At 44.8% G+C, this 63,522-nt stretch overlaps 2 protein-coding genes across 2 annotated transcripts; one reads left to right on the forward strand and one right to left on the reverse strand.

Moving 5' to 3' along the window:
- The first annotated feature begins 2,112 nt into the window (after positions 1 to 2,112).
- Positions 2,113 to 46,320, forward strand: FARP2 (FERM, ARH/RhoGEF and pleckstrin domain protein 2). Its single transcript, XM_019618864.2, has 26 exons — positions 2,113 to 2,163; positions 4,481 to 4,585; positions 5,314 to 5,356; positions 7,789 to 7,867; positions 8,980 to 9,077; positions 10,911 to 11,025; positions 16,362 to 16,509; positions 17,163 to 17,258; positions 18,622 to 18,785; positions 18,932 to 19,000; positions 20,511 to 20,568; positions 20,936 to 21,182; positions 30,309 to 30,487; positions 32,364 to 32,453; positions 33,264 to 33,397; positions 34,389 to 34,470; positions 35,227 to 35,464; positions 36,126 to 36,256; positions 37,055 to 37,123; positions 37,547 to 37,636; positions 38,342 to 38,424; positions 39,783 to 39,901; positions 40,593 to 40,756; positions 42,800 to 42,907; positions 43,668 to 43,819; positions 44,659 to 46,320. The coding sequence occupies exons 1-26, from the start codon at positions 2,113 to 2,115 to the stop codon at positions 44,747 to 44,749; spliced, it is 3,003 nt and encodes a 1,000-aa protein (XP_019474409.1). The 3' UTR covers positions 44,750 to 46,320.
- Positions 46,321 to 46,512: 192 nt separating this feature from the next.
- Positions 46,513 to 58,306, reverse strand: STK25 (serine/threonine kinase 25). Its single transcript, XM_010716508.3, has 10 exons — positions 58,080 to 58,306; positions 56,457 to 56,513; positions 55,266 to 55,374; positions 53,987 to 54,144; positions 53,556 to 53,741; positions 53,223 to 53,368; positions 52,619 to 52,733; positions 52,258 to 52,329; positions 49,577 to 49,713; positions 46,513 to 48,686 (listed from the first exon to the last, which is right to left on the reverse strand). Exons 2-10 carry the CDS (start codon positions 56,490 to 56,492, stop codon positions 48,647 to 48,649), a joined length of 999 nt encoding a protein of 332 aa, XP_010714810.1. The 5' UTR covers positions 56,493 to 56,513; positions 58,080 to 58,306; the 3' UTR covers positions 46,513 to 48,646.
- Positions 58,307 to 63,522: the final 5,216 nt, after the last annotated feature.

Below are 63,522 nucleotides of genomic sequence, written 5' to 3' on the forward strand. Positions count from 1 at the left end.
TATGAAGACTGCAAAGCTTTAGCTGAAGCGCCTGCAGCCTGAATGCATTATTCACCCTCAGTACAGGCATGGGTTCTGCGTGGAGCTGGGTTAGTGCCATCACCAGCTGCAGTATCGCTGTCAGGGTTCCACACTTGCATGGTTTTAAGGAGTTTTGAGCTGAACGTACAAGTTGATTTGAAAAAATCTGATACACTGAACTGCCTTCTCATGAGGACTTCTTAAGAGTCTGTAGTTCAGTTAGGGCTGGGCTGCTGGAGGAAGCTTTTGTTAGCTGCCTGTTAAATTTTGTCCAGCGTTTGGGGGATTTTTTTAATATTTTTTGTGTGTGTGGAATAATTTAGTAGCTCAGTAATACCATTAGTTGTCATCCTGGCAGCATATAAAGAGTAATTGAAAACTGTGGAATGGAAAGTATGCCGTGTTGTGAGCTTATATTGAAAATGGGCCCTTTCTGAGAGCATTCATGCAGCTTCTTGCCCTGACGTCAAAGTGACAGTAATTAAGTAATTCCTTGGAAGATCTTGCTTTCTGCTGCTTTCATGCAGATTGAACAGTGATATGGAGCTGTCTGCTGCACAGCTAAGCTTTCATTTTTGTAAGCTTTGAAATTGCAAAAAGCATCTCAGAAGGGATGGTTGGTTACATCACAGCATCAGAACTTGAGATAGGTAATCATAACAGGCAATTTGAGGACCTAAATAGCTATAAGGAGAGTTTTTCCACTAGATTTGGAATGGAATAAAAGGCTATGTTCCATCTCAAGCTTTGTAACTGATTTCTATTTAAAAAAAATCTTTTAAAATGGGATATGAAGGTTGTTTTTTTACTTCAAAGGAAATATACTATGGAGTTAAAGAATTAAATTCAGTTTAGACCAAGTTTTTTAATCTGTTGCTGGAAGTGACACCTACATTTATAGTTAGTAAACAGAGTTGGGCAATAACTATAAAAATACAGTATAATAATTTTAAACTTAATATTTTGATGGCACCTTTATAACTTAATCAGTTGTAACAATTTCCTCTTACTCTATTACTCTATTACCCAATCTCATTAATTTTTCATTCCCCCCCATCTTTCTCTTCCTTCTGTGATATTCAGAGTGATTCTGAACAGTAGAATTCAGAGAATGAAAGGATAAAGCAGTCTCTCTATCACCTGGATTTGTGAGCATTGTGCATGAGCAGTAGAAGGCTGTCAGAAATGTGCTTCTGTGTTTTCTGAAATGGTGGAATACTTATGCTAATATTTCATCTGTTTGTGTTTTAAATTTCAGGGTGAGATCTCAATTACAGGTGATGATGAGGCAGGACAAGTATGTGTTTAATTCATTCTATGCTTGGTTTACAGCTGCCCCAAGCCCTGGAGGCAGTATTTAGGCTATCTGCATGAACTGAAGCTGACCCAGCAGAGGTCCACGAGGCCAGAAGCTGTAAACAGCAATGCAGTCCTGCCACAAGACTCAAGTGCAGCACTAACAAGGCACAGTCTCCTAAAGGAAGGAAGCTTTTTTGGTGAAGTCGAGGCAGATTGCTTATAGAAACTGGGTAAAAATATTTCAGCCACAGTTCCCTTTCCAAATAGGCCGAGAGAATCCAAGAAGCTGTGATTGGCACAGACCTCCAGTGGTCCCTTCATCTCCTGAGGGCTGTTGCCATCACTGGGTCAGGGCAGCCATGGCTTTGTCTAGCCAAGTCCTGAAAACCTCCACTGATGGCAATGTTGTGGGTTCTCCGTGTACCCTGTTCAGTGTTGCCCTTCTGGGAGTTGCCTGGCATGCAACTTGAACCTATGAAAAGTAATTTGTGGCCGCTGACCCTCGCTATGGCACTATTCCAAGAAGAGTTTGGCTCAGTCATCTCTGTGACTACCCTTCAAATAGCTGTAGGCAGTTATTAGATCTGTCATCTCTACTTCCCAATTTCTTTACCTGGAGCTGATGTTCTTCCTGGCCTGACCAGCTTAGTCAGCCTTCATCACTCGAGCTGTACCTGTTGTAGGCTATCTGAAATGGAGTGCACCTTAGCAGTCAAAAGAGCTGCCACTGTGATACATCTATGATACGAGTGCCCTTTCTGAGAGCTGGAATATGAAGACAAGTGGACCATCATGAGGCACAAAGCTTTTAGAGTCATGGAGGCACGGATCAGTTTAAAGATGGTGCGTGGAGGGATTGGAAGAAAGTACATTATGGTTTGATTGGGTTAGTTTTAACAGCTGTATGTAAATAGCCACGGATAGGACAGAATTTCCTTTCTCACAACAGCACAATTTGGCTGCAGAGCTGTGTAATATCACCAAGCGTTGTTCACAAGTTAATGCAAGCTTATGAGTCTTAACAGGCAGTGGTTGGAAGTGGGATTACATCTCATTTCACAAATGAGAAATCGGAGACATTGTTGCAGCATATCTTCTGCTCTGTGACTTCTGGAAATTAATGGGTCTACCTGCAGAGGGACAGTCTGACATGTCCCGTCTTCAATAGATGGAAGTGCACAAGGCTGGTTATGGTTCTGACACATCCTCAGCAAATATCGCTGGCTAGAAAGAATTCCTTTATGAGATCAATGATACCTGTGAATGATAGAGGCATACAACAATAATAAAAATGTGTGCTTCTGTGCATTTAAAAAAATCCTACTATATTTAAGGATATTTTTTTTCTTCTACTATTTTAAGTTATAGGTGCAAGGCAAGATATTTTTTTAATTAAGAATTTAGTTTTCATAATATGTTTCTCCAGCAGCACGTGGATGCTGTGGCAGGCAGTCTGAGAAACAGACCGAAGAGTAAAAATGTTCTGGAAGATGACGTGGTTTACCTGTATCACTGCTTTCTTCAGAACAAAACACAAACATACCCATTAAGTCTTCTGCAAGGAAAGATTTTACTTAATAAATTAAAAAAAAATAAAAATTAAATGGGCTGTGTTCTTAGAAAGTAAGTACTATTTTAGGTATCACAAGACTTGTGGCTGCCTTCCTGGTAGCCACAACTCATGAGAGCAGGGATGAGGAAACAAGCAGCTTTCCTGCTGTTTGCTGTCCTTTTGTTTCTTTCCTCTTTTGTTATGGCATTGGATCCAGTTGACTGTTCGCACTGGTCAGATTATCAGAGCTGTCATAATTTCTCACTGAAGCTTCTTTGAAATGATGTGGAGATATTTAGCCAACTTGCACTGTCCTAAAAACAGAGGCAGAGATTCTTTTTCTTGTAAGCAATTGCTCTTGAATTTTTGTGAGTCTCCATAAAGCAAACAACTTCCCTAACTTTCATGGTGTTTTTTTTTTTAAACCCTCTCTATTTTCAACCCAAAGGGCCCAATCTTTGTTAGATGCTTTCAGTCGCACATTTTATTGAATTATTACATTACCAATGTGTTACAGTGTCTATCCCTTTAGAAAGATGGACTGTTCTGAGCTGAGTCAGTTACAGAACTGTTTGTGTCTGTTGCAGTGGGAAAACCATGGTATCCTCTGGAGTTCTGACTTCTCCAAATACATGAGATCTGAGTGGTGTGAATGCCTAGGTGTGTTTTGCTGGCAAATGAGTGCTAATGAAAACAAGGCAGAGGGGGAAATGGTTTTTTCACAGTCTGTGGGGAGAGAGAAAGAGGGTGGTGAGTTTCCATTGGCAGTTTGTGAGGGGAATGCTACAGGATGATGGAATCCTGAGGGTTGGGAAGGACCTTTAAGAGTCCTTGTCCAGCTCCCTGCAGTGAGCAGGGATGTGCACAGCTCCATCAGGCTGATCCAGCCTCAGTATCCAGTGTGTGCCAGGCCAGCACTGTGCTACTGGCTGTTAGGTCTCATCCTGCCAGCACGTGTGTTTGGGATGAGTTCGTGCTTCCCTTCTTTCCTGGCAGCTTTTGTGTGTTGCTGGAACGAGTAACAAGGGATGTGAGAACTCTTTGAACTCTTGTCTGTATGATCTGGATGCTCTGATGTGTGGCTTCACAAGCAGCACTGTCCTTGCAGCAGCTGCTGCGGCCGTGTGGCAGTAGATGCCGAGGTGCTGCCATGTTCAGGGTGGAAGTTCCCCCTTTTCTCCCACATTACCACAGTGTTGCTTTTGTGGCATTGTAACCAACTGAATAAAGGCAGTGGGGAGGGCTGCATTACAGATCTGGTGGCACAGACAGCCTCACAGTGGTGGTTGTGGGACTGGGGCGGTCACTGTGCCATGTGGCAACGTGGGCCGCAACCCCCAGCTACACAAACACTGTGCTAGTTTGAGGGCACTGCAAACAGCTTACAAATAGCTGACCTCCAGGGGCCCTTCCAGCTTCAGGCACTGCGATCCTATGATGCTTGGCTGTTTTGAGCCATGTTTGCATACTGGTTATTTACAAAGTTAAAGTAACAAAGGTGGTCAATGCAGACGTGAAAAATCTTCTTTCTGAAGTTTTCTAAGATGCCGTATTTTGTTTATTAAATTAGTTCATCTTAATCTTTTTCTTTTTTGCTTTCCTGTTTAGTCAAAATATTATGGCCAGGCATTATTGACAGAAGTTTACAAGCACCTGAATTTAATTGAATCAGACTATTTTGGAATTGAGTTCCAGAACATCCAGTCATATTGGGTACGTATAATTTCCCAACAAATTCATTACAACAAAAAGGTTGCAGAAGGTTCCAGTCCTTCTGGAGTCTTTTGTCGGATTGTCTCTGATTACTGCTCCTACTTCACTCATCACAACAAGGACAACTCCTAAAGTAGGGGAGGGAGATCAGATTCTACTTGTTAAACCTCAAGAACGCGTAAAGCAATTATACAGTTGCTGGTGTTTCCACTTCCAGGCATGTGAATAAAATCCTCCATTCCTCCAAAAATTAGTAAGTGAAAGTGTAGTGTGTAGAGTGCTTATGAAGTCAGATTAAACGTGCAACTTCAGTAATTTTATCTTCAGTTAATTCAATCTTTGGTTAATTTCCCTGAAGAATCATTATGGACCTCCCATTCATTCTGATCTGCTGTAATTCTGTATTCTGGTTTCTCTCCACTCCATCTTGGCATTGTTTTGGCAGTGCTCTCCTCAGCACTGATGTTGTGCTCTTTCTGAAGGGACCCTTCCTTCTCTGTCCAGGTGAACTTTAGGCATGGATCAGGGATTTTTGTATTGATACATGGGAAATATCAATTTAGATAAGCACTTCATAAACAACAAGAAGAAACAAACAAAGAAATTAAGCAATTGCTACAGAGAGGGAAAAATGCATATGCATAAACTACTTAGTTTGAATTTACTATTGATATTTTCACGTATTCAAATATGAATGCCACTTTGTCATTTTTTTCCTTCAATTTCAGATTTGGCTGGAACCTATGAAACCTGTTATTAAACAAGTACGGAGTAAGTAGTTTTAAAAAAGGAAGTTTTCCTTAATTTGCATTTACTTTATGTGGGCTGCTTTCATAATTACTACTTGATTTACTGGTTATGCTTCCCTGAAAATTGTATTTGGTGGTGATGATAATGACTCCTGTTTGGGCATGCAAACCTGTTGTTTTTATTATGTAGTATGTGGTGGGTGGAATGGAAAATTACTGAGCGTATGATTTTTCTCTGTGATAAGTATCTAGATAGATTGGATCAGCTGGTGTAAAGTTTGTGAAACATGACATTTGCTGTTTGTGAGCTTTTCTGAATTGTGTTGTCTTAAAATGGGAAGAGAAAGGAATGTTGTGAGCAAGGAGGGGTAATAGCTGCAATTGTGATCCTTCTGAGAGCTGGTTGCTTTTTAAAAGGACTGCAGAAACTACACTTGCCTTCTCCATTGTTCTGATTTGCCAGGCAAAGTTCAGACCTGGCTGACAGTTGGAAAATGTCAACAGGATGGATGGTATCCCCTTTTCATTCTTAAAATTTCTCTGGGGAGCCGCTTCCTTGGCACAGCAGAGGTGGTGATGTCACTGTGTGACTGGCTGCAGCTTCAGGGTCCCTGTCAGTGCAGTTCTGAAGTTTGAGAGAGTCCCAGAAAGGCTGAGGTGCCTCTGGGTCCATCCAGTCCCACTGCTGCTCCATCAGGCCCCCCCACAGTAGGGTGTCCACTGCTTCTAAAGCCAAGGTCTGAATCTTAGACACGCCTGCTAAAAATAATACCTTAAAAAAAAATAGAGATGATCAAAATTTCCATTCAGATCCATCATAGGTAATGACCTATTTTGGGATATAGAAAACTTGGCTTTGTATGATGTGGATTTTGTTTTTGATGGGCTTCAGAAGGAATATAGTCAGCTTTACTTGTAGCCCAGTGAAGTGCTGTGGTTTGTGGTCTAACAGGAGCAGCTGTGTGTCTGTGCGGGTTGGTTTGTTGCAGAAACATCTCCGTGGAGCCCATTTTTAATGCTGCAGTTACGGTGCCCCAGTCAGACAACAAACAGGTTTGAAATTAGAAGAGTTTCCGTATGTTGCTCTAAATTTTAATTGTTGCGCATGTTTGTTTTTGCTGAGAAAAGCAATATACAGGGAATGAGTTTCACATCTGTGGCATTTGGTTGCAGCAGGGCTTTCCTTTGACCATGAGTGTATGTTCAGATATTTCACTTCCTAGTAGGCATGCAGTACATAGGTAAAATTTGGGTGCTATCTCTGCGAACTGCCAGTTTGTATGGGGCTGGTATTAACCATACCCCCAGGGTACTTTTTTGTGGGTTTTTTGTTTGTTTGTTTTCAGATTTGATTTCTTATAGTAAATTCTGCATCTTGATTTAGAATGGCCCAGTGTTTCCTTGCACTGTGCTAAAACTTTTCCTGTGTAGAATGAGGATTATTTTTAGAGGAAAGGCAAGAATAAAAATGAACAGTGGAGCTGTGATGCAGAAGTATTATAAAAGCAAAAATGTAGTCCTTCGTTTATTGTTCTTTAACATAGGTCAGGTGCAGAAGACAGTCAAAATTGCTCCTGCAGCAATACTTTCCTGGTGCTGGGTGTGATTGATGTGTCTGCCTGTTCTTAACTTTGTGGAGGTTTTCCAAAGCTTAGGAGCAATTTCAGAAAATCAAAGTAATTTTTTTTCTTCCAGCACGGTCCGCTAAAACTGTTTATTTTCCTTGTTTGATGTATCTCACCAATTATAAAATCCTGAAAATAAGGCATCTGTCTTTGCCAAATGTAAGCTTTGTGTATCATCGTAAGTTTTCTTTTCAGCCTCTGTTTGTTCTAGATATTGTACTCTAATGAGGGATTGGTGGCTTAGTGTTTCTGCTCAGCAGAGCAGAGGTAGTTCTGACGCTGAGAGCTGCTCCTCAACACGGCTCTGATGGTCTGAAAGTTCTCCCAGTAAGCAGGCAGCATTTGGCAGGAAGCAAAATTTCTTGTTCTTCTGCTAGCAGAGGAAAAGATGGATCTGTGGAGGAGTAAGTTGGACTTACTCCTTATCTGGGGATAAGAAATCAGGTACTGAGACAGTGTGCTTTGGGGTTAGAGGGTGAGGACAGGCCCACAGGAGGTGGTGGGTCCACACAGCGTCTCTCCCATCCTTGTGTTCTGGGATCACCTCGTGGGCTCACCTGCAGTGCTCTCCTATGAAGTCAGGTAGCTCCTTCACAGCTCCTCTGTTGCACAAAGTTACTTCACGACGTTCTGTGCCGTGGGAGTATTACAGGTAGAGTTTTAAAAGAGACCTTCCTGCTGCGTCTGTTTGACGTGGATCATCTACACCCCATAGGCCCACTGCAGTGAGCTGAAGGACTCTGGTGGGCTGTATTTCTGTGCATGCTGGGAAACACAGCGTGCATGTGCTTACAAAGAATTCTTGTGGCATGACTAACTTTTTTTATAGGACCAAAGACTACAATGCTTCGTCTAGCTGTAAAGTTCTTTCCTCCAGACCCAGGCCAGCTGCAAGAGGAATATACAAGGTAAAGTACCTCTGGAAGAACTTGGTTTGCATTACCCACTGAAACAAAGGTGAAAATGGGAGGGTGTTGTATCTATTTCCAAACAAGTCTTATACTGAAGATATTGAAACAGCACTTGTCGTGTCACATTTTGAGAAGACTCGTGTTGGTAGATTAATGCTATTGGAAAAAATATTTTTCAGACCAGAAAATAGTGCAGGTAAGGGCTTGCCATCCATCACAGGATTGAAAGAGGCAGCATATAGAGGAAACTCCTGTATTTATTAACAGAACCTACATAAAATAATCAGGACATATTTTAGTAAATGGTTTATCATTTAAATCCTCACTAAGTATTCTAGAACCTGCAAACATGTTTTACTGTTCATGGTTATCACCAGTTCAGATGTTTGTAATAATGAGATATCACACATTTACTGTTGCCTGTTTACTGTACCTTCTTCTAAGTAAAAAGGGAAGCACATTTTTTTCCAGCGTTGTATTCCTAAAAACATATTAATATTGGCTTAGGTTACAAAGTCAGTCCTTATCGCTGCGCTTTCAGTTTTGCCATGTTTCTCTTTTGTATTTTCTGCAAGCAGTAATAATACTCCTTTAGCTACTGCATTGGAAAATACTTTGGAGAATTAATATAGTGTATTAGAAAAGTAAATTTAATTTCTTGCTGTCTTTGCAGACTGCAAACATCACAGTCCTGGAAAATGCAACCACTGAGTAAATTAAATAAGTGTTAGCAGAAATCACGTTTCCTAATGAGATGCTAGCATCAGTAATGCTCCCTCATCTCTATTGCAGTAGATAAAATCACTTTAAGTCTTCCTCAAGTGTCTTTCCACCTAAAAATATAGCTGCTGTTACTTCACAGCTCAAGCTCGTTGAAGAGTGTGGTTTCCCATCAGCTGCTTCATTTCTCCATCTTCATTTACACCAATGAACTGTACTGTGCAAGTGGATTACTTGTGTGCTCAGTTTATTTGGCTGCAAGTCTTCTGTTTTGTGATGGTTTTGGAAAGAGGAAGAACTAGGGGGATGTTGATGCTATAAAATACTAGTTAGTTGTTTTTAAGTTCTCACAGCCTGTTAAGATTGTACTTCTTACTCTCACTTTTCAGGTATCTGTTTGCTTTGCAAATCAAAAGAGACCTGGCAGAGGAGCGACTAACCTGCAGTGACAACACGGCAGCTCTTCTCATCTCTCATCTCCTGCAATGTTAGTATTGCCTCTGTGGTGACCTGGTGGTGTTGCCATTGCATTAAACAGCATGCAGGAGTTTTTTGCATGTGTTCTGGTAGCCAGAAGCATTTTGCCTTGCAGTGTTTCTTTTCAGTACAAAGTAGTAAAAGTGTGTGACCAGTGGGATTATAATCAGGGCTAGCTAGGTTCCCAGTGTTGTGGAGAGCAGCTGGTATTTACATATAAAATAACTTTGGCTTTGTGAAGATCATGAAAAACCAAAACACTTGTGTGTTACCTTCTTGCTCTGGCTCTGCAAACTGTCACCAGCACTCCTCAGCTCTCAGCCAGCCTCAGTGCTTCTAGTTTCTAAGTTTGGCCGTGGCTGGAAGGTGATAGAGACTGGGCTGAAGTTTGGGAAATAAAACTAGAAATGTGTGAGAACAAGTTTAACAAGTGGGTTGTCAGCAGCTTCCCTTATTGGAGGCAGTGGAAATGGAAATTGGAAGCAATTGATTTGGAGCTCTCCATGCTTCTGCTTACTCAGCCAGTAAGCAGCTAAAGAGCTAAAAATGTGGCCTTTAAGTCAAGCGTCTGTGAGACTGGTTTCACAACCAGATGGGTTCAGCTTAGCCTGTCCTCTCAAGCAGCAGCCAAACCTAGAATGTGAGCTGCAGAAATAGGGGTTTGTGCCTCCTTACTTACGTGAAGCAAAAGCCTTGAAATGGTGCCTCTTCATACGTGCAATACTCCATAGTTGTTAGGTCGCTGCCTCTAATTAGATTACTGTAACTATAATATTGTTAGTTACAGTTACCTTACACAGAATGAGATCTATCTTGCGTGTGCAGCCAGGGAGTTGCACAATTAACATTTGCTAACAATTTGTCACAACTTTGCGTAAGTTTTGGGAACAATTCCAGGGTAGCTTGGAGCTGCTGAGCAAATCTCAGTGTCTGCCCTTACCCATCTTGCTTTTACTGTAATAGGAAAGTAGAAGAAGTAGAGAGAGAAGGATTCTTCTTAAGATAAAATTATTTTACAAAAGTGCCTTTCAGTTTTTCTCATGTTGTTTTGTATGCTGGCTTGATTTTAAACAGGATATTGCTATGCTCTGTTGAAGAACATCTGTCTTGGATGAGATTATTAGTTTGTTTAGTCCTCTCTCCTTTCTCTGACACTAGTTAGTAGCAGATGCTGTGGGGAAGACATGAGAAACAGAGCAAGCATATGGTGATACTTCCGTTAGTGCACCCATCCAATACTCTGCATGTGGCCGTTCTGAGTCGGACCGATTCCTTAACTCCTCATTCAGTCGCCCTTGAACTTTACTTCTTTGTGTTTGTCAAATTATTTTTTCAATTGGCTTCTATTTTTGGCATTCTTCCACGAAAATGAGCTTCACAGCTTAATTTTTTGGCTTGCATAGGAAAGGAAAAAGTGGGTTTCATAATATATATATATTTTTCATTCTACTTGTAACTTTATATACATCTGCTGTAGGTTCTGTGTGCATTATGCTTTTCTCTTCCAAACCAAGGACTTCTGGTCTCATGTTTTATCAAGTAGAAACTGTTTTGTACATTTGGTTCACACTTCATCTGTACATCTCTTCTTAAATCGACAGCATCATCTCTGAAAGGTGTGGATTTGTGCTGCTGTACCCCCAGGGGTAGCCTGGAGTAAATGTGAATGTTTTCTGAAGTGAATTTGGGTATGAAGCACAATGTACACATTTCAAACAATCAAAGGACAATACAGTCCAGATCCTTAGCCCCCCACCCACAGTTTCTTACCAAGCATTTTCTGTCATCGTTCCTGTTCCATTGCTTCTTTTTATTCTAACACTTTTTTTTTTTCCTGTAATAGCTGAAATAGGGGATTTTGATGAATCGGAGGATCGAGAGCACCTTAAAGGAAATCGATATTTGCCAAACCAGGAAAGAATCCAAGGGAAGATCCTGGAGTTCCACAGGAAGCATGTGTAAGTGAGGGTGATGGTGCCCCACTGATGGGACCTGGGGCTGGGGAGCAGGCAGGCTGGCTCCGTGAGGGTGAGTGCACCGTTTGATGGGATGGTGGCAGGCTGTATTTGATGCACACCTGCTATGACTGATGGAAAAGATTGAATTTATCAATCGTTACTATTGAGACTTTTTAATTAGGAGTTTTAACACAGTTTAATGTACATTTTACCTGTGAATATAGCAGTGCAGCTATTTAAACTCTGAGAAGAAGACAGTTTGTCTGGAGGCAATCTGCAGGTTTGTGTGTGCTGACTTTCTGTACATACGGGTGGCTTGAATTTAACACTGATGGCAAAAGGAAAGCACAGTGAGAACCTTGTTTAAATGTCTGCACTTCTCCAAATGCAATGGACTGTAGCAGAGCAGCAGGCAGGTGACAATAAATAATGGATTTTTTTGTAATACTAGTTAAAAGTATATTAATTCTAGTATGGTAATTGAGAGAGCAAGAGAAACAGAAGAGGACAAAGTTGTTGAGCAATAATTTTTCTCACATGATATTCCATGTACTTTTAATAACGCAGCAAAGAAGCCTATCGTGAGTTTGTAATGATGGCTTGAAGCAAAATCATTCTCCAGAATTTCAGGTTTGCAAAGTTTGTGTTCAACGTGTCATCAAATCCATAGGTCTTGCTTTTGCATAAATAGCAATAAATTACATTGTACTCGTTTTAGGGTAAAGAAGAGAGTTGAGAGTTAGAAGGAGAGAAGTAACTTTTGTCAAAACTGATGCAATAAATGCTTCTATGGTTCATGTATTTTTGAAATAATAAAAAACTGATTGGAGACCAAGGAGCTGTGCACCACAAATATGAAACTACTTTGAATACAGAGCCAAGCACTCGTTGTTCTATTAACCTTGAGCTTTTATTTTTTCAGAAAGCTCCTTTTAATAATTCCATGCACTAAGGAACTTCATATTTCTGCCTGGAAGAAAGAAATCAGAAGAAAGTTAATGGGAAAAGATTCCGTGCTTCATAGGTTTACTTTTCATTAGCTTAATGATAATTGCATCTAACGTAACTGTTTCAACAATATGGTTACAAATCTCATTTAAAGCAATTGTCAGTGCTACTCGTGTGGAGTGAAGATGTTTAACATCTCCTTGCTTCTTTGGAAAATTTCTGTTACACAGATGTAATTTTGGAAGCGCCGCAACCCTAAAAATAGCTGGGACTTCCTTACACGTCTCTTCTCTCTGTCCTTACCCCGTGAGTACTGGGCACCCTTTCCCATTTTTAGTAAGAGTGGTGAAGGTCCTGCATTTTCTCAGTGTTTGCACACTTTTTTCCACGTTTCTATTACAAGGAGCAAGTGGAAGCACGGACCCTGTCTGTCTCCTTCCTTCTGACGCAGAGTGCTGCTAAACGAGCAAACTATTTCTCTTCTCTCTTACCATCCTCTTGCTTCATAGCTTTATTTTTGGGTTTTCTTTTTCTATTTCCTTCCCTTCACCTCCTAACCCTCCTCCCTATCTTTAACAGACTGCTCTTTCCTTCAGCTGACAGCGCAGCCTCCAAAAAGAGAACCCTATTGCTGAGGGGATGGCTCCTCTCCAGCTCACTGCTGCATCATCCATTCTCTTTCTGACCCCGTGCTCTGCAGCCCTCTCTTTGCTTTAACCACGCTCCTGGTGTAGCAGTGTGCTGTCTCTTTTCTGTCCAGCACCAAGCAGGGCACGTCGGTCTGCCTTTCTGAGCTGGGGTGGCAGCAGGATTCCTTCTGGCGCCGCACGTGAGTTGCTGGGCAGGAGCACACGTGGCCCTCGGGTGTGTTTATCTCAGGTGTCTCTTTGTGTTAGAAGGCTGTGCTGGGGTGGTGTGTAGCTTCATCTGAGCTATTAGAGCTGGTAGAAGAGGGGGAAAGCAGAATCTGTGTATCTCTTCTGTATCAGAACAAGAGCAAAGCCATTGACGAAGTTGTATTCAGAAGGATGAGGAAAGCTTATTTTCTATTAAGCATGGCCTGTTTTCTTCCTTTTACAAATATTTATACTCACAAATATAGAAACACGGGTTTTATATTTAACTTTGCAAATGCAGGGACGGTAAATAAGAGGAGTTGTATTTTTAGAACAGCAGGTTGGTTATTTGCTTCAGAGAGAACCTAGGTTAACTGGAGCTGTTTGCTTCTGTGGTAGGTTTGTATTTTGAAGCTGCTGTTGTCCAGTTACATCTGAGTGCCCCAAACACCCTGAATGCAATGCTTTCTGCCTTCCTGCAAGTAATATAAGTGGAATACTTGCTGCGAGGGGCTGTAGATCAGAATTAAACATTACCGTGGATGCCCGAAGAAGAGCTTTGACTCTGTTTTGCTTGATGGATTTGTTGAACATAATTTGCGTGCCTTCAAATGACTGGTGGTTTTTTTGTGTGTGTGTGTTTATGTACTTGTGTAAGTCAGGAAAGGAACTGAAGACTTGTTGCATTTATATCTACCTCCATTTACTATTATCCTTCAGGTGCTTTTGCAACTTGTTGGGCTAGTTGCCCAGGATTAAAATTATTTTGAAAACAGGATGCTTCATATTATGTTTATAAACAAGAAAAAACTGTGTTTTTAGATTGCTGCATAGTCTACTAATTTGTAAAAACACAGCATCTTGACTGCATGTGCTTTAAAATGCTGCATTACTGCTTTTAAAAGCTGTGCTCATTGCAGAGCTTTTAGCAGCGTGTGATTTGAAGCCATTGCCCCAGTTGCCATGTGAATATTGTAACACTCCACAAATATCTGTCTAAATGAAGGCATGTAAGCAGCCTTTACCTTAAAACGAATTGCACTGACAGCAGTTTTTGCAGGAAAACACTTGTGAAAGAGAGCCTGTAGTCCATTGACCTGGGGAAGAGTAAGTAGATTTATCTGCTTAATGGATGAACAAAATTAGAGCAGATTGTTTTCGGGCTGGTCTGTGCAGCTTAGTCTCCTGCAAACATCTGAGGGTAATTACTCTGAAACTGCATCTCATTTGTAATTGTTTGTTGTGCAGTGTGAGCTGCTTGGCATCGCTCCTGGCTTTCCCTGCTGCAGCCTCTTCCTTCTTTGGTAGGTGTGAGCAGGTTTTGTCTATGAGGACACTCTTAAAAAATTTCTTTATTGTTCCTGAGCTGCACTGGGCTTCTGGTCGTATCTGGTGGGTCAGAACAGGGAATGCTGGTGGTTCTGCATCAGTTACACTGCACTGTTCATCGGGAATTTGTAATAAAATGCTTTCACATTTTCTGGTTGCTTGTTTTGTCCTTAATTTTTGTTTGCCGTTCCCCCAGCAGCAGTTCCCAACCTCAGCAACCTTAGCATCCTCTCTAAAGACAAAGCACTGCATTCATTCTTAATGCAGCTCTATTGAGAAGAATTATACCAGGAATTAGTGGGGGTGGTAGTTACACCCAGTGCTCTTAGAGTGCAACTCAAGGAGCTGTGGCCAAAATTAATATTTATGATCTGACTTTTTTGTCTTGTACATGTTTAATAAACAGAAACCATGGTACTTCAACTATTTTGACAGAGTTAAGGAATCTGTGGAAGAAATGCTAGTGATGCTTAAAGCTGCATAAAAATGCTTATTCCAGCATTGCTTGTTTTAGTCAGGGAAAGGGAAATCTGCTTTAGCAGTTTGAGCTCCCAGACATAAAGAACATCTGTGGTGGCAACACTGCTGGAGGTGCAGCTCCAGTACTCTTCATGCAGCTTGGCTGGCATTTTTTTTCCATTTGAGATGAGATTTTTGTTCTCTCTGTTCTTCACAGTTCTTTACAGTTGCTTTATACTTACACAGCCCCATTATACTGACGTTGCAATAAGGCTGGAATTTGCAAAGTCAGGAACTTCATGTAATTCTTGCTTTCTCCAGTTAGGGAAAAAAAGAAAATTCCTCATTCTCTTTTTGTTACGTTTGAATGTAGCAGCTGCTCGTGGAAGCATTCTCCATTTGTATTTAAGGGAAATGCACATAGAATCAAAAGTTGTTTAAGTTAAGACATGGCTGGAGATAGGCAGGGAGGGGGAGAATGCCCAGAAAGGCAAGCCAGGAGAACTGATGCAGTGCTGTCGGTGCTGGCACTGCATCGCACACCAAAATAGATCCTGTGATAAACAGCTTCTCCTCTGCTTGAGTCAACTGGGGCACGTTTATGGAAGGAAAGCGGGTCCTTGGAAACAGGGCTTCCAACATCTGTGTGTAACTGTGTGTGTGTGCGGAAATCTCAGCTGGTTTCAGTGCTCTTTGGCCCTAAACAGAGAGTGCTTTTCTCTCCCGTGTCCCCATCGCACCTGTCCTGGCTGAGTGGCAGGCAGTAGGGCTGCTTCCAGTGCTGCAGCGCTGCCCGTGGCTCACACAGCTCTTGCTTGGAAGCAAGGCAGCACTTCTTTCTTGTGGCTTTCAGCAGAGAGGTGCCCGTAGGCCAGCAGTGTCCTGGCAGCTGCCCACGTGTCTGTGCTGCTGGTGCTGGAGGAGGATTCAGCTTCCCACCGGCTCCTGCCTCAGCAAGCAGGAAAAGGCAGTGTTAATCCACAATCCACTGAACTCTCCCCCTCGTGGTGAAAAACAGGGAGGGAAGAAGGTACAGGCCTCTGCTTCAGGGAAATGAAGTGTTGGCTGTTCAACTTCAGGAGAAACAACCACCGCATACGTGAGTGGTGTCTCAGCACTGCTCACTTGGACCTTGTGCATACTCAAGCAGGAGATGCTCCATTTGGGTACATCCCTCTCATGGTTTCATCGTTATTTCGACAGCAGGTGATGCTTCAAGAACAATTTTTAAAATCCTTCTTCTGGTTCTTTGGCCAGGAGAAAACCGAACAGCCGAAGTCGGGGGAAAGCCTCGCTCCCAGTCGTGCTGTGAAATAGTTGTGCAGTCCTGAGACCCGACCTGGAGCTCTTGAGTGTTTGCTCTGTTTCCATCGTGCTGCTTACAGAAATCTTTCAGCTCTCGCTTTGTGTGGAGTTGATATTAACGTGTATACTGAGAAGCAGAGTAAAGGACCCTGCAGATTCAGTGCTGGTTTGTTGAACTGTATTGTTGCTAAGTTGGAAAAGCTGAAGCTGGACTAGCTAATGTTTGTTTCAGTGCCTCTGTCTCTGGGATGCATTTCAGGCTGGTCGTCTGCTTATTGAACGTTTCTCCTATTATACAGAAGTCTCAGTATAATACTTAACTTGAAGTGAGCCTGCCGAACTTAATTAAATTGAAAATTCCTTTTTAGTGCCCGAGTTACAAGTGGAGCATTTTAGCCACGCCAGCAGCACTGTGCAATCCAATTGATCTTGAAAGTTTCTTTTTCTTCCTTATTACAGGGGCCAAACTCCTGCCGAGTCAGACTTTCAAGTGCTTGAAATTGCTCGGAAACTGGAGATGTATGGCATCAGGTTTCACCTTGCATCTGATCGTGAGGGCACAAAAATCAACCTGGCTGTTTCACACATGGGTGTGCTAGTATTCCAGGTAAGGTGGGCAAAGCCTACCGTGTGCGTCTGTCTGTTTTTCCATTAGTTTGTCTTGGGAGTAAGTCTTATTTTAATTTCAAGCACGTCTGATGGTAAAAATCTAGCATGTATTTTGTGGTCAATACAGCATCATTTAGGCCCACAAATCACTGGGTAGTGCAGTTTGCCCTTGGAAGTGGGGATGGAGGAGCATAAAAATCACAAAACTAACAGTGACACCAAATTAAAGTGTTGATGTTATCTATTTGAAAGTTGCTTACACACATTTCAAGAATAATGATCAGTCTATTCCACACAGCCCTAGAACAGTTCTTGGTGTTTGGTTCATTTTCCTTTGCTTTAATGTTACAGCGTATTTTTGCTAGGATAGCATTGATCTTCACATACAGAAGTATACAGAAAATGATTTTTACATCCCAGTTCTCCAGGTTTCCCTTCAGTTTTCTGCTGTCTGTTCAGAGACACACAGACATCATACAATTCGTAGTTGGCCTTTGTGTTAATAGATATAATTGTCTAATAATACTGTTACCAGAAATAAGAATTGAGCAGAATGGTTCGGGTGCACATTCATGTATCTGCATGCCTGCAAAAGAATTTGCTTTATTGTTCTTCTGAAACTTTTGCAAACTTTTTATCATTTTAATTCAGGGTAATACGAAAATCAATACCTTTAACTGGTCCAAGGTCCGTAAGCTGAGCTTCAAGAGGAAAAGATTCCTTATTAAACTCCACCCAGAGGTCTGTGTAAGTTTTGCCACAGTAACTCCCTTGTCAGTGTTGAAAAAATTACGTATAACTTATGTATGTATACTTATATGCACACTTTTACCATGAAAAATTCTTGAGTTTGTAACTTCATAAGACACTGTCAGAGAAATAGGCTTATCTTCACTATTCAAGTAAAAATCTTTCTCACCCCATCCTGTCACCGTAGATTTCAGCTACATGTATCTGGCAAAGGCATGGGCATGTGTAAATATTACAGGAAAGGAAATGAAGAATCTGGTGTTTCAGACTTTTTTTACTGTAAAAAAAAAAGTTGCATTTCCTATTTCTCTTGGAAATAAATGGATATTGAGAGTTATCTCAGCTCTCTGATCCCTGTAGTCCAAGCTATGAGCTAAGATAACTTAAGCATTGAAATAGTAAATCTTTGTTGTTCAGATAAAGGCACAATAGGGAGTGCTTTTGGCTGTAGCTCCTTAAGAGAACGCTGCAGTACACTGCTAATACAGAAGGTGATTGCTTTATATGGCAGTTTCATCCAGGAACTTGTTGCATGTGTGCTGCTTAAATGAAAACTGTGGTACAGAGTCCCCTGATTCCATCATAAAGTAATCTGATGCATTTCAGGAAGCATTAAATGGCTGAGATTACATTGTTGGAGCTTAGTTTTAAGAACTGTATGATTAATCTTACTACAGCCTTATCTTTCTAATATGTCCTTATAGCAGAAGGTATTTTTCATGCTTGGCTGATTTACAACACGTATTTTTGACTGCAAATATCAAATTTATCGTCACTCTCTTTGTTGTTTCCACACTTAATGACTGGATTGTGTTCTGCATAAAGCTATACTGGAATGAAAAAGCAAAGTTGGACATAATGCAGTGATGTGTATCTCAGAAATCTGAAACAGTTCACACTGACAGCACGTGTGTCTCAAAATGAGACCCTCAGAAATGCAATGTGGTAACTGTACTCTGGCACACACACCATTTTCCAGCCTGTTCTAAATCACAGGAAGTGGAAAAAGCATCAGAACTTTTAAGAAAAAAATATTCTTAAAATTACTACTATTTCACTTAAATACTTTTTGTCTAAATTTTAATAATGCTCATTTTTTGTTAATGTGGGATATGTCCAGCATGTTTGTACAGTTTTAGTCAAGTACATTTTAAGCATTTTTACATTTTCTATGTAAGAAACAGTTTTAAAGTAATTGAATGATTTAAACTGCGTGCAAAATCGCATTCATAGCTTTCATGTATGTGAGAAATGACTCAGCATCTCACTGCCTTTGGAGCCTCTTTGCTGAGATCTGTCCTTTCCTTTTCTCTTCCATTGCCATCTGATGCTCTACTTAGCTCTTGTGTTTTGTTCCCAGGGCCCATACCAAGATACACTGGAGTTTCTTTTGGGAAGTAGGGATGAATGTAAAAACTTCTGGAAAATCTGTGTTGAATACCATACGTTTTTTAGGCTCTTTGATCAGCCAAAGCCAAAGGCTAAAGCAGTCTTCTTCAGCAGGGGGTCATCGTTCAGATACAGGTATGGAGGAGCATCATACACTTATTGAAGCTGAATTGCTTATATCTGAGGGAACAAGCTCAAAAAGGAAAAACATTCTCAAGCAACTCCAATTGTAATTCTTATCTGCTGCTTTTGGTAACTTTTATACTTTTGTGGATTCACAGTGGACGAACACAGAAGCAGCTAGTGGATTATATTAAAGACAGTGGGATGAAGAAAACTCCATATGAAAGGTAAATACAAAGGATTTTGTCAGAGATTTGCACAGCATTCTTACTTCCAAGATTAGAACTGTTTTTAAAAGACTCTTGAAGGCATTTTCATTGGCTATCTGTTTGGTTATTAAGATCTACTTCACATTTAAAGTAGCTGAACTAGTTATTTTTTTCCTAACGTGGTTTCATGATGATGTAAAGAAGCTCGCGAAAGTTTCAGTACTGCATTTGGATATCAGTGGACAGCATTGCAGCTTGGCCATCCGGAAGTTCAGTGTATTTTGGAGGTGCATCAAAGTGAGCGGGACATTTACGTATGTCACTGTGATCCTTGTTTTGTACAAGGGGTAGTGGTAACCAGGAGACCTGTTCTCATCGTTCTTCTTGAAGATGCTTTATTCTAATGCATTGCAAGATTTTACTTTCACAACCCAGTGACATATGCCTGTGGCATACCCATCTCTCTGTCCTAGCACTTCTGTAATCACAAAGTGAGATGGTTCAGCTTGCTAACTGGGCAGTGACAGAGGCTTGCATGTTGTTTTACAATATGGTAACTGCTAGAGTCTCAACAGTCCAAAAATAAGACTGGGAGCAGTGCCACAGGGATAGCAGTCTCCTTTTGTGGCAGTGTTGAGCTGCACATGGGTAGTCCTCATTGCTTTGTTGTCACTACTTTGCAGTATTAGAAGCTACAGTGACTTGATAAAAGGATATTGAAGAAAACTGAGGCCTCGAATTCAAGTTAAAATCCAAGAGTGTTGACTTAGTTTGCAGTTTGTGAACGTAATTTCAATTATGTTTTTAATTTCAGGACATCATACAGCTTGCATCTGTGGGCAGTAGTTAGGTCGTTCCTCTTGTGTAGAAGTCATGGCCTGAGCACAAACTAAATCCTGAATACCTCTGATGTTTGCTGACATCTGATGTAGGATGTGATGCATAGAGATGTAATTTTAAATAACGTTCATTTATTCATACACCTAGCATTTTGTCTTGCTGTATAGTATTGTACAGACAGGAACTGAAGCACGGAAAATACTCTGCCTAAAATTACACAATTAGCCTGTGATACAGCACGATTGAATTCGAGATCTGCAGGCCTGGAACTCTGACCTTAAATATTTGTTTCTAAACGTATAAAGAATGTGCATTTTAATTATTAAATGGTGTCACTTGAGCTTGTGTGAAACCTCAGTACATGTGAGAAACTCTTCATAGTCATGTGTCTGAAAGTTTACAAGATTTTAACAGGAATTTCAGAAAGCTTTCTGTAATCTGCTATCCATGAATATGTTTAGTGTCTTGGGGTACAGCTGAGCACCTTTTCTGTATGACAGCATAACTTGTGTTAGGTTAATGGATGAACCTGGTGATCCAACCTAAACAATCGAATTAGTTGTTAAAAGATGATAATAAAATGCATCTTGAGACTTTTTATTGTCTCTTAGAATGAAAATAGCTAAACAGGGAAGGGAGAAGGCTGGCTCTTGTCTTGGGTACTCACAGGACGCTCTCTCTTCTGCAGGAGGCACAGCAAAGTCAGAGTGTCCGCTCACGCTTCGAACACAGACGTGCCAAAGCAGGTTAGTTCTGTGTGACTCCAGGTAGTCCACTCAGTGAAGCTGACAGCCAGCTTTCCAAGATGACTGCCTAGGAATATGGTAGAATGAGCTGTTTGTCTGGACTCAGCTTCGCAGGCTACTCTTTGTTCCTGATGCATAGTTTGTGGGTTTGTTTTTTTTTTTGCAAGGAGTAACAACTTTGATAATTGTAGTTAATGGAGTCTACAGCAGGTAATTTCCTGTTCAGAGTTCAGTTTGACTGAGAAGATGCGATAGTTCCTAGCGTGTTACTATTTCAGAGGATCAAACTGGGCTTACTTATATCTAACTGCTTTTTGTGGAAGAGGTCATCCTGTTACCCTTTGTGTTTTTATTTTCTTTCCCTCAGAGCGCTGCGTTCCCCGAGGGCTTGAGGACCCCGGGGTCTCCTGCCTCAGCGACTGTCCCCTTCCACTCTGTTCATTCCTCAGCTGCTCCTACCACCCTGCCCATCTTTGCAGAAAGCAGCCCTTCCTCCTTGGACCCCCGAGCACCGTACACAAGGATTCCAGACAAAAACACCCCAATGCCCGCAGAAGAAACGGGGAGGAAACTGGTGCAGCAGCCTGGATCTCCCATCTTCCAGTCATTCCAAGGTGTTGGGTTTGGTAGTGTTGCAGGAAACTGTAACCCTGCTTGTCCTGTTGTTGAGAGTGGTTGTGCTTTAGATTTAGATGTAGAGAAGAGTAGCAAGGAGAATAGGGCTGCTCTTTGTAAAAATGACAATGATGAGGATGACTTTACCACAGGTGTTTTTGTTGCTGAAAAAGAGCATCAGCACTGCAGTAGGGGTGCCCCTCTGTTCACACTGACAAATTCACAGTTACAGGTGTCAGAAGAGTTTATTGATGATGACCCTGCAGAAATATCCTTTTTTGCAGGGGGCTCTGAGGCATTTTCTTACGTGTACAGTGGTTTAGATTTAAAGGGCTCTGATTTTTCTAAGCATGCATCAGAGTCTCCAGGCTTAACAAAGGATGCCCTTCAACAAAATGCAGTCTCTCCTCAGTCAAGCCCTGACAGGTACTCAACAGAGGCAGTAGATATGAATATGGAAGACGAGTTTGAATTTGAAGAAGGGAGTGACTTCAATGGCAACGAGAGACCATCCAACACCTCGGAGCTGTTTGAGGTTAAGGCACAAGCAAGCCGAATTCAGAGCCTCCTGAGCCCTTCTGAAACAAGTTCACTCATCAACAACCGATCTGAGAGCAGCTCCCTCAACAATTTGCCACTCAATGGTACGTCCTCCCTGCACACGTACAGCTCTGCTAACCACTCAGAGGCGAGCTCCATGGTGAACTTCCCAGCCTACTCAGTGCGCTCTGAGTCCAGTTCAGCCTTTCAGTTCACTGACATCATTGACCAGCTGGAGCAGCTGAGCTACCCTCCTACCACCACGGAAGACTCCAGCAGTACAGATACAGACTCGTGGGACTCTGAAACCGCTGCGCCGCTGGATGTAAACCTTTTCTTTAGTAATCCTTTTACTCAAGCAGCCGGTGAGAACTTGACTTTTGACTTTCAGAATAATTTAAAAAATCTCACTCAAGAAGACTGGGCAGAGAAGACTCATGTAAATCATTGATCCTTGATTTTTACGGTGGATTTCTCTCACCTGTTCAGACTTAGAAGTCAGAAAGATGTGTTAAACAAGACAGCTCTAATCCATTGGCTGACTTTTAAATCACGTACCGCAGCTGATCGTTCTTCTTCCTGTCTCTCTTCAGCTCCCTTGAAGCACGCTAACTTCAATTCTGCATTTTGTACAACACACTGCATCCAGAATGTGTCGTAACAGGCTGCAATGTTTGTAAAACACCACTGATTTCAGAGAAGTTAAGAACCATCCCTTTGCAAATTACAGTGTATCGAAGGATTTTTTTTTTTGGCTATGAACATGTCTTTAAGAGTGATATAATATGCTGTCCCTGATTACAAGTCATTTTTGCAGGTGAGAGTTCTTGATGTTTTGTTTGGTTTTTTTTTTCCCCACAATACCAAAAAAAAAAAAAAGAGACACTCTTCAGGTCAGCTATGAAGGATGACTTTTAAGATACAAAACTATGCAACGTGATCAAGTGAATATAGGAGCCAGGAAAGCTTCTTGTGAAGACAATCATATTTTCTGACCCTAAAGTGCCTTCAGCAGTGCAGCAACCAACAAGCACCCTTCTGCGTTGCAGTAGTTCAGAGATGCATACATAGACTATGAAAGCACTTAGTTTGCATTGCATTTTTGTCTGAGCTTTTCTTTATTGTGCTACATTGAAGTACTTACAAATCAGCTCATGAGAATCTACTTGATTTAGGGAAAAAAGGTGGAGGTAAATCTGGTGAAAGCTTTAATTTTTCTTTACAATATGACCTTATTAAAGGAGAAGGAGATAGTACGGTACGAGTACAAACAGTGCCTCAAACTAAGCGGCTTACAATGAGAAGCTGATTTTATACTCTGTATCATTCATACTGATTTTCTTAGCTTTGGTCTTGATATATTGTTAAAAGACCTTCATTCCTTAGTCCAGCATTAAAAAAAATACTATTGTTTCACAAAATTCTGTTGACTGAAAGTTCAGGGGAATTCCTCTCCATAGTAAAATCGAGGAAGTAAAACATCCTTTTATCATCTGTTCCTTTTAGTTCAGTATTTATTGAGGCAGGATTATTTTCCATGGCACTTACAAGTACTGTGGGAGTTGTGTTTGAATGGAATTGCTGTTGTTTCATTAGAATCTGGTTGCCTTTGCCAGTGGCACAGGAAAACAAAGCACATTTAGAACACAGTACTAGCTTGGACTTAGAGGAATGTGCAGTTGTGTAATTGGTCTTTTTTTTTTTTAAATACAAGTTTAGTTTTGTTTTTCTACTGAATGTGTATTCTAGCTCTTTGTTTGACTTGATTCATACCTGTGGAGATAATCTCATGGATGTGACATTTGTAAATAGGCACTTGGAAGAGGTCTTCAGCTGTGGTACCTTTACGTGTGTTTCAGGCTGTTTGTCTGGTTTCCTTCCCACAATGACATTATGTAACTTGAAAAAGAAATCAGGAAAAAGACTTCTATTTACTGACTTTCCTACAGGTAGTAGAGTCAGGGACAAATATCAGTGTAAGATTTAAAAAGTGGCCTTTAATTTCCTTCCATCTTTAATTTTAAGTAAAAAAATCAAGATGGGGCTATCTGCATATAACCACGTCAGCCTCTGCTTTATGTTTCGTGCCTAAAACAAAGCATTCTCTCTAAATATGTTACAATTGCTCAATATGGGAATAAATCCCACTACATTCCCTAGCATTTCAAAAGCTCTTAAGATCTTCAGAAGAGAAAAGCTTGTTGGTATATTTTCAACAAACGTACTGGATAGTCATGAGAGAAGGCTTGCTAAGAACATTTTCTTGCAGAGCACTTGGTTCTAAAAGGTGTCTTCAGTGCTTCTCCTTGTACTTTGCTTCTCCTTACCCTTTGCAACTATGCAGGTCTTCTGTTGGCAGTTGGCAATTTTAAATCTCAGGGATATGTATTTTTTTTTAAGTAGTAGTAAGAGCCTTAATGTGATGCCCGTTTTGTTTCCTAAAGGAGCTAGAGATCTGAGTCCTTTGGCTTAGAGCAAGGTGTGTGGAACCACAGGAGAGGATGGGCTGGGGTATGGAGTGTGGGAAAGAGTGCCTTGACCCAGGAACAGAACTGATCACAATAAGGTTTTAGTTATCGCCAAGAATGCTGACCTTTCCCATCTTCTGGCTCTGCTTTATATCTGAACTGGGGATGCTCACACAGAGACAGCACTGGTGAGCACCTAAAAACCAGTATCCTTTGCTAGGATTGCACGCTGTGGTGGTCTTGCAAACAGTCTGCTGCTTTCTCGTTTCCAGATGCGGAATGTGGAAGAGTGAGCAAGGGTACGTGTGCTCTTTAGATACAATCAAAATCCTTCAAAGGAGGTCCAAAACCTGCTATTAGCTGATAGACTGCTGGAATGTTTCTGTAGGAGTTGCTGTCTGTGCTTCCAGCACCTGCTGGTTATGTCCTTGCTGTTGGTGACTGATAGCATATGGCTGTTGTGGATTTTTTTCCTGCCCTTTTCTGATCTTTAAAGCTATGTGGTTTCTGAAGCTATAGCTCTGTGATTGGCTATTTTGCTTTATTTGTGATTTTCCATATAGGCACAAAAGAGGAGAACACTTAATTTGCAAGTAGAATTTTTACTATAGCAGGAAAGCCTTGAGAAAAGCTTCTCCTTGATTTCCTCTAGGGGGATGAGTTCGGATTTCCTTTGCGATGGAGACCAAGTGAAAACCAGCCTGCCTCTGAGTGCTCTGCATCGATTGGCACTTACTCTGGTGCACTGGAGTTGTGCCAGGCATCCTCTTCTCGTCCAGCAGTCTCCTGATACATCAGGAGAGGGTGAGAGAAGGGCTTTTCTCTGTGCTTTGTCTTTGAATAGTGTTGAACTTCAGTGCGTTATGTCTGAATAGCAGCTCGACTGTCAAGCTGTTGCTGTTAGTCCTTGCAGTTTGTTCCATTGGCTTTTAACAGTGCTGGCCCACCTTGAGGAGGAGGAGTTGGATGAGCTGTGGTAGGGGCAGGCGAAAGCCTGGCTGCAAAGCTTCACTTGTTTGTGGCAGGTGAATGTGCATCTTCTCTCCGCACGCTGGTCACTTCTGGAGATACGTTCCTTCTTGTTTGCTTTCTGCCCCCATCTGTGGGAGCCTAGGATGGGTGTACTGCTATCTGAGGGACATGGCTTTCTTGTCAACGTGCAGCTTTTATTGCTGTGGTTTTTTCAGCAGCAAGAACCACTGGGGCTTTCAGGTTTCTTCTGTTCCAGGCTGCCTGTACAAATACAATCCCATTTTACCAAACACACGCAGCTGCAGAAGGCATGTCCATATCAGTGGTGTTCCCAGGTGAGTTAGGCTGATAGCTACAGCTCTTTGGTGGTACTCAACACGCGCCTTGCAGTGTGACTAGAAGACATAAAGGAGTGAATGTCTTCAGTGGGTAAGGTACTCTGCACCTGTATTGCCATATGTGCCTATTTACAACCGTTTACACTTCAGTGCAGTTATTAATGTCAAGCACTACAGGAGAACACTTGCATCTTCGTGTGTGTAGTTAGTGGAGCTATTAATTTGCACAGAACTCTGGTCACAGGATATTCTTTGACCAGTCAGCAACCCGGTTGAACTTTTTAAGCCTTACCAGCCTGTATTATTGCTTGTGCCTGTTCTTGGTAAGTTTAACATATGCACTCATTATTCGAGTATTACATGCTGTATATTTCCCAGGAATTACTGTATTTTATCTTAGAATGGAGTGGGGCAACGTATTGATTTGCTCTCAACTTTCACTTCAATTTCCAGTCAGTTTCTGCGTTGCTGGATAATAGCAACTTCTGATCTCCTTTTTCCTGTGAATGTTTGTATTGTGGTCATAGGTGGTTTTCTGTAAGGGTGGTTTTCCTTGTATTGGTTGGTGGTTTCTTTCTGTGGTGGCGGTAGTTTCTGTCTAGTTGCAAATCTTAATGAGGGTAGGAGTTTATGGAGGTGCCAATAAATGTCATTTCAATTTGGTGCAAACCTGTTGGTAAGTCATTCCCATTATTGTCATTTTGCAAAAAATCCAAAGCCATAATTACCAGGTATCGACTGAGTGAATGCAAATACACTGCAGTTCTCACTGTAGTTTGTTGGCTGTCATGACCTGTAGTTTTCAGTAGATCCTACAATGAACCCGTCACAAATGCTGTGTGTATGTGTGTGGGCATACACATACACCTTGTATGCACATGGGGAGGCTTCACAGTTCTGAAGATGTATCATGACATCCACTTTGTCCTCTGCTGGTGGGCTGGTACAGGCTTAGTCCACAGAGCGTGCTGTAGCTTGGGGGCACGGTTCCTTGAGCCTGCTTTGTGGGAAGGTGCTGCTGCATATTTTTCAAATCACACTATCCTCCTGCTGCTTGCACGTGCAGTTGGCAGCACAAGAGTGTGCTTTGTGACAGTTGAGCAGCTTGGGAAGAAACCAGAAATGCCTACTTCTCAATATGTACAGATACGCGTGCCTTGATTAGAGTGACTCCCCAGTGAAATAGGTGCTACTCTTTTCAGGAGAGGATTGCATTAAGGAAACAAAGAAGGCTGGAATTTCTTGATTGATCTCTCAAACTTCTATCTTTTATACCATAAATGTTTTATTGAATTACATGTTGGGACTTTTTAATACCTTTGTGTCTGTTGAGATTGCTGGTTATGAACCTACAGATTTGTACTAATTCATAATTCTAATTGTTTATGCAATAAAACAAGGAAAACTTTGATATAAATGACATCGTGGGCTTTTTAGCTTTATTTTTCGTTACCCTTCTGTTTGAAATAGAATAATGTTTGTTCTCCTAGCCAAGGCACCTTAGAGTTTCATTACAGTTTCATGACCAGATTTCCCAAGGCAGTTTCCCTCTTACACACCTTGGTTGAAAGTAGAGCACAACCAAATATTGGTGTGTGTTTTTCAGATTGCTGTCTTCTGTAGACGTTTTGTTAGGGATAGAAGTGGGAGGAGGGCAGCAGCCATTTGCCCTGGGCTCCCTTTGAAGGGGGTCACCCCACAGGGAGGTGGTGGGGCAGCCCTTCTGATAAGGAACCCTACTGCTAACCTTTGAGCCTTGCATAGCTGTTAGGACATCCCATCATGGTCTGCTTTAGTAGGATACTCTCCTTGTTGTCTGTCTTTGAAGTGTTTTAAGCTTCAAGTGTAAGAATCAGTGTTTGTGCTTTATTTTTGTCAAACTTTGCATATGAATACAGCTTTATTTGCCAAAATTTCCCTATGAGAAGTGTGACAGGTTAGAGAGGAGCCCTGCAGTAATTCTGTGAGCGAGGGGAATGAGAAGTGGGTGGCTTCTCCCACGTGGAAAACTGTAGGTTATTATAAATGGATTTTGATTATAGATGCTATTTTGCTAATTTAAATAGGTGTAATTAAAATATAACTAAGCCCAAAGCTAGAACAAACATAAACAAGAAGTAACCCAGATGCAGATTATCTTTAATAATGTCAGTGAGAGGGATGCAATTCGTGTGCTCTTGAAGAAAATACAAGGTAAGGTAATGGTTAGAGCAGCTGGCTTCAAGATTGCTTCGCCTCGTGTTTTTTTTAACAGCCTTAAAATAATCCAGTAATGAGCTTTCCATGGCTGCTTTTGTGTGATACTCTCAACTTCTCTTGTTTTCAAAGTTGAGTTTGAATCTTCACCTCTGTACACATGGAAGGTCGCTAAAACTAGAGCGGATGAATGTTGTAAGTGATAGTCTTGTGTGTTAGATGGAGGCTTCCACTTCTGCAAGTGGACGAAAGAAGGCATAGGCAATAACTGAGCAAAGGGCAGTGTTACGCGGTGGCTGGGAAAGGTGAGGCTGGCAGATGTGCATGGCTGCCTTCATCAAAACCGCAGTGTTTTGGAATGCTTTACTGCTGTATGTGACTTTTTTTTCCTTCCAGTTGTACCCATGCTGTTTTGTGGGGGGGTTTAATATGAACCCTGTTTTTATTTGCCTACGGATATGGACTTTTACCTACACATCACCCTTTGCCCCTGTGCCCGGGGTTGTAGCCACGGCTTGAGGCTTCTCCACGGGGCAAGCACGCCTCATTTTCAGGCTTTGCTCAGGGACCGGGCTCCTGTGTCAGATAGCAAGTGTTTACGTGGGTTCCCTGGCTGGCTGCTGCCAGAGGGGAACGTGAAACCCAGAGCAACGCAACAGGCAAGGCCTCCACGGTCAGCCCTGGCCCTGCTGCCCTGTCTGAGCAGCAGTTGGACTCGGGGCCGTGCGGCTGCTGCGGGGAAGAATTTAAAGCGGCTCCTCGCCCCCGGCGTGCTGCTGCCTTGCTGGCTGTGAAGCTGTCCTTTCACCATCCCTGCTGTGCAGAAGCGGCCCTCTGATCATCTCCGCGGAGGTGAAACAAACATCAGCTGGTTGTTTTCCCGCCTTGCTGCTAGAAGTAGCCGGAGTGAAGGAAGGCGCGGGCAGGCAGAGGCGCTGCGCGTGCCTTGGCGTGCCGAGAGTGTTAACAGTTAACTGCAGCCTCCATCAGCTGAATCTCTTCCAGGTGACCGAGCGCAGCACTGTTTAGCTTCCTGCATTTGTCAATGTGAAATTACGCACTTCGCTTCCTCCTCGCTGTCCTGCCGCAACTGCGCGCTGTGCTGCTGCTGCTCCCCGGCACAGCCCGCCTCCTGCCTTGCCAACGGAGAGACCCTCAGCTCCCCAGGGCGTGCGAAAGCATGCAGGGTGCACACACGCAGGCTGCTTGGGTTTTTTTCGGTGTTATTTTTTAATAATAAAAGACTTTTTTAGATGGGTTTTTAAGTAGCCTGACAACAGGAAAAGGGCGACGCGGCTTGCGGCAGAGCTCGCAGCAGAGGTGGTGCTGTGTTGAATCCGGGGTGGGAACCGTGGTGGGGAAGGGGCCCTAAGAGATGTCAGCTTGATGTCATGCAGGCAGGTTTGGGGCTCCCCAAAAGGCAGGGATTTGTTGTTTCGGGAGGAGTTCTGTGAGCTGCAGGGAATCTCAGTGGTGCCTGGGGAGGTGCAGAGCACTTTGGCTGAGCCCAGAGCTGGGTGCTGGCCTGGGGTGGGCATGGATTGGCTTTGCTGTTGGTTTTGTGCTTGCCTTTGATCAGGTGTCCTAGTCCTTCACTTGCTGCTTGGAATGCAAAGCAAATAGTGCTGGGGAGTGCTGCTAGCTTGGCTGTTTATATATAGGGAAGATCAGAAAGAAAAAAGCCTGTTTTAAGAAGGTCATAGTGTGAATAATCGGAGTGTGTTTTAACTTGGTCATACGAAATGGCTTTTGAACAGCAGTGCTCACTGCAGGACCCATGGGGTGTCTGCATGCTGCATCTCAGGGGTCTGCAGAAGGGGGGAGAGCTGCTGATGGGCTTTAAATGCACTGCAGTGGTGCCTTATGTATTTGGAAGCCTCTAAAGAGTCCACAAACAGATTAAAAAAATAAGCAGTCTGGAGCAAAGCAGTTCACACTGCTCCTCCTTCAGAAAGGCTTTACTGTACAATAGGGTTGTAACCACCCTCTGAAACCTTGGTGCTGCAGCGGTGCTTTCCTGAGAGCAGGACGTCGTTCTGCTGGTGTGCGAAGCAGAAGGGCCAGCAAGAAATCTGTTGCACAGTCCCTGTTTGTATAGAACTGCTTCCTTTCCCATCGATTCTGGAGATTCCCTGAATTATGCCTGTATTTCAGCTAGCTTTGTCTTCTGGATTCTTTTTGTGGAGCCGAAAGTAGTGCAGTGGTTTGCTCTGACTTTCCCTTGTGGTGAGAAGTAATCCTTATTTCAGAAAAGGATAAACTAAAAGATAAGTTCTTGCTACTTACAGTGTAGACCTGTATTGTGAGCTCTGTTAGTCAACAACATCCAGTGGGATTTGGGCACTTTTCCCTAGACTGTAAGCAATTTATCTGTGCCCTTAGGTGCTGTTCTGAGAGCGTCTGTCCGTACTGCACTGTCACACAACAGTAGCTGTGCAAAGAAAAATGTTCACTTTGAGAAACACGCTCATGTGTTTGGATGCATGTTGCTTTGTTTTTTAACCTGAGATAGTAATTATGATTTACAGTAACAGTGGGTAGTTGTCTTAGATGCAGTATATTGAAAGCACTTTTTGTTTCCACTCCATCTTCTGGTTCTCTTCCCCTCCAGGCCTCCCAGTGGACCATTCTCAGCTCTCCTCCCTCGTGCTGAAGAGTCCCCTGGGTTTGAACGCAGCATTCCCTGTGAACCTGAATGCAGCTGGCCAGGGTTCATCTCCTCTCCTGAGCCCTGTCCTCAGTGATGCTGGTGGTGCCAGGATAGAAGAGGATGATGAGATGAAACGTAAGGTGAGACCATGGCACTGCAGAGAATGTCCTTAATGACCTCACTGCAGAAAATGTGCTTAATGAACGTGCTGCAGAGAGCCCCAGAGCAGCAGGGAGCTCTTCTCACCACCTCTCCTTTATACCTTGGGATGGAAACAAGAGGTGCTGCTTCCCATAGGGGCTATTCTGGGGAGCATTCTGCAGGTGTGTTTGATATCAAGCAGTAATGGTTTGCTTGGCACCTTTTGGACTGGAACTTTGTTACGTTAGAATGTACAAAATGCTCATCCTTGAGCTGAAACTCCTTGAAAGGATGCTTGAAAACAAGTTAAACATTCAAAATGATTCTCATGGGGGTGCATTGAAAGACTGGTAGGAGGGATGGCTTTGGTTCTAGAAACTGATTACTGTTAGCTGATTCAGTAATGAAAAATTATGGCACACGCCAAGGTTAAACCTGGCACTGTCTTTGTGACTGCTCTCATATAACTATGAGAGCACATATAACCTGTGTCGGCTTGCTGGTTTGTGCTGTCTGTGTGAAGTGCTGTCACCTCACAAAAATGTATTCTGAGGAGCACAGAGCTTGTCTTGCTCGCAGAGTATGTGTGATCAGCCAGCTTTGTTGTCTGCTTGGTACCTCAGGAAGAACCCAGAGCCTTCCATTACAGCCCAAGGAAGGCTTTGTCATCTGAACTCCATTCCTTATGGAGTCACTGGCCATGCTGCAACCTTCTAGAAGAAGCTGTTCTGTGTACTTTTCTGCTTTTTTCTGCTCTCTCCTATTAGTGTTCTGATCACCTTGTCTCTGTCAGGATCTTCATGCAAGAAGGCCAAAGGGCTGTGCTGTTTGTTGTCTTCCCCTTGCATGCCTTCAGGTACTCCTTGGTGCCAGCAGGTGCCAGCTCACTCACTAGCTGCATCTCAGTTGTTCTTTCTGTTCTGTCTGAGCTGTGTTTGCTCCCAGGACAGATTGGTGCTGTTTTGAATGGGCTGTTTGAATGTCCTGACTCTTAGCTGCTCCAAGTTCACAGCAAACATACAGAAATCTCAGCAAGAGCAAAGATGCTGCTCTGCTTTCAGTGCTTCCAAAGCTCGTTTCTCCTGTGACTGGTCACTAACACTAAGGGAACCCTTCTGTCAAAAGAACACAGCTGCTTTTTGCCTTCCTGACGTGAACCAGGAGAACAAATGAGTGCGTGCAGTGTATGAGACTGCTTCCTTTCTATGTACTAATAATACATTTCACTCTTATTATTGTAGATCTTCATGCATGCAGAGTAGCCTTAGGAAAATATCTGTCTCTATGTAATCCACAGGGAAGTCTGCTGGGAAAGGCTTGATGATGAAGGCCTGTCCTGCACCACTGAAAATAACAGGTTCTCCCTAGCAGCTGTTACCAGGGCTCAGCACAAGGGAATTCAATTAAGAATGGTATAAAACAAACAAAAAAATACTTAAACAATTTATAATAACGTGTATTTTCTTTCTAACACTCATTTTGATTCAGTGCAGTGACAGAACATCTGTTTTCACAGTTTCCTTCCTCTCCGCTTTGATGTCTGTTCAGTCCTTCTCTTTTGAGACTTTCCCCCTGATGTCAGGGAGAAGACAGCTCTGAAGAAGATGGAATACAGCATTTTTTAACACTGAGAAATTTATTTTGCTAAACTGTGAGAACTTTTTCCAAGCGTAAACGTTGTTCTTCTTTCAAGTTGTTCGCGCAGGGGTTTTTGCGTGGTACCCTTGTAAGGGTTGGAGCTCTGTTGGATCTATCCTGTTTATAACCAAACATTGTTTTCCTATAGCAAGGAAGAATGTATGTAAGATTTGAGCTTGTGCTTTGTAACAGAGCACCTATATTGTGATACCTATTGATCAGTTTCTGTTCTTTCAGCGCTATCCAACCGACAAAGCGTATTTCATTGCAAAGGAGATTCTTGCTACAGAACGGACGTATTTAAAGGACCTGGAAGTTATTACAGTGGTAAGGGTTCCTCCCTTTCTTTAATCCTTTTCTTTTCCTTGAGCTCTGTAATCATTACTTTGGAAGAACTTGGAATTTCTTTCAAGTAACAGAAGAAGTCCCCTGACAAAGCTAAGCCTTGAGCCACATAGCTGTGCCTTCCTTGCCTTATGGGCCCTCACATGACAGGGCTGATGTCCTCTCTATACTGGTATCATTAGCTCAAATATCCACATCTTAGGTAATTTTTTCTGAAAACTCTGCGCGCGGGTTTCCTTAAGGATTCCTTGGCTGTGCATTCAGCCTCAGAGGTTAGCATTGCTGTTAGCAGTGCTTATGATCTAGCTGCCACCATTTCAGAGATCCTTCATCTTTGTGCCTTCAGACGATGAGGATAGATGCCAATTTCAAAGAGAATTAAGGATCCATAGAGTTTTGAAAGGTTTGGTCCTTATTCTTTTTTTTCCTCTCCCCTCATTTTATGGAGAGGAAGAAGCCCAGCATAGACAGGTGGGTCCTTATTTGGGTGACTCTGATTTCCAACTCTGTCAGAGCTGTTTGTTTACTTACTGCAGGCTTGAACACAATGTTTGTGTTTCTAGGAATTATTGTTTTAATTTCATCAAAGAGAAGTTTGTGCTCGTTATGCCATACAGCATCAGTTGAGGTACCCTGCAATAACTCACATGGAGATCCCTTCTCCTTCCATTCCATTCTGTCTCCACGCTCATGCTTTCTCCTCCCCATCCCTACAAAAGCAAAGACATCAATGCTGCTGATAGATTTCTTAAATAGGAAAGATAATAATGTAATTTGTGATTGTTCCTGCAGTGGTTTCGCAGTGCTGTTATCAAGGAAAACGCGATGCCAGAGGGCCTGATGACGTTACTCTTCTCTAACATAGACCCAATTTATGAGTTCCACCGAGGCTTTCTGAAGGAGATTGAGCAGAGGCTTTCACTCTGGTAAGCACTGCAGTGCAATGGCTGGGCAGCTTTTCCTGTGTCCTCGCATTAAACCCATACTCATAAGCAGGAATACCGATTCAAATATAAGGAGAGTCGAGGAAAAGTATTCAAATAAATCAGAATTTTAATTAATGATTAAATGCATCTTTCAAGCAATGCCTTATACACGCTCTCCTGTATTCATCTGAACTGGATGCCCAGGCCACTGTTTTTGTAATATAGCTTGGTGTTGTTTCTCTGGCCTTGGAAAAGAGAAGGTCAGAAAGATAATGTGTGCATTTTTTCAATACCTTCCAGTTAATAAATCTCCAGGTGAAAATCTGGGAAATGCTTTTTTGTAATTAAAATTAGATTCTTGCAGCACTATTTATTTTAAAGGGCGTGTTTTTCTTTTTTTTTAACCTTTATATTGTTTTTTTCCTGGCCTGGGACGTAACGTATGAAGATATTCACTGCCGTTCAAAAAGAGATGCTTTTCCTTCCTCCTGGTGATGTTGAAACATTAGATGATTTTTGTTCTCTTTTTGCATTGGTGAATTGGCCTGCTGTATGTACCTGAGTGTTCCAACTCGCCTGGAAAGCTTTCTGCTGGAGAGAACAATCCAGGCCATTGTGTAAGATTAAAGCAACCTGAATCTGAAGCAAGGGAAATGGAAAAAATAGTCAGTGAAGCATGAGCAAAAATAAATTCATACATTTGGGCAGGATTGTAATAATGGCATTTATTCAGAAAGTATGAGAGATTGAACTCTGTAATAGACTTTCAGGCAAATTCTTGTCTATTCCTTTCTCAGTTTCCCAAGTGTGGCTTTTGGTTTTGTTGTTCTGTGCAGCTTCCATCGAGGCAACGGCAGCTGAAATGGGTGGAGGTGGGATTAACGTTAGTTCTGCCTCCTTCAGGAGAGGAGGGCTTGGAGGGAAGAAACAGAAACGTCTTCCTTTCTCACATACTGTGCCTTCTAATTTCATCTTTTTATGTGTATTTCAGGGAAGGAAAGACAAATGCTCACGTGAAAGGAGATTATCAACGCATTGGAGATGTCATGCTCAGGAACATGCGCACTCTGAAGGTAGCTGAAGGATTTGGATAACAAAGTGCTGGGGCTGTTGGTTCCTTTCTTCCTGTTGCCAAAATGGTAGTTCAACATTCATGAATCATAGAATCACAGAATGGCCTGGGTTGAAAAGGACCACAGTGCTCATCCAGTTCCAACCCTCTGCTGTGTGCAGGTCACCAACCAGCAGCCCAGGCTGCCCAGAGCCACATCCAGCCTGGCCTTGAATGCCTCCAGGGATGGGGCATCCACAGCCTCCTTGGGCAACCTGTTCCAGTGCCTCACCACCCTCTGAGTGAAAAACTTCCTCCTAATATCTAACCTAAACCTCCCCTGTCTGAGTTTAAAACCATTCCCCATTGATTAAATCCCCAGGATTTTAACCTGAAGTGACTTGCAAACAATTACTGCTGCTAAACAAGTTCAAAATAGAACAGAATATTTACAGCAGGGTTCAGTAGGAGGGTTGCATGTTTTCTGCCTGTGCTTAAGGAAAGGCTGTGTGTTAGTTACTCTAGAAATATTTAAGTAGCTTCACTGTGTTCCAGTCTGTGCACAACTTTAACTCTCCCCTGTGGAGACACCAATTCATGAGGTTGATTAACTTCCAAATCCAAACATTCTTAACTGCAGAGTACATTTTGAAATGAGAGCACCTTTGTTTGGGGCTGAGGACTTCATGGGGCAGGTACACTTGTGCTGTGGTGGCCAAATTCTTATTGTTGCAAAATCTATAGCAAGCTCTTTTCCCTTTTCTGTGCCATTCAACAGGAGTTTACAAGTTACTTGCAGAAGCATGACGAGGTCCTGACAGAACTGGAGAAAGCAACCAAACGCCTGAAGAAACTGGAAATGGTTTATAAGGAGTTTGAGCTGCAGAAAGTTTGCTATCTGCCACTCAACACTTTTCTGCTCAAGCCAATCCAGAGGCTGATGCACTACAAGCTGATCCTGGGGAGGCTTTGCAAGCACTACACAGCAGAGCACCGGGACTTTGCAGATTGTCGGAGTGAGTGAGACCCAGCTGTACACACGTGCTGGGCAGGGTTTTAAATTGCTTGGCAGGTACCCTGTGGGAGGCAGCAAGCTTTGCAGCTGCACGTTCAGTGTCCGTTCTCCTTTTCTCCTCTTGAGAGCTCTCTTATTCTCCCATGCAACTGTGAGAATTGCACAGAATTTTTGGTTTAGATTGCTGAAAGCAAAGCTGTCAAATGTGTTCTTAAATATCTAGGAAAGGAATTACAGCATATCAAGTAGAAAAGCAGAAAAGTGTCAGGACGCAGCTTAGTTCAAGAGGTGCTTAGGCTGTGTTGAAATATTAATTTTGTTTTTCTTTACAACTTTTGGTACCAGGTTTTACCAGTCTGCTGCCCTGCTCTGGTGCAGGGCTCTGAAGTTCTCTGCACTGAATGGAAAATAGTTGTTCCTTACTTTGCAGTTGACTTTTGACTACATGGTCATTAATTTGTAGATGTGCCACCATAATATCTGGAGGCGTTGGAGATGCTGTGAAGTTACTTGTGAAGTTACTGTGAAGTCACTGTTTTGCCTCTCTCTGTGTAAAGTATTTCTTAAGAATGAATCTAGCTGTCAGTTTCAGATTCAATTTTCCAGGGACAGCCTGGGTTTGTCTCCTCGTTCTGATCCCATTGGCGCCATTTCCCACACAGATGCCCTGAAGGAAGTCACGGAGATGACCTCCCAGCTACAGCACAGCCTTATCCGCTTGGAGAACTTCCAGAAGCTGACAGAGCTGCAGCACGACTTGATTGGTATAGACAACCTCACAGCACCTGGTCGGGTAAGCAACGCTGCAGAGCATTTAAAGCCTTTGTTGTTTTTGTGACCAAGGTGTTGCATTGCAACGTGTTGCTCAACGCCCATCACCGCTGCCTTTGTCACATTCGTGGGATGAGTGCAAAGGCTTTGGTTAATAATTGTCTTTGTGGCAGGTCGTGTTTAGCTCCTGGTGGTGTGGTAGGGAAGCAGGTCGCAAATGCTTCAACTCCAGCCACAGTTTCATGTTTTGAGTGGGGCAGAAACTGGTTCCACCTGGGTGCAGGGCTCTGTGTTTGAGTGGGAAGCAGGATGTTGTACTCAACAAAAGCCCACTAGCAGCTCGTGTATGTCTGATGTGACCTCTTTGTGGACATAGCGATGGTGAGAGGTGCATTGCTGGACAAAAGTGCTATTGGTGACTGTTTCTGTAAGAGTTTCTTTAGTTCCTGCTTGGTTTTCTGTTTGTTTGTTTTTGCTAGATGTACTGAGCATAAGTAGAGGAGCATCGCTTATGCTTTTGGGATGTGATGGCAGTCACTGCAGTGGGATGTAAGTGTAACAGGTGAACTGCTGAAATCCAACAGGAACTCTGCTCCTTTTCCTTCTCTTGCTTCACTGATTTAAATGCTGGCTGCAGCAAGGATCTGATTCATGTGACAAAACAGAAGGAAAGGTGGTGTTTAGCATTTATCAAATCTGTTGGGGATCATTGCTGGGCACCAATCAACATCTGTATGCTCTGGGATGAGAACAAATCCGTTAGAATTCTGTGCGGTTGGGAAAGTCGAAGCTTTGCATCACTGTTCCTTTTCCTTGGCAGGAATTTATCCGGGAAGGCTGCTTGTACAAGCTCACTAAAAAAGGTCTACAGCAGCGGATGTTCTTTCTGGTGGGTGCTGCTTCTGCTTTCCTGCAGTGTTCAGAGCCTTCAGGATAAAGCAGTGGTGAAAGTGTTTTTGTGTGCTTATGATGGAAACCAACAGTCATCACTGAAAACTCCTTCTGAGGTGGTGGTTGTTGATTTTAATGGAGAAAGTGACTGTGCTCATGCTGTCTGTTGGGCCTGTTTCCTTGGTGGCAGAGAGTTTCATCAGAGTTATAAACTTAATTTCCTCTCTTGTAAATAATAGTTCTAATGAATAAGTAAATGTTGTTCATAAATGTTGCAAGGAAGAGCACACCAGCGTGATGGAGAAACTGTTTTTCCATGTGTCTATAGCATTTAAACAACAGATCTGAAAAATGTAAAAAACACTTGGTGCAGCCTGCCTGCTGTCCTCAGAACCAATTGCTTTCTTCCTCTGTTTTTCAGTTCTCAGATATGTTGCTATACACGAGCAAAGGGGTCACAGGGACAAATCAGTTCAAAATTCACGGACATCTTCCTCTGCATGGCATGCTGGTAAGTGGTTTCAAGCTGCAAAGTCATTTCCTTATGCACTGTGGTGCTTTAGGGCAGGTTGGGGCATTCCATCAGGGCTGGAAGGACTGAAGCAGCTCCAGGCTCACGGGAGGAGCTGTGCCCTACTAAGCATGGACGGGACCTTCACGTGCCTCAGCCTGTGTGCTAAACAAAGACTCACTGCAGGCAATAAGCTTATCCCTTCCATCTCATCAGCAGAACAGCTGGAGCACGTTTGACCATTCATTTTCATGGTGCAGTGAGAGTCTGATCTGGAATATGGATTTGTCTGGGCATTTTTTTTGCAGTGTAAATGCCTGGGCATAAAATCAATCCTCTGTGTCCCCACCCCTATATTCTAACGGGACTGTTGTTTTTGTGTTTGATTTGCAGCTGATAGTGCTTGACCCACCGGTAAGTAATAGGCTAAATCCTGTTCAGGATCCTCTTTTTCTCTCCCTGCTACATGTTGTGCCGTGCAGCTAGAGATACATCAGTAGAAAGACACCGTACACTTTAAATATAGAGCCAAAATAGCCTTAAAGTAGGTGATACTCATTTAGAAAAAAAGTAGCTGTTTTGCAATTACTGCTACTGTGTTGTAATGATACTGAGGCTCAAATTCATAGCCAGCCAATGAGTGGTTTTTGGTGTTTATCAGTCACTAAGCAGCGATGAGAAAAAGCTTGTATTTTTTTCCTGCAGGTGGAGGAGAGTGAGAATGAATGGGCTGTCCCACACTGCTTCACAATCTATTCAGCACAGAAGACCATAGTAGTGGCAGCAAGGTAATATTTATTTTCCCCTGTGCGTGTGGATTTGAGAGAGACCTCCAAAGAGTTTTGTTTGGTGCAGAGCCACCAGGGCTGTTCCATGTGTCCTTTGGAAAGCACAACTTCAAAATAAATGCATGACATTTCACAATTCCTTTATCAGCAATTTGTTTCAGGAAGGAGTAGTTTGTCAGCCCACACCAGTTCCCAAGTGTGGGAATGCTCAGGAATGGCAGGATTCCATTTGCAGCACTCGGGGTGCTCTCTGCATCAGGAGGCAAATATGCCAAACTGCCTTGGCACCAAAGTGTAGTTTGGGCTGCTTTGTTTTGAATATGTGGTCAAAAATGCAAGCAAGGAGGATGAGTTGAACATTTAGAGGTGCTTTATAACCAGACTTTGCAGTGGTTCTCTCTCTGTAATTTGCTTTTCTGTACGTGGTCACAATGAAATATGTAAGCTAACACAAATCGTGCAGGCTTTAATTCAGCTGTTAATCAGGCAGTGCTTTGACTAACCTTGAATAAATCCATCTGAGCATGGTGTAACTGCCTTTGGTACCCCAATGTATGAGTTTTGTTGATCTTTTCATTAACCTGACAAGGAGAAGGAGTGCAAAATGTTTGGCTAAGCCTGTGCTGCCTTTTTAGTTCAGCACTTTGTGTTTGATGTCCAAACACTGTACACGTTTGTATTTCAGTGATATTCTTCCACACTATTCTGGTTTTGCCCACAACCTCCCAACCAAATACCCGAGTGTGTGACTACACAGCACTCTGCAAAACAAGTATGCGTGTAACAGGAGGGAAAAAAGGAATTCCACAGCCACGTGAAATGTGTCCAGAGGAAGACCTTACTCTGTTGCATACTGACAAATATAGACAGATGTGTACGAGCTATAGAGTTCATGGCATGATCCATGTAACCAGCAACGGAAACTGCATGGGTTCAAAGAATTCCTCATCTTCCTGCACTCTGTTTTACTTGCTTGAGGTGAAAAGTAAACGATAAATCCTCTTTAAAAGATATGCTGGCTTTCAGGTTGTCTTTTCTTCCTCAAAATATCATTTCCAGTAAGGTTATACCACCCATTTCTAAAGGGCTTTCATTAATACTGTTTTTAGAGCGAAAACATGATTTCATGTTTGAAGCAGTCCATCAGCTGTTGGTGAACAGTGATGCTCTAGCCCAGTTATACTGCTGAGTCTGGTAGATCTGAAGGAGAATTCTATGTGGCCCCATGGCTGTCTATTCATTTAGTTTCTTGTGAAGTCCATGTTTTAAAATGGTCCTTTTAAACTTGTTCTAAGGCTCTGGATAGTGGTGAAGGCTCCGGGGTGGGCCAGTCATCATTCACACTGTTTGTCTTGCAGCACTCGCTTGGAGATGGGCAAGTGGATGGAAGACCTAAACATGGCAATTGAAATGGCCAAGAAATCCACTGAGAAATCTGACATGCTTCTGGACAACTCCGTATGCAACCGCTCCAACAGTAAGTGGGGTTTCCCACACTCTTGAAAATAGTCAGGTGTTGAGTCTTGTTCGTGTTTCCCCTTGTAAATTTGATGATGCAATGGAGTATTTTATAATTCACATGCTAATAGAGAGCTCTTGTGCTCGTCGTGTCTTAGTTCAAGTTAATATGCTTGTCTTCCTAGGCTGATGCTCCTGGTAGCTTTAAATGCAGCAGAGATGCTCCAGCTGCTGAATCCTTGATTTTATAAGCTCCTTATTTGTCTCTTGTGTAGGCATTTCCCCATTTAACCAAGCAGTGTGTTTTCTTGTCCATAAATCTGGTGGTGTCTTTGGAGATCAGCAAAGTATTTTATAGCCCAGCACTCTTGTGCTTGTCATTGCTATGGACGTGCTGAAATTTGTAGTGTCCCTCCCTGGAGCACCTTCTGTTCCTTGCTAAGGATCAACTGAAGATGAAGTGTGGGGGTTTTGTTTGTTGCTTGTTTTGTTGTGTTGCTTTTTTTTCCCCCACGCTATGGAGTCAGCTGTCCCAAGCAGAGCTGAGTAACGGAAGCCCAAACGAGCAGCTCAGCTGTAACATTCAAGTCGTTGTATTTTAAAACTGGACCGTTGCAAGAGAGAAAAAACCAAACACCATCCTTTCTCAGAGGAACGCCTGCTTCTCTTGCACAGTTTTCTTAAACCGCTGCCGAATTCTCCTCCCCCAGGATCCTCTGATGAGGTCTCTCTAGAACAGGAGTCCGAAGACGACATACACTCTTCCCGTAGCTCCTTGGACAGGCAGAGCCACCACCGTGCCAACACAACCATGCACGTGTGCTGGTACCGCAACACGAGCGTCTCCATGGCTGACCACAGCGTGGCCGTCGAGGTACCGCGGGGCGCAGCTCCGGCCTCTCGCTCTGTCCATCTCGGCTGCCTCGGCCTCTGCTCATCCTCCGCTCCGTGCTCCACTTTGCATTTCTGCTGTCTGTGGGAGAGCACGGACGATTGAAAGGCCGCTGCGTGTCTGCTCATCTTCATGCATGTCTGTGTGTCTTCTGGCTCTCGGCCCTCGCTGCGCGGCTCCGTGCGGCACTGCTGGCACGTTTTGGTGCTGGTCCTGCAGCCTCTAAGGCAGATGTCTGCTCAGCGTGCTGCCGGCAGCTGTACCTCGGGCGTGCTTTAGGTGGCACTTAGTTGGGTAGGAACCTTCCTGGAGGCTGACGTGCTTGGAAGATGCCCAGAAGTGGGAAATACCCTGAATGCCATAAAGAAAAAAAGAAGGTCCCTCGCTAGCCAAAGCAAGGAGTCAGGTGTCAGTCGTGTGTACTTTCCTGGCCCTGCAGTTAGGCCACTTCAGTGGAAGGTACTAGAGTTGAGCTCCAAAGCTTCTGGGCTTTCAGAATGCACCAGTCAGTAAGGAGGTCCTACAGTGTTATGTTGGCTCAGTGTCTGGAAGTTGGACACCTCAGCCAGCAAAGTGGTTCTATTGGAGGGAAGACGCCTTCCTTTCCATGATGGTATACCTGGGAAGGAGACATCATTGCTCTTCTGTGTCCTTATAATGAAACCTGCCCACCGCAGGCTCTGGGAGTTAATGTGTGAGTTCTTCCAGCACCTTCTTGCCTCATTCCGTTCTGTGTTCTAACACCGTCACTTTTTTCACAATCCATTTTCCTTTAACAGACACTTCTGCAGCATCACTTTTCTTACCCTAACGTTCTGTTTTTCTCTTTCTCTCCCCCTTTTCTCTGCTCAGTTTTCTGCTCTCTTGCTGTTTCTCCAGAGCTTCCTCCTCGCTATTTGCTGGGTCAGGCCCAACGGCCCAACACAATCACCCATGTTTGTTGGTACCGGAACCAGAGCCTGTCCCTCTCTGATTACCTGTGCATGATCCAGGTAAAAGCCTCTCAAGTTCTGTGCTGGTGGGAGGAGCTGTGGGGTGCCAAGTGAAGCTAACTTCTCGCTCCGTGAACCCACGTGTTGTGTTAGCATGAGGTTCAACCAGCAGCACTCGTGATGCTGCCTCGTTGATACAGGATTTCCTCCTATTTCTGCTTCTCAGAAGGTTTCTTTGTGTAACTCGGCTGTGTGTGCTGTCTTTCTCTTCAATTATGATCCATTTGCCTTCATTCAGTGCCATAGGTTTCCTTTCCCCATGGCACAGATGGTGGGGACTGACCCTGCGGTGCAGCAGTGACCATATAGCACTCCCCTGCAGCCTGCTTCTCTTTGGGGCTTGGCTTTGCACAGCTGCTGCATTCTGTCCACAGTTCTGGCTTTCCTCATCTTCGTTTCTTCTCTGTTTTTCCCTCCTTCTCTTGGTTTTTTTTTTTTTTTTTCATGTTTAAAAGAAGGGGGAGTGAAAAAAAGTGAATAAAGGGATGAAGCCACACCCTCGTGGCTGTCACTGTTTCCTGGCTACAGACTGCAGAATACAAGGCTGGCCATAGAGATGAGTCAGGGTTGCACTGCTGCGCACCGCCTGGCAGAACGCTGAGAGCCAGTGAGCACTTAAACCTCAGAACTCTGTTAGTGGAATGCACTGTGGAGCAGAACACAGCTGTGTGCAGAACTGGTCAGCTGAAGGTGGATTCAGTCACTGTATGTAATCGTAGGATCATTAAGGCTGGAAAAGACCCCTCAGATCCCCAGGTCCAACCCCAGCCCACCCCACCGTGCCCACTGCCCACGACCCTCAGTGCCACATCCGCATAGCTCTGAGCAGCTCCAGGCACGGTGACCCCCAGCTCCTTGGGCAGCCTGTATCCCAGTGAGGTAATGTGCAGGAGGCCACTTAAAACATGAGTATAAGGGCTGTTATAGGCAGAGCAGTTATATCAGAGGGTTCAGGGTTTCTGACTGCAGCAGCTGTCTTTCTTTTGAGGACAGCAATCTGGTTTCATGGCATCCTTCTGTTTGTTCTTGCTAGAACCAGCTCTCTGGGTACCTGCTGAGGAAGTTCAAGAACAGCAACGGCTGGCAGAAGCTCTGGGTCGTTTTCACCAACTTCTGCCTGTTCTTCTACAAAACACACCAGGTGAGCACGTGGCTGTGCGCTGATGTTTAGGGGATGGGCTGAATCTGGAGACCCTTTGCTTTCAGCTCCAGGTGCCTCTCCTTGCTGTGTGAAGGAGGGCAGCAGGTGAATGGTTGGTAGCACTTAATGAAGTCAGGTCTCTGTAGGGCCATGGGCCCTTCTTGCAGGGTTTAATCAGGATTTGTTAATAGTACTTATCTTCTGCATTTGAGGGGAAGGATGTCGTAACACCCTGACTAGTGGAACTCAGTGAATGAGCAGCCTTTGTTCTATTTCTCACCTGGGGCTGCAGTACAGTCACCAGTTGCACAGGCATCAGGAGTTTCTCAGCCCGTGGTGCTCGCAGCACCTGGTTTTGTAACAGGCTGTGCAGTGCAACATGTGCCTCTTCATTTTATTAATCCCCAAACCTGCTTATTGCATTCAGGTTTCCTGAGGGCATTTCTTTGGGGAAGGATGTTTTAATGATCGTGTTAGGTCACGTTTGGAATTTCTGACACAGCAAAGAGGGGGAAGCAGGGAGCCCAGGGGGCGGCAGGGACAGGAGCAGCACTTTGTGAATGTGGTGCAGGGAGTTGGGGGATGTTAGCATCCACCGCAGGCTTCGTGAGAGATAAAGGCAGCTTCTCCTCCATTCCTTCCTAAGCAAAACCACAAAGCCCCTAGCAGCACAGTACAGCAGGGCAGTGCTGATGGGCTGGCTGGCACTGGCAGCATGCAGGCTGCCTGGTGCTCAGGCTATGCTCTTGGGCTGTTGCAGGATGATTATCCCCTGGCCAGCCTCCCACTGCTTGGCTACGTGGTCAGCTCCCCCGTGGAGGCAGATGGCATTCAGAAGGATTATGTCTTCAAGCTGCAGTTCAAATCCCACGTCTATTTCTTCAGGGCCGAGAGCAAATACACCTTTGAGAGGTAATTTTATGTTTTCTTAATATTTATTTCTCGGTACGTAGCGCGCTGTTAATTCATTGGTTGTAAAGCAGAGCCCTGTCTTTGCTCCCCACTGCCTCCTGCTCTGAGGGACTGTATAGAACACCCAACATACTCCCACTAAAGATTTTCCTTCCCCTCCCGCCCATAAGTAGAAGCATCTTCTTACAGGGGAAGGCTGTGCTTACACCCAGGCCTCTGCTCTGTCCCAGGGGTCTGGAGCTGTTCAGAACCCTCACGTTGCTTTGTGCCTTGCAGGCTTGGTTTTTTGGAAAGCACCATTTGCTTTCCCTTCCTTGGGAAAGCAGCACACATAGCAGCTACCTGAGAGAGCAGAGCTGTGCTTTTCAATATTCAATCATGGAGCAACTTCTAATTCACTGTTGATGTTTCTCTTGCTTTCTTCATTGTTGTTTTTTTTCCAAATAAGCAAGTCATTTCTTGTAAGAAAAGCAATCTATATGACTAAGGGAAGTACTGCCAGCCTGTTCTCCATGCATAAATACTTTGTGTACAGTTCTAAGGGAATGCAATGTGCTCTAATAAGAGCTCTCGAGCTCACAGCACTGTAGAGCTGTTCCTTGAGCAGGCAACCACGTTTGCAAGATAGTTGCCACAACTCAAGCATTCATATGAAGAACCAGCTCATTTACTAAAACAGGATGAGTATTTCCCTTTAAAAAAAGATGTAGAAGAAAGAAGGATGGAAAGCAGATGTCTTGTGAGGTCTGGTGAAAGTAATACAAGCTGTAATAAAAGCATGAGCTTGTGTTGGTGAGGAGCTGAGCACTCCTACTGCCCTGTTCCTTCTCTTTTCCCAGGTGGATGGAGGTGATCAAGAGGGCCACCAGCTCCCCAGCCAGGTCGAGCCTTTTGCTTCCTAAGGACGAGAAGGATCGGCACACGGACTGAAGGGAGCAGAGCTGGACCTCTGCCATAAACATCGCTAAGAGGCAGGTGGAAGCAGGAGTCTGGGGAGGTGATAAAGCAGAGAACCAGGCAGCTCATTTCTACCTGGTGTGGAAAGGGGGAGCTTGGGAGTTGCAGACAGGGATCAAGCCCACTCCAAATGGTGTGGGAGAGGGTCACGACTGCTCCGGTTGAATCTACTTAGAGAGAATCTAACAACTGCAGAGCTTTGGTGTGTACACATTGCGGGAGGTGCACTGCTCCAGTTGTATCTGTACAGTAATGCCTTTGCCTGCCCTGAAAGTGGCAAATGCCACCTTTTTTTCCACATTTTGACTGGATGGTCAGCATACATGGGGGAAAGCAGCAGCTGCTGGAGTGTGAATGGTTCGCAGCAGGTTTGCTGGCTCCCAGGGGTTCCCTTCCCTTCCTTGATGCTCACGGCTGGCTCCAGCCACGGCCTCACTGCTGTCCTTGTCAGCTGGCTTGCAGGCCTTAGACTAACAGAGTCCCACAGATGTATTAGCATTAGCATAACAGGTGCATTTTGAACAGAAACAGCAGCTCTTGCAGAACAGTTCTGCTACTCAGAGGCTGCCAAGGCAACGATTTTCCAGGGGAAGTGTGAACCTCTGCTGAGGTGTCAGCACGCTGTGGGTTGGTGCAGGTGGGGTGTGTGGTTTCTCCTCTGAACTCTGCTATGGTGCATGCTGAGAGGGTCACTTGCTTAGTCTCATATCACAGCTTCAGAGTTCCTTTATCCTATTGTAGGTGTTAAGGCATGGGATGGCAAACACTTCACCCTTGTGTGAATGATATTTCCAAGGCATTTAAAGCAATATAGGAGAACAAGCTTCTCAGAAAGTCACTGTTGCTTGTGCTTCTGTGTCACGTAAAGACTTTTGAGAATCCCTTTTCTTACCTTTAAATATCAAGTGGGAACCATCTTCTATTTCTCGTGAAGGTGTAAAAGTCACTGGATTCTAGATGGAGCATTAGTGTGCGAGGACTCCATTAAATCTCTTACTAATGCTGACGTGGTTGCAGTTTGTTGTTTTTGCAAAGCTGTCACAGTTGGTTGCTTCTACAGGACTGAAATAAGGTAAACGCTGTCAAATGCTGTTGGATGTGGTTTTGAGGGGCTCTAGGTATCCTGCTTTTATTTTGGTATTTGGATGGTAGAAAAAGGACCCATGAGTTGGTGTAGTGAAAGAAAAAGGAAAGTGCTGCGTGTTGTGCGGACTGGATTGCTGAGATCCCTGCAAACGTGGGAAGCACAGACACTGACCTGTGTGTTCTCCAGGACTTTAGATTATGGTCCACATTGCTTTGGGGGATGGGGTCAGGTGGGGGTTTTAAGAGAGGTTTCCCAGACTGCTCAGGTGACTGCAGATTCACTCTTCGCTGCCACTGTTGTGACGACCATCGTCCCGTGTAATTTAAATGTACTTAATTTATTAGCGTCTTCATTTTTAACAATTAACTGTTGTAGGTGAACACGTGTGGATTGACCAAGTATGTTATAACCAGCTGAGTTATGTCGTGGAAGTAAATAGCATCTTGATATAAAATGATTTCAGCCTCTTATTCCTGCCAGGTGCAGTGGAGCACTGCACGTGTGCTGTGAAGGGTTTAACGGAGAGCCTGGGCACTGCTAGGAGCAGCACGGGGCAGGAAGATGCAGGGAAGGACCAAGCACAAGGCAAAGAAACTGCAGCTCGAGCAAATACTTTTTACCTGGTAATAAAAAGTCACTCCCCACCTCATTCATTTTGTTACTTTATTGAAAGTGGCAGATCCCTTTCAATGCTTTTAAAAACTAAAACCGTTGTTGTTTCGAATACTGGACAAAGTCTGTGGGGATTGTTTCCTTTAAAAATTTTACTCATTACACTGCAGTGCATGTGAGTAATAACACAAGGTACCTTACTGACACAACTTGCTACTGTCATGAACAGCAATTTTAAAGCAGCAGGAGCCCTTTCTGCTAGACTGCAGCCTCTGCCTTCGACTCAGTAACTTTTGTGTCTATACATTAACAGCTCCTCCTCCTGAGGGAAAAATGGGTTTGTTGTGTTCCTCGTAAGGACAGGCTCCAAGGCTGCTCACCCAGAGAAACACCGCCCTGCAGCAGCTCCAATGCAATGAAGCAGCAGCACCTTTTCTCTACCAGATGAGATCACAGCGTGTGCTGAGCCCATATTTATCCATCAGAGAGGAACAGAAAGGACTGACATAAGCTAAAGTGAACACCGCACGTGGGGATGGGGAAACGTATGCTCCTTTTGAGCTCCTTTTAGCCCAGCACTTACAATCTGCAGCTCTGAATCAAAGTACCAAAAAATCAAGCCTTACCACTAACACTCTGCCTATCTATCTCTCCTTTAAAAAACGCTGAACAGCCGCAGCTTTTGTTCTCAGTGGCCTTGGGGTGAGCCACATCATTCACACGAACACTCAGATCTGGGTATCTAAGGTCTTGCTGACTTAATAGGAATATCTTTACAATTAGTGAGCAGATTGCTAAGCAACCGGCTATCAGAAGTTATTATCCTAAGTCTATTTTTCTAGACCTTGACAGTACAGATTATATCAACCTCAATTAAAAAGTAGCTTTATAAACTAGTACTATACAGGAAGCAAAGCTCATTGGGATGGCCCTGCCAGCACACCTTGAAGCAGGCACCGCAGCTGTGGATGTTTCAGTCTCTGCCAGCAACCACCACCCCAGCCTGACAGGTAGAGCAGAGCCCTGGCTCCAGCCAGCTCCCAGCCCAGGCAGAAAGAAGAGCCAGCAGGTTCATTTAAGAAGACGAAGAAAGAGGCTTAGAGTGGTTTTGGAAACTCCCACCCACAGCACACGGATGCCACTGCTGCCAGCCATCCCACCTTCATCTTTCTGTAGAGGACAGGCATCCTGCCCCAGGATCTGCTGCGCAGTGCTGACCTGCCCTTGGAAGAACTGAAGCCATCAGTACTGGCCATGGGCTGCTGCCTTCCCTCTCCTCTCCCTTCTTTTTAATCCTTCTGCAAGGTTTGGGTACATGCAGCTGTCCACTGAGCTCAGAGGTGAGGCCTGCCCAAAGCTGAGTACCGAACCTTCAGCTGCAGAAAGCACCAGGGAAGGAAACCCCAGCAGCTCCCACACCTAACGTAACCACTGGCCCCTCCCAGCCTCTGGAGACCCAAGGCAAGTTCTGCTGTTGCCTGCATCACATGAACCAACGCCTAATGCAAAACGATGTCCCAGAGCCAAAAAAGAAGCAGTCAGCAAACCCATCCTCCCATGGAACAAGCTAGGGAAGAGCAGCAGCAGCCTACTTACTTTGCCTGCTGCTAGAGTCAAAAGCTTTTCTTTACTAGCATGTGAAGGAATTTAAAGAATCCTCCAGAATATCCAAGGAGCTGTTCTAAACTTTCCCAGAGGCTGTAGTGCACGTAGAGCTTGCAAACATACCTGCACTCACACGTTACAGCTCACAAACACTTCTGTAGGAAGGGTGGGAGGCTGAACCCATCAGGCTCGCCTTTGAAACACACACAGCTGAATAGAGGAGAGCCTTCCCCTTCTCCAGCAGGCAGCCATTTACCAGTGGGAATCAAACCAAGCCAAAATGGATACATCCATAGGGAAACAATTAAAAACCGCGTTGATTACATTGTAAAAACAATTAGACCACCCATCTTGGGTTCTGTAAAAGGTCTAAATTGTACTTGCATTGCAAACCTCACCCTGGGTCATCATGGAAACACGTGTAATATGGAGGCTCTGAAATGTCCTGGAGTCCGTAACACAATGTTATATCCAACAGCAGACAGTGGTCTGGATTAGAGATGTAGTTCTTATGAAGCTGGAAAAAATCCTTCCTCCTCTCAGAACAGCAGCAGGGAATGTGTGCATCAGCGGGCAGAGGTCAGGTGGTTCCGACTGTGTGAAAACCTTCAAGAAAGACCAGGGAGGAACAGGTCACTGCTGCCACGTAACTCCCTCACCTGCAGGAGGCACGCACAGCACAACCAGTGCCCTGTGGGCAGAAGTGAGGCTGCCTCTGCTTGCCTCTACCCATTCTCTAGATAAAGCTGTCAGCCTTGAAAGGAAGCCCCAACACTTCAGGAACACAGCCAAGAATTGCAGGGCTGGAAGGGACCTCTGGAGATCATCCAGTGCAGGCTCCCTACAGCAGGGTGCACAGGTAGGCGGCCTGGCAGGTATTGCATATTTCCAGAGGAGGAGACTCCACCACCCCTCTGAGAAGCCTGTTCCAGTGACTTAGAGATTGCACCTGAGACTAACAAGAAGTTCTCAGCATCGTTTTACAGCAGAAATAAACCAGGAGCTCTGAGGCTTTACAAGCCTTCAAAGAAGTGTCAGTCTCATGCTTATATTGCCAATTAGAGGCTGCTCGCAGTGAATGATACCAAAGTAGCTGACCCTCAGTCACCCAAGGTACATTTATGAGTATCCCCCTACTCAGCTGGGGGCTAAAACCTTTGAGAGCATCACGAGGACAGATCCTGTAACCTCTGTGCAGCAGTCAGAGTGCTCTCTCCTGCTGTGATTGTTAGATGTTGTCTGTATGAACAAATCCCACAGCATATTTGCTTGAAAGCTGTAATGACTTGGTAAGAAGGCCTTAAGGAGGGCCAGTGTTTTCAGTCCTTCCTATCTAAGGCTATCTATTTTTCCCCACTTGATAGCATCCTATTGCCTTTGATGCCCGGACTGCTCAGCACCACACCTGACTGTAGCTGCAGAGCATAACAGCAGTGCAATTTGCTGCCAGCCCTGCCCTGCTGGCACCCACCTTTGTCCCGAGGACCCTCACTCACCTCTGTACCCGCTCCACCATGTGTGCTATCAGTTTGTCAGAGATGCCAGGGCAGGACTCCTCCGCCAAGCTGAAGGCGTTCTCCAGCTCCTCCATAGCTCCCACGTTGCCTCCAGTCTGCTTGTGCTTATCTTTAAGCTGCAACCCAGAAATAGCACGTTAGCTCCTTAGCTAACTGCAGGGAGCACCTGTCAAGCAGTGCAGACATCAAGTTCCCTTCCCTTGTAGGAAGACACCAGGAGGGTGCAGGAGGGGACCCACATCCTTCAAAATGGCCTTTTTGTAGGTCAGAAAGATGAGAACGCAAGGTCTGGAATTTCGGCTTTCCTCCAGGTAACAACAGCAATTGAGTTCCTTACAAGACAGGCTCTGATGTGCTGCTAAACATCCTGTATGATACTAGTGCTGGATCAGTAGCCCTGAAAAAACACTGATCTATCTGAACTGGTACAATCTCTTTGCTGCTGAGGACAGCCTAACACCAGACACACACCAAAGGCTTCTGGACAGGCAGGGTTGTAAGCACTACAGGACCTGGATTAGTCACCACTTCAACAGCTCCAGAAAGAGCTTTCCCCAGGAGAATGGGGGAACAAAGCCCACAGCAGGGCCAAGCTATAAAGCCTCTGCTTGCATTTAGCATTTTTAGCCCTCTCTCAGTGGGCCTTAGCAAGTGCAAGTCTCCTTGTGCACGATCCTAGTTGTTGATTTGAAATGGCCGTGCCTTCATCATTCAGTTACATCACAGAAACCTCAACACGTTGCTGATGCTGAGCCCGAAGCAGTCTGCCACTGGAAATGCACAGTCACATTCTCTGTAAAGTTTCCCACCGTTCCCATGTAAGCAGCTCATGCTGCAGCTCATTCCCTGGCACATCAGGATGCAGTGTGCTGTGCAAAAATCAACCCCTTTTGTGGAACAAGAAGTACCTGCCAGCTAACCCCTTTCCAGCTCAATTAGACTCCCATTAAGCTATGCCAATTAAGGAGCTTTACATAAGCCCCACCGCTCTTTGCCTGCGCTTGCAGTATCAGCCCTCCTGACTGCTGGAGGTCACCTTTCCTCTCCGGGCCAGAAAGCAGGACACCACAACTGGTTTGACGTTACCTTATCAAAGACTGCCTGCGTCGGAGGCAGGAGGAGACACGGGCTGTCCTGCAGGGAAGCTGCCCAGCCACCGCCGCGCTCTGACGCAGGGCTGACAGCCCTTCAGCTCGATGTGCGTGGGCTGTGTTACATCGGTGCCCTGTGCTGCAGAGCAGCTTTCTGAAGGTCAGCAGGTGGCAGAGAGCTGTGCTGTGCTATGCCATCCAGCCTGGCTCTTATTCTGGCTTGGATCTCCAGGCCCAAATACTGAGCCTGTCCTCTCCTCAGAAGGAGCAGCTGGGTTTCAGGGCTTGCAATTGCCCACACCTGTGCTGATGACCTGGGTCACTTTCCATATTAACACCCAATAATAAAGATGCAGGCAGCCATACAAAGGCTCACGAACAGCATCTCACTAGAAATTCTGTTCACAAAGCCCAGCTCCAGCCTTTTAATGGAAAGAGGTGATCACAACTTAGCAGATTTCAGAGGCAATAATGCTGCTGTTGGTAGGAAGCCAGCACTGAGGAGAACAACATGCACACCTGGCTGAGAAGCAGTTTTCCTACAGGTCTTGGAGAAAAGTTTTTTTCCACCTCCTGCTACTGCACACAGAAACCAGGTTACTTCAGAGACAGCCCAGCACCTCCCCTGCTCCTGATTTTGCTGAGTGGGATCAGTGGGGCCAGCAAGTCTGGGGCAAAGGAGCCAAAGCAGAAATGGAAAGCCAGGACATCACGTCCCATCTTATATCAGCACAGTGGCACTGCTAAGAAGCCCACAGGTGCACTCAGTGGTTTGAAGAGCACACAGCTCTTCCCAGAAGGCTGCTAAACAGACAGGACCGAGAAATGGTTAGCAATATGCTGCAAAACAAGGAGTACCGTCTGCCTCATGCGTTGACCTCTGCAGTCAAGCACAGTGGACTATGAAAAAGAGCAGTCAGCACAATCCATAGAAACATTAAGATTGAAACAGACATCTGAGATCTCCTAGTCTGTTAGTTCTCCATTTCCTAAGCAGTGCTGTCTCAAGCACTGAATGCCCGCTTTCCAGAACAGCCTCTGCTTTTTGTCCTGAAGCACTAAGCCCTCTTTCCACATAAACTCTTTTCCCAAGTCTACTGCAAAGTCCAGAGACCATCCTTGGGAAAGCAGAGCCCTGTGCTGGAACAGCATCAGGATACAGAGAAGAGCAAGTCCTCAGGAGCAGGGAAAGGCATCTGTGACTGGCAGCCCAAGAGAAGGCACACTGGATTCTGGCACACAGTGTCTGTATAAGGTATTTCTTACTAAGTACCCCCCCGTTTCTACTCTCCTGCTGGGAACAGCAGCTAAAGATCATTGCCAGTGGGCTCCATTATGATTATCTTCCTCTTTCTTCCCCTTAAAACACCCACCTAGAAAGCCAATTACAAACATTATCTTATCAGTAACTGTAGCTTTTACTGCACCTCCACATCCTCACCCAGAACACAAGGCAAGGAAATACTGAATTTTCAAACTCATTTTCTTTGTCCACCTACAACAGGCCACGCAGTAGGTCACTCCTTAGCTTTGGTACCATAGCAACAGAAAAGCCAAGGTCCTACTTACCTCCCCAAAGACTGGGTGGACAAGTGTGGAGAGACACTGTGACCGTGGTTGTCTCTTGATGGGCTCAGAAGGCTAAAAAACAACAAGGAAAAAAGTTATAAGCACAGGCAAAGGCTTCCCAGGCTCGCAAGCTGCCAAGCCCTTTTTAATTTCACTGCACCTCAATGGCAGTCCCCTCACCAAATCTCAGAAAACCACAGCTTGTGTTGCCCTGAGGATGTGGAGGAGAGCTCTGAGGCACTAGCCTTGATACTGAACTAAAGCAAATTTTAGACAGCACAGGCACGACTGGCAGCTTCACCAAGCCCCATGAGATTGTGTTAGCTTAGCCCACTTCTAAAGGAACAGATGGCAACCAGACCTTCTGGGAACCATGAAGTGCCATTCCTTTGTGCAGCTTGCTCAAGGAGTTGGGACGAATAGTTGGTGGGAATGTCCAGATTGGGCCCTGGTCTCCGTCCTCTGTGTCTCCATCACTGCCAATGAAAAGGGGGAGGTCAGGACGAAGCCGCAGCTCCACACACGGTTCTATCTATGCACTGTCGTAGTCACAAGCTCTCCCCCACGCGTTGATTCACAAACACAAATATATAAGTATTGCCACAGTTATAAAGCCTGAAGCTTTCTGAAAGGAGATATATATAATTGAATGCACATAAAATACAGGCAACAAGAGCCCTGTTTCACTACATCAGATGTTTCTCATTGCTACTTTTGGTTCCTTACACTCAGGAGGTGTAGAGGTTCCATAGATAAGACTAGACTAGAATACCAGGCTCCAGTGAAGCAGAAGGAGGTACAACCTGTTTCTTCAGGCAGCAGTCACTCCCACAAAAGCAGATGCTCACGTGTTTTCCTGGCTATGATATGATCTCCAACCCAGGTGGGGAAGAGGACCTCAGTCGCTTGCACCTGGGGCACGTGTGGCATAGAAGGGGCATCTTCCATGTGCAGTGTGTACGTACATGTCAGAATCACCAGAACTGGAATCTTCTCCATGGCCCTCTGACTTCCAGCGCTTGAATCTGTCAATCAGCTCCATTAGGAATGAGGTTTTCTTGGTGTAGCGTGTGATGAATTTGTGCTTTAGCAACTCTTTAGCTGTTGGCCTCTGGAATAAATGAGGAAGGCAAGCTGCATCTAATCATCTCTGTATAATAAACATGCAAGTGTACCACCTTCAATTCTTGCCAGTCTGCAAGCTCAGAATTACTTTTTCTTGAGTAGAAAGCAAGTATTGCCCTACGGGGGTATTACAGATGCTATACCCAAAGGCAGAGGTGGACAGCAGTACTCACAAATCTAGGATCCTTATTGAGGCAGGCTTCCACAAACTCTTTGAAGGGCTTGCTGTGGTGACCTTCAAGTGTTGGAGGGTTATTTTTGGGGATCAGGAAGAGAACCCTCATAGGATGGAGGTCAGAATTTGGAGGCTCTCCCTTTGCTAATTCAATGGCTGTAATTCCAAGGGACCATATGTCTGCCTAAGAGAGGAGCAAACAACAGTGACTACAGAGCAGCAAGGAGCAATTCTGCAATATGGAAGCATGCAACTTTGGCACAGCTGAAGGGCTCATCACGTAAGGTCACATAGGGTGCTTCACAACTAATACACAAACTTCTACAGACCCTGAATGATGGGAAAGTACACTACCAGCAGCATTTCCCTGTATTAATCCTACCACTACCTGCAGCAGCATCAAGCAATCCTTCTCCTGCTCTAGCTCACCTTGAAGTCATAAGCAGACTGTTTGATGACCTCTGGTGCCATCCAGAATGGAGTCCCCACAAAGGTGTTCCTCTTGATTTGTGTGTCTGTCAGTTGTCCAGCCACTCCAAAGTCAGCCAGTTTCACATCTCCTTGTTCCGAAAGCAGCACATTGGCAGCTGTTCACACAAATAAGTAGTAAGTCCACAAGTTCCCAAGTCATCTGCAACCCACACAGACCAGTGGGAAGGGACATCCCACAACATCCCCCTTTGCCTCCATGTAAACCTCAGTCTGGATTCCCAGTGTCAGACTCATCCCCATGCTCTGACATCTGCTGGGTAACACAGAATACTTCTGTGGTGGTAACAAGGAGTAGATGTGAAGGGCCACACAATTACTAGATGTGATTCCTGGACACACAAAGGTGAGAGGCACTTGGCCCAAGGTACCTCAAATGGTCTTTACTTTTTTCCCCTCACCCTTCAGCAGCATTCAGTACAGGTTAAACAGCAGATCCCTGAAAGCAGATCACTCACCCTGGCCTTGCATCGCTTCCCACTCACTCGGCTTAAGAAAGCAGCACTGCTCAGGCTTTGGAGCAGTGCTGTAGGACTGCAGAGCTAGCAGCTATGGAAACTTGTAGTGTCACACACACAACAAAATCCTTTCTGCATCTCCCTGCATGAGGTTTCCTCATTCTCCTTGTTCACATGCCCTCCTGCAGAGGGTCAGGCAGTGTGCATCCAGCACCGCCCTCCTGCTGTCCTTTGATGCTCTGCTCCTGATGTGAGACTCCTCTATGGGAGGCAGGTGCCAGATCTCTCTGCACTGCACAGGGCCAGCAGCCACAGCAATCAGGACAAGAGGACACATGCAGCCCTGACCTTCCTGGGCAATGAACCCTACCTGAGGACACTGCTGCAGTAAGTTTTCATCACAATAAGCAGCATGCACATGCCTTGGCATCCATCAGAAAAGCAAATACCCAGACCTAACAGCCAGCTGATATTGGAGCACACCATTCACTGACTCCTTTGCTTTAATACCCTGTGTCCATCCAAACTACAAGTGTCAGAGAAGAGCTACAGATCCTTACTATTGCACTACATCCTGAAGACAACAAAAACATGAGCTGCAATAAAATGAAAAGTACCAGATTCAGAAACAAGCAGCCCAACAAGAAATGCAACATTAAGAAACAGTCTTTGAAACCTCTCAGATTAGTTCTGCGTCATCCTTCTGAATTTATGTTTGGAATATCCCTTACAGCACAGACAGCTGAGCTCCCTGCTCTTACCTTTGATGTCCCTGTGGATCTTCCTCTCAGAGTGCAGGTAATCCAAGCCCTTTAGGATTTCCCTCAGGATAGTAGCTATGTAAGTCTCTTCCAAGGGCCCTGGCTTTAGCTGAAAAAGGGAAGGAAGACAACTTAAAGGATGAGTGATGCTTGTATTTTCAAGCCTTTCCATTTGATCTTTGTCAAGCAGATCATATTCAGCAGGAGGCACTGACTGCACAGAGCCCAGTGCACATCTTATCCTACAAGCAGAATGCCAGACTTTGCACCTGATTACATGACATGGAAAATCTTTGAAGGCTTTTCTGTTAGACTCTTAAAGGCTTCCCAGACAAACAGCAGGATGCTCATCTCTTGCTCTCACTTGGAAATACACTGGTGAAAGAACACCTTATCTGTCTTTCTGGATCAAGTCTCTTTGCCAGCACGCAAGAGCTGAATTTCAGCCTTGCAACAGCAGTGAGAACTTCTGCCTTCTGGCTGCGGAGTGACAGGGTACTGTATCACAACTTTTCCCCTTTTAATCAGTTCTCTTCTAAACAAGCCCTGCCTTCTGCTGTTGATTACAGGTCCCCCTACTGCACCCTTCCTCCAACTCAGTGCAGGCTCAGCAGTTTTCAATATATGACCTTCGTTCCTTCTGGAAGAACAGGCTTTATAGTCCCAAAGAGAAAAGCAGAATCCTGTGAAAGAATACAGCACAGCACAACTTTTTTTTCATGTGTTTACTATGCATTAGTGTTCCCCTGAAGTCTGGGGCAGCTTGATAGACATGATCAGTATTATTAACACCTGTAAATTCCAACTGTAGGCCAGCTCCCTGCCAAAGCCTGATGCCGTGCAAGCACTGAACCACAAACTCCTGGCAGGCACAAGACTTCAGTTAGGTGAGCTATGGATTTATGTTGCTCAAGAACAACTTACTGCTGTCAAATTCATTTCACTGTTTTTTTCTACTGTAAAGCAACAGAACACCCTGGAGAACTGTGTTTCAACAGCTGAGCCCCACGCAAACGTTTCCTCTGTCCTGGGATATGCATAACCAGCACATCAATCCTGCACTGCCTACCCTTCAGGCACAGGGCTGTCTAAAAGATGTCACACAGCAAGTCAGCATCTGCCTTGTGGGCATTTCACAAATCAAGGCTTCAGCCAAGATATGTCAGGGCCCAGAGCTTACCACATACTTACCAAATCCAAGGCTGAACCTCCTCCCAGGTACTCCATGATTATCCACAGCTTGGTGCCCTGCAAGTAACAGCACAACCCAAGAGCAAAGACGGCGTTAAGATCAGGCAGACAAGCAAAACATTTGAGGTGAACAGCCCTTGTACACAACACGAGAAATATTGCCTACCACAGCTCTCAGAGACAACAGAGGACCTGTTTCTGCCCCCAACATTTATTTATCTCCAGTTCTGCCTAAGCAAGCTTAGTATCACTGCGGGCACCAGACTGCACAGCCCAAGGAGATAAGCATATTGTCTGGCTGGACATTCAGCATCACTCCAACATATCTAGCACATCTTGCCAATGACAGGGGAGCTTTGCAGCCTTTGATGACATTAACAGGATTCCAGTTTGAAGGGTATGGTCAGCAAGGCACTTTCTTTCTCCCCAGAGAAGAGATTTCCAGACTGAGGTTCTGGTAGGAGCAGCTGGTCCACAAAACCACAGCTTTCATGGTGGTTTTGGCAGAATGCTGAGAAAGTGCATAATCGCCTGTGAAAAATATGCAAGGAATAATCAGGATTCAAAGAGCTCAAGGATTGCTGTGCCATACAGCCAGCGTTACACGTGCCTCCAGCAGCTGGCATCACCACTAGGAACTTCTATTGGGGGTTCCTGAATCTGTTCTCAGTGGGAACAACATCACCTTGTTGCTCCACCACTCCTTCAAAGACTCAGACACTGTTCTTTTCATTACTTCTTCAACCCTTCAGTACATCCTTCCCTCCTCCTGTTCCCTTGTAAGGTAGGAAGTGTGGCAAGGGAGCTCCAGTTCTTGATATGTTTGTAACTGCTGCCCCACACCTGCCTGCAGGCTAGGTTGCAGTGGAAGTGAAACAGGCTTAGAGATTTCAAGCCCTCCATGCATTCAAGCATCTGGTGCTTTGGTGGCCTTTTTGGGGCAGTGATGACATGAGCAGCATCACTCAGAGGGTAGGTCAGGTTCTGGGGAGCAGTGTTTCATTGTGAGGAAGTCCAGGATGCTGTGGGGTACTGGAGGGAGTGATCTGATCTCCCAACCAGGCACTAGGAAACAGGCATACCCCCTCAGAACAGCATACTGCTTTTCCATGTGCCATGTTCCCAAAAGTTGTTGGTGCTATGTTATGTCTGGGGGCAAAAGGGGTTGGGAAGAAGTACCACAATCACAAGATCATGATAGACTCCTATTCTTTCCAGAGATGGCCTGGATCCTTCTACAAACATAAAGCCCTCAGTGCTACTACCTTAGAACTGTGATATTTCCAAAAAGCATTCCACAAATTTCCTTTTGAGGATGGTTGGATGGGGAAGGGATCTGCCTCTTCAGTGAGAAGTTTGCTCTTCACTCAAGTGCCCTGCTCTTGGGACCATACCAGGCACCTCATTTCCACATGCTCTGCAAGTGACTTAAAGACCAGCCTCGTATGAAAACCACATACATGCAGTGGACAGAACCACTGCTGCTCCTGCTGCCACACTGACTCGACGCCCATGAACTGGGCACCTGAGCAGTGCTGTTTACCATCACCAGCTGTGGGTCCTGCAGAAGCCCAACTCAGTCCCCAAACTGCTGGCAAGAGAATTGCCATGGCTTTGTCCTACCTTCAAGTAGGAGCCGTAATACCGGGTGATGTAGGGACTGTCACACTGGCTGAGCACTGTAATCTCTTGCTGAATGTCCTCAATTTCATCCTCAGCCTCCTCCAGATCAATAATCTTGATAGCAACCACCTCCTTGGTGCGGTTGTCGATCCCTTTATACACTTCACCAAACGATCCTTTGCCAATCCGCTCCAGCTTGGTGAACAGTTCCTCAGGATCCACCCTGGAGTGCTAAAGGAGGAGGGAGAGAAGGCAAAAGTCAGCAAGTCCTGCAGCAGCCCGCAGAGCACCATGCACATCAGATCTGTTTGCCTTGCATCTCCTATCTACACATCTGCTGTGTTGTTGAATTCGCCTGAAGCCCACAGGCCCTACGTGGGCTCAGAAACATATCAAAGAACATGTCCAGGATAGGAGCTGAAGCAGATTTTTACGTGGGGTCTCTGCTCCTGCAGATCACAGCTGGGGAGGAACAGGAGAGAGGCCAGAAAGGAGAATGTCAGCAGGATCCATTCCTAAGAAGGCAGCAGCTCCTTTGGGACAGGACTGATGTGGCATGCAGCTCAATTGCAGGCACCAAACTGGGGCCAAACGAGCTTCATGAGCAAGGACTCATCCATACCTGAATGAAAGGCAGGTGAGGTGTATCAGAACCAAACTTTGTCTGAAGACTGGGATGAGAAAATAGGCACAAATCAGAGGCCATCAGAAGTTCACAGAGATGTTTCCCTTCTCGCATTCAAATATTTTACTCATTTGAACGATTTTCACCTCCCTTGCTTGTTTGGAGGGCGACATACTCCAGCAGTACAAACACCAATTCCCATCAGCTGCCTTTACTGCAGCCTGGTTTTCAGGCAGACCCAGCCCTGATGGAGCCTCACATCTCTCAGAAGGTCAGCAGCACTCTGTGAGGCCTCTGCCCACCCTGCAGTAGAAGGAGCCACATGGACACCCTGTCTGCAGGCCTGCACTTCTGGAACAGCCTCCTCCAGCTGGCACACCCAGGCACAAGAGTGAATAGCATTTTCCTTATTAGATAAGCACATCAACTGGGAAGCTAGTGACATGACCATCAGAGAAATACTGACTCGCAGTGGCTGGGCTTCAAAGTTAACTCTTTGATAAGAAAAAACACAACAGAGGGAGGAAGAATCATCTCCTGATGTTATTTCATTCTGTTCAGCTGCAGAACAAGAGGGCCTGCTCTGCTTCATGCTATTAAAAGGCTCTTTGTGATTATTTTTTTTGCCTTAAAAAAGGTCTAGTTTAAACAAAAAGAAAAAAAATCTGGCAAATACAGCCTGACCTACAGGAAGCAGACAAGTGGTTACAGGGAGTTCTCCACACCCAGAACTTCTCAGTCTCACCTCACACGTCACCCAAAGGGACCACTCCCATGCAAGGACCTTGAGCTGGGCAGGGATTTTATCTGAGCAGGAGACAGTGGTATTTTTGCATCTAACACCAGGTTTAGCAGCATCCCTGGGTGCTGCTTACTGATTAACCAAGCAGTCATTACACGCTGTTTGCCTTCTGCACCCAGCACATTGCTGTAGGGAGTAAGCTTCATAGTCAGCTCATTCAACAGTATTTCCATGTGCATTCCAGTCCAAGATACAGATGGATAACCAAATATCCTTCTGCATCCATGGCAACACCCAAACAGGCTGGATTTGAACAAATGCACTGGGAACAGACTGGAGGGGATAGGCAGTGAGGAAACGAGCTGGAGATACATAACAGACTGGAGAGAGTGAAGGAAAGGAAGATCTGAGCTTGAGAAATGCCAGAAACCAGCACAAGAACAGCTGTGGTGCTGGAGGAACAGCCTGGCTACATGCAGTCCCAACTGTTGGCCACTTTTAACAGGAAGGGGCAGCAAAGTGACCCAGGCACTGCCTCACACAGTCACCTGCTGCACTGGAGAACATCATTCATCCACCAGCCAGCACCAAGGAGAGAAACAGAACCATCTCTGAGCAGCACCTGGCTCAGCATACATTCTGCAGGGCAGCAAGACTACGAGGAAACCTCCTTCTCCTACATGGATCATTTTCCATGAGAAAAGAAAGGACAAGGTATGAGCTACTGCTTCCCTTCTCAGCCTTGTGCAGCACATCGAGGAACTGGGGCTGAAACTCTTCAAGAATGGGACATCAAACAGAAGAGCACTGGATGCTGCAGGCAGCTTCTGGGACAGCCAGCAGTTTGTGTTGCAGGCTCTGTCGTCACAGCTTCCTGAACAAGCCTCTATACTTTGAGGTAGGTTTATCGTGCTTTTTGAGGAACAAAGCAGCTCAGGGGTGGTAGAGAAGACAGACCGTGACAAATACAAGAAAACTTTGCCCAAGGAACTCAAGAAAGAAATGCAACTCTGATATTTGGCTATCCTCCTGTATCCTTGACTGGAATGCACTTGGAAATCCTGCTAAGTGAGAAGAAGGAACGAGGCCAGAACTGCTCAATTGCAGGTGCTAGGTTTACCTTGCTCTAGCTTGCACTTCAAAACTGATTTGGAAATGCTTCAAAGCTGTTAGGTGACAGGGTGAGAGTATGCCCTGTGCCACACTGCGGCGGGATGTAGGGGAATACAGTAACACATTTTGTGTAACCTGACTTGCTCCTGCCCCAGTAAATCTGTTCCTGTGGAGCACTGCAATGAGGGGTCATAAAAAGCAGAATCTGTCCCTTTTCTAAATGCCCACTGATCTCAGCACCAGTCTTTTTGTCAGAGAACCGCCCTGCAAAGCTACAAACTTCATTAGCAGAAATGCACAGAAGCCAGATGAAAATAACTCACACCTGCACAAACAGTCACGGATAACCTAAAGCAGATCATTAGCACCTGTCAACTTTGCAACTGTTGGCCAACTCGAGATGTTCCCATTTTCTTTGATATTCACAGACCCCACCAGGGCTGCAGAGCAGAGCTCTGGGTCACTGCCAGAAGAGCTGACTGCTGCTCCTTGTTGTGCTGCAATGTATAAAGCCTTCAAGGGATGAGCACTTCACTGCTCACTTTTTGTCTGACTGCTTGTGTTACATCGCAGTTCTGGAGCAGAAGGCCTCATGCTGTTTCTCCCCGTTGAGTACAGTCAGACACTAGAGATGGCTCAGAGCTGGGCAGCACACAGAGCACTATCTTGTTTGTACACACAGAAAGAAAATAAGTGTGAGAAGGACAAGGATGATCTATCAGTAATCTCTTTGAAACTTCCCTGTCTGTGAAACGACAGCACGTTCCTTTTCAGCTGCTGAACCCAAGACAGTTTCCAGCTTCAGGAGTATAAGAGAGAAATTCCTGTTCAACACTTTGAACCTCAAGTATGAAACACATACATAATCTACTGTCTGAACTCCCAACTTGCTTCACTGATAGCATTGTTTTGCTTCAAGGTAAGAAAGCATTAGCCAGAGAACTTGAGAGGCTTTCTCAAGGTCACCTAAAGAACAACAGACCTGGAAACAAGCTGGATTGGGAGCTTTAAAGACTGCAGTGCAAATACATCATCGAGAGGGTAGAGCTCCCAACAAAGGCCCACTGCACTGTATGTACACAGCAAAGGTCAACCGAGAGAAGACAGCTCCCAGCTGGCTGGGCAGGGAGGCAGCAGCACTGAGATGAAGCAGCTTAGGGATCTGCCTAAGGTAACCCAGCACATCAGCAACAGAAAAGGAATCTGAGACAAGTCAAGACCCTGACATCCCCGTCCAAGTCCTATAGTCTATCGATTTTTACAGCACCTCCTCACCAATGCTTAAAACTTGGCTAGCAGAATGCATGGGAAGTGCTGAGTCTCAGCACTGATTGAGCAGGGGAAAGGAGCTGGTCAGCCCTGGGAGCACAGGTGAAGGCAATTCAGCTGTGTGACTGGAAGGAGTGGAGCCTGGCTGCACCTCTCTTTTAAGGGCTGACTGGCACTGGGGAAGGATCTCTCTCTGGAGATTCCTTCTTGGTGAAGCTTTCCACTGCAAACCACCAATCTTCTGGTACAGGTGAGCAATCTTCTGCCCTTCCTTTATAGCAGCTCTCTATTGTGCTGGTCCTTCTATCATCACACCTTTGTTGTAATGTCTTTCCCATTGTACTGATCTGTACAATTACCACACAGAACTTTAGGCCAATTCTTACTGCTCTTCTAGGAAGCCCCAATTAAACAGATTATGAGTATGCCAACAAGGATTCTAGAAGAGACCCAAGGAAGGGATAGATAACACACACTGCTTTCCTATTTCAGCTCTGGAGTTATCACAGCATGACAGTCTCTCAAGATACCTGACATTTGCCTAATTAGTTAGATAACCAGAACTTTAATAGTCTCTATTGTTGAACGTTGTCTACAAAAAAGCTTCAGCGCAACCACTCTGCACCAACAGAGCTCAGCTCCCTGCCTTGAGCAGACCATATCCTTCGTTCTCTCATTTCTCTCCCTGTACTGTGACTCATTCAGGCACTAAATTTGCATTTAATTCCACCAGTGCTTTGAGGAAACAGCGTATGTGAAAGACAGCATGCAAACCAAGATGCATTGCAAATCAATTTTAAACCAGAAAGGGTTTGGAGAAAGCATCATCTCAAACCACTGAAGCTTTTAGTGCTGCAGTACTACACCTAGAAGCAGAAAGAACTCTGAGCAGCCTGGTCTGGTGGTTGGTGACCCTGCCTGTGGCAGGGGGTTTGAAACTAGGTGATCATTGTGGTCCTTTTCAACTCAGGCCATTCTGTGATTCTATGGAAAGGCTCCAGGGAGACCTGAAGAAGGGCTCTAAGAAGGAAGGAGGCGGACACTTCAGCAGGGTCTGCTGTGATAGGACAAGGGGAAATGGTTTCAAACTAAAAGAGGAAAGATTCAAACTGGATATTGATCACAGAAGGAAGAAGTTTTTTACATTAAGAGCGGTGAAGCATTGGTACAGGTTGCCCAGATTGGTGGTGGTGCCTCATCTCTGCAGACACCCGAGGTCAGGCTGGATGGGGCTCTGAGCACCTGTTGGAGTCCCTGCTCAGTGCAGGGGTTGGACCAGATGGCCTTTAAGGGGCTCTTCTGATCCTATGTAAAGACGAGCACCCAGATTTCTCCCCAGAGAGCGCTGAGTGCAGATGACACCTGCCAACCACCAAACATACCCGCAGCCAAGCTCGGAAGAAAGATGATCCAAGCTGATACGGTTCACGTGCTTTCAGCCCCGAGTCACGACATCATCTGATGCCATCACGACAGCAGGACGTACCTACAGCCCCCGAGGCCGACACCCCACTGCTCAGCGTCACACGGGCTCGCTGAGGCCGGAGAAGCCCTTATGTTGCCGCAGCAGCACATCCGTCGCTCCGAGCCCGCGGGGCACCGAGCCCACAGACCCACTCCGCAGGGTTTCGGCGCGGTGTGCCCACGGCCGCCTCAGCCGAAGGGCCGGGGCGACAGCTGCCAGCGAACAAAGC

Source organism: Meleagris gallopavo, chromosome 11, assembly GCF_000146605.3.
Source record: "Meleagris gallopavo isolate NT-WF06-2002-E0010 breed Aviagen turkey brand Nicholas breeding stock chromosome 11, Turkey_5.1, whole genome shotgun sequence".
Lineage (NCBI taxonomy): Eukaryota > Metazoa > Chordata > Aves > Galliformes > Phasianidae > Meleagris > Meleagris gallopavo.

What these genes read in the sequence shown, in the direction of transcription:
- FARP2 (XM_019618864.2), top strand. Translation starts at nt 2,113, where the DNA reads ATGAGGCACAAAGCTTTTAGAGTCATGGAGGCACGGATCAGTTTAAAG. An exon ending in CATCTTCCAGTCATTCCAAG is followed by an intron (nt 21,183 to 30,308) that starts GTGTTGGGTTTG and finishes CTTCCCCTCCAG; the next exon opens with GCCTCCCAGTGGACCATTCT. An exon ending in ATGATGAGATGAAACGTAAG is followed by an intron (nt 30,488 to 32,363) that starts GTGAGACCATGG and finishes CTGTTCTTTCAG; the next exon opens with CGCTATCCAACCGACAAAGC.
- STK25 (XM_010716508.3), bottom strand. Translation starts at nt 56,492, where the DNA reads ATGGAGTACCTGGGAGGAGGTTCAGCCTTGGATTTG. An exon ending in AGTCTGCTTATGACTTCAAG is followed by an intron (nt 53,742 to 53,986) that starts GTGAGCTAGAGC and finishes CTCCTCTCTTAG; the next exon opens with GCAGACATATGGTCCCTTGG. An exon ending in CACTTCATGGTTCCCAGAAG is followed by an intron (nt 52,330 to 52,618) that starts GTCTGGTTGCCA and finishes GTTGTTTTTTAG; the next exon opens with CCTTCTGAGCCCATCAAGAG.